This window comes from Ochotona curzoniae, unplaced genomic scaffold (genome assembly GCF_017591425.1).
Source record: "Ochotona curzoniae isolate NIBS_2020 unplaced genomic scaffold, NIBS_Ocur_1.0 scaffold_4701, whole genome shotgun sequence".
Lineage (NCBI taxonomy): Eukaryota > Metazoa > Chordata > Mammalia > Lagomorpha > Ochotonidae > Ochotona > Ochotona curzoniae.
The window spans coordinates 39,813,212-39,883,141 of NW_024467122.1; the positions used below are offsets into that span (position 1 = coordinate 39,813,212).

Sequence of the window (69,930 nt, forward strand, 5' to 3'; positions counted from 1 at the left end):
GTGCTTGCTAGAACACGCAAGAATCTGGACTGGGAATACCTCAAAATTTCTTTGGGGATCTCCCCAGTCGAGATGCCAGACTCAGAGCCCTAACCAAGAAAAGGTAGAACAAGTCAATCAACAACCTCAGCTATTTGTCGGCAGCGAAATACCAGGCAAATGGAGACTCTATGAGGAGCTGTGTCAATCAGTGGATCCTTCAACGACCTCATCATACTTGGAGTGGCGAGACTGGTAGCGATTCATGAATGGTGAACTATCAAAACCACTTGAGCAAGTATCTCAGAGCATGCCCCACATCCGGGACTTGGGGTGAGTGGGAAACTGGGTGGGGCTTCTCCCTCAATGTCACCCTTTACCACAGATACAGGAAGGAAACAATGTGGAAACAATAGTGTTACCCACTTCCCTATAGCACTTGAACCTTTTTACCCCAATTAACTAAGATTGCCAAAATATAATAAAAAAAATATAAATTTTTACCAAAAAAGGAAAAGAAGAGTGGTGGCCTCGTGGCTGAAGTCCTCGCCTTGCACTCTCCAGGATCTCACATGGGCGCCAGTTCTAATCCCAGCAGCCCTGCTTCCCATCTCGTTCCCTGGGAAAGCAGTCGAGGATGACCCAAGGCCTTGGGACCCTGCACCCACATGGGAGACCCGGGAGAAGCTCCTGGCTCCTAGATTTGGATTGGCACAGCTCTGGCTGTTGCAGCCACTTGGGGAGTGAATCAACGGACAGAAGATCTTCCTGTCTCTCCTCCTCTCTGTATATCTAACTTTCCAATTAAAGAAAATGAGATAAATCTTAAAAGAAAAAAAAAAGAGTGGAGGGAAGAACAAAGTGCTTGCTCTCAAGCAGAGGGAAAGACACAGGATAGAGAGGCAGAGAGAGCAAGAAACTCCATCCAATCCAGGAGCGAGGGATAGAAGCAGATAACAGAGGAAGTAAGACCTTCCAAAAGCTCAAATTCCAACTTGGAATCAACTTCCACATCCTCCAAATGGTGAAAGAATCCAATTATCCACCAAGTAAGGAGCTGACAATACTCCAAGACAGAAGGCCCTAACCAGAGAATGCCCAGATACTACCTGATGACATCACAATGCCCACGTAGTGATGTTGCCACTGTTCAGTATGCCTTATCCGTGAAGCCAGACGTGCTGAAGGGCAGAGCCAGCATGAGGAGCAAGCATCCAAGGAGAGGTGAGTGGACAGGTTGCAGGGCTTCTTGCCATGGCTTCCTGCCGAGAGTCTGGGCACTCCTAACCACCATCCCGGAGCGTGCAAGGCAAGGACTTTAGCCACTACACTATTGCGCTGGGTCCGACACACTGCAATTTTTTTTAAAAAAGAGCTATTTTTCTTGAAAGAGAGAGAAAGGGCCCAGCACGGTGGCCTAGCAGATAAAGTCCTTGCCTTGAACGCACAGGGATCCCTTATGGGCACCGGTTATAATCCCAGCAGCTCCACTTCCTATCTAGTTCCCTATCTAGTTCCCTGCTTGTGGTCTGGGATGGCAGTCTAGGACAGCCCAAAGCCTTGGGCACCTGCATGGGAGACCCAGAAAAACTCCTGGCTCCTGGCTTCGGATCAGCATAGCAACAGCCATTACTGTCACGTGGGGAGTGAATCATTGGATGGAAGATCTTCCTCTCTGTCTCTCCTCCTCTCTATATATCTGACTTTGTAATAAAAATAAATAAATCTTAAACAAAAAAAAAGAGAGAGAGATTGATCCTCCATCTGCTGACTTGCTCCCCAAATGGCTGCAAAGACCAGTGCTAGGCAGTCCCAGAGCTGGGAGCCAGGAGTTTCTTCTGAGTCTCCCATCTGGGTGCAGAGACCTAAGGCCTTGGGCCATTGTCTGGTGCATTCTCAGGCTGGAAGAAGTGGAAAAGGCAGAGAATTAGTGTGCTATGCCACTGCAATACTCCCACAAATTGCGGGTTTTTGTAAAAGATGTACTTGTTTTTACTAGATAGGCAGACACACAGAGGAAGAAGAGTCAGGGAGAAAGATTCTCTGTCTGTTGGTTCACTCCCCAAGTGACTGCAATGTCCAGAGCTGAGCTGGTCCAAAGCCAGGAGCCTGGAGCCTCTTCCCAGTCTCCCACGCAGGGGCAGGGTCCCAAGGCCTTGGACCATCCTTTACTGCTTTCCCAGCCCACAAGCAGGGAGCTGGCTGGGAAGTGGGGTTGCCAGGACTTGAACTGGTACCCATATGAGATCCTGGCATGTACAAGCTGAGGACTTTAGCCACTAAGCTACTATGCCAGGCCCCCACAAATTGCAGCTTTTAAAAAGCTGACAACTACCTGCCTGACAAATCTATACATTTTTCTGCTCTTTTTTTTCCCTACTTGCTCTTTGATAATTTTTCATGGGATTATGTTTTCTGTGAGTCTTTTAACAGGATCACTATTTTTGGTTGATAATTTAGGAAAATTCTCTCTCATGCCTGTCATACTCTCATGCTTACCATTTCTTCTTATCAATGTTGATAAAACCACAGCCAAGCTTCTTTCATACATATAGTGTAAAATTTTGGAGCCTTTGAATTTGTAATGATTAATGTCACATAGCATGAACTGATGGTATGAGATGTGGCAGGCAAGGACGTAGCACAATGGTTAAACTGCTGCTAGGAAAACCTACATCGCAGGGAGCAGTGCTCATCTGCTTCTAATCCAGCTTCCTGCTGGTGTACACTCTGGAGAGGAGCAGTGCTGATTCAGAGGCTTAGATCCTTTTAGCTGCCGAAGTGAGCATGATAGCTAAATCACTGACACCTTCATGGGAAACCTGAATTAAGCGCTGGGCTTCTGGCTCAGCTGTAGCTGTTTGAGTATTTGGGAAGTGAATCAGCAGTTGGAAAGTTGGAAGATGTCCACCTTTCAAGTAAAAATAGAAATAAATCAATACGGGCAGGGCCCAGCGTGTTGGCTTAGTGGCTAAATCCTCCCCTTTCATGCACCGGCATCCCATATGGGTGATGGTTTGTACCCCAGCTGCTCTGTTTCCCTTCTTGCTCCCTCTTGTTGCCTGGGAAAGCAGTAGAGGATGGCCCCATAGCTTTGGAACCCCACACCTGGATGGGAGACCAAGAAGCTTCTTGGCTTGCAATTGGCTCAGCTTGGGTCATTGCAGTCACTTGAGAAGTGAACCAGTGGGTGGAAAACCTTTCTCTCTGTATCTCCTTCTCTCTGTGTATCTGCTTTTCCAATTAAAATAACAATAATTAAAAAAACAAATAAAAATCCAAAATCAACTGCATTGTCAAATTTAAAAACAAAAATCAATACAGGTAGGTGTTTGGTTCAGAGGTTAAAATCCCTGCCTGGGCCACTCTCCTGGTAGAGAGCAGTGCCTGCTTTGAGTCCCAGCTCCTCTAGACTTTTTCACTTCAGATCCAGCTTCCTAATAATGTCCACGCTAGGAGAAAGCAGGTGATGATGGCTTAAGTCCTTGAGTTGCCACCAGCCCAGATTGAGTTCTGGGTTCCCAGCTATGGTGTTTAGCTCCCAATCCTGGCTGATGCATGCATTATCAGGAGTGATCCGGTAGCTGGGAGATATGTCTCAGGGCTACACAGACTGGGTCAGTGCTGAATTTGTTTTCTCATTTCTGGAGCCTAGAAATTGAAGGCCACAGCTTTGGCAGAGTTGATGTCATCCTGTCCTTCACTGGCAGACAGCTGTCTTTTCCTGGACTCTTCTTTGCACTGGCACGTCTGTGTCCAGACTGCCTCCAGTAAGGACAGGTCATATTGCCTCATTTTAACTTAATTACCTCTAGGAACAACTTAACATCACATAAAGTTACATTCTGAACTACTGGGGGTTAGAACTTTAACCACAAGTTGTGAGGGACACACAGCTCCATTCATAACACTGTATCCACACGGGGAAAATTCATTCACAGAAATTATCAGGAAACACATAGCATACATACTAATCCCCGTCTACATGTGATGCCTACCCAGCTTCCTTCACCAAACCCCAAATACCCCATGACCTCTCTCCACTGACACCCGAGAAAGGTCAGTTCAGGAAAAAGACACCAATCAATTCCAGTTTTTGCTTTTCTTTTTTCCTCCAAGTTTTATAAAAACCTGTGACCATGCTGGCATGTTGCTGTGGCTCCTCCATGGCAGGAGTCTGGGAAGGAAGAGGGAGCAAGCATGAATGTGCCTTAGGTCAGCCCTGCGGGATGGGAGTCCCACTCAGGCAGTGCAACTTGCCTTCCCAGGCTTCAACATCGCTCTCTGGAAGGGCCAGGAGAGTTGCTGTCCTGCTCGTTGTCAGCCTAGACCTGTCTGTCTTCCTCGCCCAGTCCACTCCATGTTCTAGACCTGGGATTAGGAACGTTTTATGTACCAAAGGCCATTTGCATATTTTTAACATCATTTGTGGGCCATACAAAATGATCAACTTAAGAATTCAATGGATTCATTGAATTTTTGAGTTTTAGGTGCTATTGTCTTGGCAGGGCGCCAGAGCAAACCATGTTGGGCCTTACATGGCCCATGGGCCAGACATTCAGCACTTGTCTAGACCAATATATAATTTATATGGAGGTTTTAGCCTATATGTTTTTTTAAGATTTACTTTTACTTGAAAAGTAGAGTTAACAGAGGACAGAGATCTTCCATCCGCTGGCTCATTCCTCAAATAGCCACAGCTGCTCTGAAGCTAACAGCCAGGGGCTTCTTCTAGGTCTCCCATGTGGGTGCAGGGCCTCCAAAACTTGGGCCATCCAATGCTGTTTTTCCAGGCCACCAGCAGGGAACTGGATCACAAGTGGAGCAGCCACGACAGGAACCTGCACCCATATGCAGTCCCAGCGCCACATGTGTAGGTGTAAACCTTTAAGGCTATTCTTTGGCTCTAAGCAGGGGAGTTTGTTATAGAAGAAATGTGGAGTCCCCCTCCTCCTCAGTTCACTTCTGCTCTCCACTCCTGACTCTTGGGAGTGTCTTTTCAGAGAAGAAAGGTGATGAGTTATCCACCTTTTAGAATTCCAAGCCCAGGCTACTGCACCTGCGACCTGCTGAATTACCAGCTGAGTTCCTGCAGACGAACCTGCCCAGCCTTCCTGCTACACAAGCATGGATTCTTCCCAGTCAATTCTGTCTCTCAGATTATGGGAGCTGCTCATACTTTCCCATCCCTTTCTCCCCTCATCACGTACATACCAGTGCACAGTCAGGGGGTGGAAAAAGTTGGTGTCTACCAACCACCAGCCTGGGGGACTCAACATTTCTTTCTTTCTCTTTTAAAAGATTTGTTTTCATTACAAAGTCAGATATACAGAGAGGAGGAGAGACAGAGAAAATTTTCCTCACTCCCCAAGTGATCGCAGCGGCTGCTGCTGTGCCGATGCGGAGCCAGGAGCCAGGAACTTCCTCCAGGTCTCCCACCTGGGTGCAGGGGGGTCCCAAAGCTTTGGGCCTTCCTTGACTGCTTTCCCAGGCCACAAGCAGGGAGATGGATGGGAAGTGGAGCGGGATTAGAACTGACACTCACAAACGACGGCGCCCATATACGATCCAGCGCGTTCAAGGAGAGGACTTTAGCCATTAGGCCACTGCCCCGGCCCCGGATTCAACATTTCTAATCTGGCAACCCTGAGAGAGGGAGAGCTAGGCCTTGGGGTGGAGCAAGCAAGAAGGGAACAGAGGAGTCGGAGTTAGGTGGGGCTGTGAGGCGCGAAAACAGGAAGGAAAGCCAAGTTGCTAGGACAAATTGTAACAACATAAAGCTGCCAATGAAGTGACGAAGTAGACAAGATTATTTTTAAAAGACCAACATAAGAACACAAGAGTCACTTCAGCAAGTATCGTTTGAAAGTTTTAGAAGATGGCAAATCTCTCCCGCTCGCTCGCTCGCTCGTGTTCTCTCTCTCTCTCTCTCTCTCACACACACACACACACACACACACACATATATCTTGGGCCGGAAACTTCCTGCAGTGTGGGACACTGCATCACTGCCAAGTCCACTTCCCCATCGTCCTCTTTTCCAACAGTGAAAACCATGGGCCCCCAAATCTGAGACGGAGATTTGGGTCCGCTTCACCAGAGGGCAGGCCAGGTGACCGTCCCAGCAGGTCATGTTTGGGGCCACCTCCCTCCTCCTTGTGATTCCAGTTTGGCCCTAAGCTCCTCCGTCTCTCCAGGTGGTCAAACACCTGATCCACCTCACCAGTTCCCGGCGGCTGTGCCAGCTGGGCTGAGGCGGGCGACGCTCTCGGGAAAGGACGCGGAGCGATGCCCCTCTAGGAGCAGACTGGAGCGGAACGCTCAGCAAAGAGCCCAGTCTCTCGGGGGAGGGACACGGTCCGGTGTCCTCGCAAGGTCCGGCGCTGATAGGTCGAGGGCAAAGAGGAGGTACCGTTTGCTGGGACATCTTCCCTGCCCCATACACACCCAATAGCTGACCCCGGCCAAGGATTACGCAGCCTATAGCAGTCTTCAGGCGAGACGAACGCAGCCAATGGCTGGCCCGGCGCATTCCGCAGGTGCCCGCCTTCCTGCGTCCACCATTCACGCCTCGGGCCCCCCAGGCACCGCCCCTCCCGAGCGTCCCGCCTCCAAGTCGCTCCGGCCGAGGTGGGCTGGAGGGGCGTGCTCTCGGGGGACTGGGGGCAGTCCGGGTCCTGGCCCGCCGCGCCGGTGGCCTCGGAGCAGGCCGACCGGGCGAGGTACCCCACTCTCACCTGGAGGCCCCTGCCCTTATTTTCCCCCTTCCCGCCGGCCCATGGTGCGAGGCTGGGAGCCGCCGCCCGGGTCGGACCGCGGTGAGTGATCCCCAGCCCCTAGGCCTTCCCCCCGCTCGCTGCCCCGCTACCTATTTGCTACCTCGGTGCTGGGAGGGCGTGGGGAGAGGGTGGAGGGAGGAGGAGAATTCTTGGGTGGAATCACCCGGTTCGTTCTCCTTTCTCCTCTGGACTTTTCGGTTCCCTGTTATGAGGGAGGGGAGGGTGTAGGGAGGAGAAACCGGGTTGGGACGTCCTTGGGGTGAGGGGAAGTCGCCGACCTCCCGGGGCTCATCGATTGCAGCAACTTTTTGTTCTCTGACCCAGTTTAGAGCCTTCTAGTCTGCCTGTGAAATGGAGGATACAGGATCGTTTCCTTCTCCTCCGCCCCCCCATCCCCATGACTACCTCCTGGCGACCTCGGCACACCCACAGAAACGGCCCGTGGGAAAGGTTGAGGGGGAAAAAAAATCAGGAAACCAAACAGGCGGCTCCCAAACCAAACAGAGGTTCCTGGTGTGACTCGAGCTGAGACCCGCTTGGTGGTAATGTGGGCCCAGTCCCATCAAGAGAGCTTTTGGAGCCTATGGATCTGCTCCCGTTGCGTTGCAAGCCCTTGTACAGTCCCTGATTAGCACATGTAGATAGTAATACTCGAGAAACTCACCCAAAATCAAAGATATTAAAACAAATGATGACTGCGTTGTATTTAAAAAGGACACCTATCAATACTTGGGTGTAGCCTTGAGAACTGTGTGTGACAATTGAGGTTTCCAAGTTATCTTTCTAGTATTGTAACTACACAGGGGTTTCTCAACCCTTCCCTACTCTTCCCTCATCTTGCAAACTTAAAAATGAGGGATGCCCAGGCCCCCAGTCCGGACCAATAATCACATCCACTGTAGGGGAGAGGAGGGCCTGGTTGCTGTTCCCAGGTCATGCCAGTGTGCTGTCTGCTCAAACGCTGTCCTCAGCTCTGGTTTCCAGGTTGGCCTTCCTGAAAGCGAAGTGAGCTCTAAATGCTCACTTTGGAATCAATCCCGCTGAGACTTGGGAAGGGTTCTTTTCCCAGGCCCTTCCTCCTGTCTTGCCCTGTGCTGATCCAACCATTGTGTCAATGTCTTTGTCCCAGTGTCTCTCCAGAGCATCTGACTTTCATGGGAACAGTTTACAGTGCATTAATTTTTCAGAGATTTTTGTCATATCAGATGATATTATGAAGCAGCAAAAACACAGGTGTTAGCAGTTTTGGAAGCACAGAACTGGCCCCAGCACACGGGATGGCTGAATAAAGCAGACAAGGAGGGCTGCCTCCCAGTGTCTAGTACCAGGGCCCTGTGAGTATTGACCAGGTATCCTAGGAGGTCAGGTGTGCCAAACGCCTGGCCCAGGTGAAACCTGTCTCCCCCATTCTCCAAGTACTAACCATGAACACCCCCTAGCCCTTTTAGACTTACTCGAGTTCTTGTAAGTCTCCCATCAACCGTTTTGTTCATTCACACCCAGCTGTTGAAGTGCTTACCCTGCCACTGTTAAATTGGAGGACAGAAGACAGAGTTTCTTCACCCGACTCAGCTGTCAGAACTTTGGGGGTCCATATGTGTTGTCTCATTCTTCACCATCCTAAAATTAAGTTGAAGATCCCTCAAAGTCCTTAAAGCCATGCGCACTGTACCACCCGAACACAGTACTTCATACCTTTATATAAAATGTCTGCTTTATTAGATATGACAGGGTCATATCTAATCTCCCACTTCAGTCACCCTTTCCTTTAACCCTAAACCCACATTGAGGCAGAAAGTTTTAAACTCCTCTTTTTCCTAGGATTTTGGAAACACTGAGACAAATTTTAACACAGCCCATTTTACTGCCCGCTGCCCAAGGGATATAGAATACTCAAGGGGTGGGAGGCTGGGTGGGGCTTCTCCCTTTATCTGCCCCTTACCCCAGATACAGAAAAAAAAGAATGTGGAAACAGTGGTTTTACCTACTTTCCTGTACCCCTTGACCCTTTGTGCCCTGATCAACTATGTAAAGATTATCACAATAAAATAATTTTTAAAAGAATAATAATAATAAAAAAGAATACTCAAAGAGAAAGATGTAGATTCCTACTTGGGGCTGATGTTATGGTGTAGTGGGTTAAGCTATTGCTTACAAGCAACCAACATCTAAGTACCAATTCAGGTCTCAGCTGTTCTACTTCAGATCCAGCTTCTTGCTAATGTGCCTAGGAAAGCAGCTGAGGATGGCCCAAGACCTCGAGCCCTGAGACCCATGTGGCAGTCCCTGAAGAAACTCATGGCTCCAGACTTCAGCCTAGCCCAGACCTGGCTGTTGTGGTCATTTAGGGAGTGAATGAGCAGATAGAAATTGTCTCTGTTCTCCCTTTCACTCTGCTTTTCAAATTAAACAAAATTTAAAGATACAAAGTTATTATTTGAAATATTCATCACTACCAACCCAATATTCATCATTCCGCAGCTTTCCTCCTGAGAGCACACAACACACTGCAGTGTCTTCATTGTCGTTCTAATTACTGCAGGATCTGCCCTACTTAAAATTGTTAAGAGCCACTTCCAGGAACCATGCACTACCCCTCTATCTCAGGAAGCCTGCCATAACTTGGGTTTTATGGAAGAGGAAACTAGATGTAGACAGTATGGCAGATATACTGTTTGCATTGCTGCCCATTATACCCAACAATCAAGTCAATGCTGTGAGAATCTGCAGGCTGTACCACCACATGAATTAAGTAAAATGTTTTCTTGGAGGCTTATTGCTGTGTCAGCCTCCCAGTTCCATTTTTCCTCACATGGGACCACTTTATGGCATACGCTGCGTTTTCTGCAAATTTAGAATGTCACAGTGTTTTTCAGAACAAAGTTAAGCAGATGTCAGATACTGGCATCATGTGCTCCAGCATGGGCTTCATGATAAGCCAGGTAGGCTATGCCTTCTATTTTTTTTCTTTTTGAAGATTTTTTATTTCTTTATTGGAAAGTCAGATATACAGAGAGGAGGAGACATAGAAAGGAAGATCTTCCGTCCGATAATTCACTCCCCAAGTGACCGCAACGGCCGATGCTATGCCGGTCCGGAGCCAGGATCCAGGAACTTCTTCCCGGTCTCCCAAACGGGTGCAGGGTCCCAAGGCTTTGGGCCGTCCTCAACTGCTTTCCCAGACCACAAGCAGGGAGCTGGATGGGAAGCGGAGCTGCCGGGATTAGAACCAGTGCCCATATGGGATCCCGGGTGTTCAAGGCAAGGACTTAAGCCACTAGGCCATGCCGCTGGGCCCTAGACTATGCCTTCTAACTGGTACCTGGCCAGGCACAGTGCTGCCCAAGCCACTATGCCCAGTGTGAGCCTGGCAGGGAAGAGAAAGGTAGCAGGAGCTATCACATTGGCAATTCCCATGACATTCAAAAAGACTCTGCGGATGCAATTCTCCCTGCAACAGTGGTTTCTGCACTTGCATAAAGCAGTACAATCCATTCTAAAATTGTATCCAAGCCCCCAAACTGTATGAAGTATAAAATTCATAAATACTCATGTTTCCTCCAACACTAGGTAGTACTAGCATTCTCCAAACACATTGAACAGTCCTGATCTTAACATTTATTTACTTATTTAAAAAGACTTATTTATTTTTATTTGAAAGGCAGATTTACAGATGTGAGAGAAAAGGTGTTCCATCTGCTGGTTTACTCCCTAAGTTCCCCCAATGGCTAGAACTGAGTTGATTTGAAGCCAGGAGCCTCTTTCAGGTCTCCAACGTGGGTGCAGGATCCCCAGGACTTGGGTCATCCTCCACTACCTTTCCAGACCATAGGAAGGGAGCTGGATGGGAAGTGGAACTGCCAGCACACCAACTGGTGCCTATCATGGGATGCTGGTGCCACAGGGTGGCAGATTAGTGAGTTGTACCATGGCACCAGCCCAAGATTTATTTTTATTGGAAAGGCAGAGTTACAGAGCAAGGAGAGACACAGAGAGAGGTTTTCCACCCTTGGGTTCATTCTCTAAATGGATGCAATAGCTGGAACTGAGCCAATCCAAAGCCAGGAGCTTCCTCTGGCTCCCCCACGGCTTTGGGCCATCCTCCTCTGCTTTCCCAGGCCACAAGCAGGGAGCAGGATAGGAAGTGGAGCAGCCAGAATATGAACAGGGGCCTGTGCAAGATGCTGGTATCACAGCTCAATCATGGTCTCCCATGTGTGCAGCAGGAACCTAATCACTTGAGCTATCACCACTGCCTCCCTAGATCTGCTGGTAGGAGGCTAGAGTCAAGAGCCAGTGCTAGGTCTTGAACCAGGTACTCCCACAAGTGACATGGGGGTTTTAATCACTAAGCTTAACACACACATATTCTAATATATATAAATATATTAATATATATTTAAAATTTTATTTATTTTTATTGGAAAGGCAGATATACAGAGGAGGAGAGACAGAGAGGAAGATCTTCTGTCCGATGATTCACTCCCCAAGTGACCACAACGGTGGGTGCTATGCCGATCCGGAGCCAGGAGCCAGGAACTTCTTCCAAGTCTCCCATGTGGGTACAGGGTCCCAAGACTTTGAGCTGTCCTCAACTGCTTTCCCAGGCCACAAGCAGGGAGCTGGATGGGAAGTGGAGCTGCCAGGATTAGAACCGGTGCCCATATGGGATCCCAGCACATTCAATGTGAGGACCAATGTGAGGACTTTAACCACTAGGCCAGCGTGCCAGGCCCTAAATATATTTTTGAATGTATTTATTTTTGTTGAAAGGTCAGATATACAGAGAGGAGAGACAGAAAGATCTTCCATCTGTTGATTCACTCCTCAAGTGGTCGCAATGGCTGGAGCTGAGCTTATCCAGAGCCAGGAGCTTCTTCCTGGTCTCCCACATGGACACAGGGACTCAAGACTTTGGGCTGTCCTTGACTGCTTTCCCAGGCCACAAGCAGGGAGCTGGTTGGGAAGCAGGCCACTGGGATTAGAACCGGCGGCCATATGGGATCCCAGCGGCACTTGCAAGGCGAGAACTTTAACCACTATGCTATCACACCAAGCCCCAGACTTGATTCTTGTGTGTGTGTGCCAGTACAGGGTCCAACACTATCCATCACCCCATTCAGCTTATGCACATGCTGGTTGTTGCAGTTGCTGGGTCAGTTCTGTTTCCAGCCCTGTCTTCCACATGAACTGGTGGGTGTTGCAGTCCAGCCCAATCCTGCCCACTGCATACTCAGCCCTCATGCAAACTAGTGGGAGCTGCAGCCTAGTCAGGGCAACTCCTCATAACACCCACCAGTCCTGCCCCCTACCCTGGTTCCCATGCTTACCAGTATGTACCACAGACTTGTTCAGTCTGTCCCACATCTCATTTAGCTCTAGTACATGTCATTGGGCATTGAAGCCTAGTGCAACCCAAACTGCCTTATTATCCAGCCCACACACATACTGGCAGGTGCTATTCTCTGTCTAGCCACCCCTGCTCCAATCCTGGTTTTCGTGTTCTCCAGTGGGAGTGGTAACCCAAGAGGGAGGAGTCCACTATTTCCCTCCGAGGCCACTCCCACTCCTGGATTATATACTCTCCAGGTAGTTCTGCAGTTTAACTTGACAGATTTAGCCCTCAGTGCCAGCCTCTGCCACCTGATGATGTGGCAAAGCCCAACCAACCCTCACCCACTCTAAGTTTTTGCTTGCACCAGTCGGAACAGTCAGCCCAATCTGGCCCTTCCCCAATCTAGCTCACATGAGGCCCACAGATGTTGTAGCCCTGCCAGATCTGGTCTGCCCACATCCCAACTCATGCTCTCCAGTGGGAGTGGCAGTCCAGCAGGGGAGCCCTCCACATTCCCCCTACCAGCTTTGTGTCCCTCCCCCCCCTCCGGTTCTCATGTGTGCTGGTTGGTTGCTGCGACCCTGTCTGGCATGGCCCCCTTCACCTTGGCACTTGCCGGTGGGTTTTGTAGCCTGGCCTGGCCCACCCTCAATTACAGCTGATGCTGGTGAGGGTTATAACCTAGCCCAGCCAAGCAGGCATCCAATCCCAGCTGTAATGTGCACTGGTATGTGTTGCAACCATATCTGGCCCTACCTATACTCTGTTCTGGCACTCAGATTCGCCAGCGGGTGATGTGAACTGGTTTAGCCTGGTCTGCCCCAAACCTATGCCAAATGTATGCCAGTGGGTACCTTTCCCTGGCCTGGTCTGGGATGCTCCCTATCATGGTTCTTGCACTATCATGCAGGGACTGTGTCCTGCCAAAGGAGTGCCTAGGCTCCTCCATCAGAACCTCTCCCAGTACCAGATTTCATGCATACTGGTGGGTCCATGGGACAGCCCTACTTAGTCCACTTCCTGTCCTGGCAGTAACAGAAGTCTTTCCTGACCGACCTTCAACCCATTCCAGTTCCTACTGTTGGATGTTTCAGCCCAGCCGAGGCTCATCCAGACCCACACACTGCTTACACATGGCTCAGTAGGGGCAGAGAACTAGCCTAGTCCATCCTACATCTACCGTGGTCCTCCAGAGCACCAGATGGTGCTGGGGTCTAGCCCAGTTAGGTGCATCCAATCCCAGTCTGTCTACACTTGTGCCAAGGGAGACTGCAGCCATGTCCAGACCAGAATACAGCTCCTCGCAACTCCAGTCCCCACACTCACCAATGTGTCTTCTTAGCTCCCCAATTAGGCCTGTTTCCAGCCAGACTGTGTGCATACCAGTGGTTGCTCTGACTCAGGTTGGCATAGCCCCTCACCTGTCTTGGCCTTTGCCGTAGATGCTGTGTCCTAGCATCCCTGGCTCATGCAGACCAGTCAGTGTAACAGCTTAGCTTGGCATGACCTGTGCTCCATTCTGATTTCTGTTCTTCCTTGTGAGTTAACGTTTGCTTAGCCCTGCCAAGTCTACCCCCTTCCAGTAGCAGCCTGGTCCACCCCACATCCTGTTCTAGGATGCACATTCAGGTGCTACTTCCTTGACCGCCCAGACTTTTGTTGATTCCTTTACCTGTAAGTGATGGCAGGTTCCATGGTCACATCTAGCTCAGCCTATCACCACCCCAACTCGCGAGCTAACCAACGGAACTTGTATTTCCACAGGGTTGGGCCCACACTTCCCCAGAGAATCTACCCCCAGATCTGGTTCTCTCGCATGTTGGTTAGTGTTCTAACCCTCCCAAGTGTGACCCATCCCCTGTTCTACCACTCACTCAGGTACCTAGCCCTGCCAGACAGGCCCCCAGCCATAGCTTTCGTGTGCACTGGTGTCTGGCAGTCAGTGATGCTCTATGCTAACAGGCCATCTCAGGATTCCTATGTGGGCTGGTGAATCAGTCTGGCCCAAGTAAAATTTTGTTTTTATTTGAATGGCAGAGAGATCTTCCATCCACTGGTTCATTCCTCATATGCTGGCAATAGCCAGGGGCTGGAGCAGGCTACAGCCAGGAACAAGGTTGCGATTCCTGGAAGATGAAGGGTAACAGGTGAAGGGTCGCTCAAACATACAGAGGAACTCAGGTATAACTAGCAAGAAGATAATCTGAAAATAGCGAGAGCAGGTGTTTCAGAAAAGAAGTGTGGTGAGAGGCTATCCCTATGGTCTCTAAGCCCTGAAAAGGCAGGGCGAGCTACAGCTGGGAGCTTCCTGGAGCTGGTTACAGTTTATAAAAGGACTAGCTGACTGCTTTGGAGGAGAAAGCTGGGCTGCAAAGATAAGAGCAGGAGGCCTTGGCCCTGTGTGGATGGAGGAGGAGGGGGCTCCCTGAGAGAGGCTGAGCTATTGGGAGAGACAAAAGCTGGGGGCAGGGCCTAACCTTTGTTCCTGCTACCTTCTGCACAAGCTTAGCACCAAGGGGAGGGAACCCTGCCTGGGCTAGATCTTTGACTTGTATCATCCTATTGCGAAGCAGAAAGCCCACAAGATATCTGATGTGGGCTTGGGCGTGAAGGACTGTCACTCCTCTCCTCACAACACCCCACCACCAAGAAGAGAAAGTGGAAAAGGGAGTTGAGGGCTGGATAGAATCCAGTGCTGTGCCACCTCCACAGTCATCACTGTTCTCGCCACTTTCAGGAGCCTAAAAGGTTAGTCACAGTTATGCGATGACTGCTTTTGGTTTGGGTGGCTGAATCTTCACTTGATGACTCTTGTATGACAGTTGGGAGAGTTTCCTGAAATGAGTTTGAATTAGAAAGATAAAGGCTCTAGGTGCCAGGATCTGGCCCAGCGGTCAAGGCCTGGCTCAGGACAGCCACAGTTCACATCTGAGAGCCCGAGTTCCAGTCCCAGCTCTACTCCCTGCACCTGGGAGGCAGCAGGTGCTCCAGCACTTGGGATCTTGCTTCCCTCATGGGAGACCTGGATCAAATGTCTGACTCCTGACTTTGACTTAGCACAGCCTTGGCTTTTGAGGAGTAAATCAGCAGAAGGGGCTCTTTCTCCCTCTTTGCCTCTCCAATAGTTAATACAAATCAAACAAACAAGTAAAGGCTCTAAAAGGATGCCTTTTCCTTCTTACCCTCTCAAGACAGATTTTTCAGTGACAATACTAAGCACATGATACGAGGTGGTTTTTTTTTTAAAGATTTATTTATTTATTGCAAAGTCAGATATATACAGAGAGAAGAGACAGAAAGGAAGATCTTCCATCCAATGATTCACTCCCCAAGTGACCACAACAGCCGGAGCCAGGATCCAGGAACTTTTTCCGGGTATCCCACGTGGGTGCAGGGTCCCAAAGCTTTGGGCTGTCCTCAATTGCTTTCCCAGGCCACAAGCAGGCAGCTGGATGGGAAGTGGAGCAACCAGGATTAGAACCGGCAGCCATATGGGATCCCAGCGCGTTCAAGGCAAGGACTTTAGGCGCTAGGCCACTGCGCCGGGCCCCGAGGTGGTTTAATGTCTGAACTTCTCACACAGAAAATGGAGGTTACACAGCATGATGATTTTTTTTTATCAATAGTATAATTTTTTTTTAAGATTTATTTTTATTATTTTTTTATTGGAAAGGCGGATATACAGAGAGGAGAGACAGAGAGGAAGATCTTCCATCCGATGATTCACTCCCCAAGTGACCGCAACAGCCGATGCCATGCTGATCTGAAGCCAGGAGCCTCTTCCGGGTCTCCCACGCGGGTGCAGGGTCCCAAAGCTTTGGGCCGTCCTCGACTGCTTTCCCGGGCCACAGGCAGGGAGCTGGAAGGGAAGCGGGGCTGCCGGGATAGAACCGGCGCCCATATGGATCCCGGGTGTGCAAGGCGAGGACCTTAACCACTGTGCCACCATGCCGGGCCCCTAGCATGATGTTGTTTTTTTTTTTATTGTTATTAACATTGTATTATGTGATACAGTTTTATAGGCACTGGGGATTCCCCCCCCCCCATATCCCTCCCCCCATAGTGGATTCCTCCACCTTGCTGTATGACCACAGTTCAAGTTCAGTTGAGATTCCTTCATTGCAAGCATATACCTAGCATAAAGTCCAGCTAGCATGATGATTTTATGAGGTTGAGAAAACTCAGAGAACTTGTTGAAGCACTTTGAAAGGTAGTTCATGGCACACACAGAAGGCTGTTTGGTGTCCAGGGGTTTGGAAGCTGTGGAGCCCAGGGTGCTAATGAAGGCGCTGCAGTGACTGAGCACTTTGTCTTCCTATTACAGCTTTCCCTGGAGGGCACGCGTCAGAAAGCACCATGCCTCCCAATAAAGAGGCCGGCAGTCTTCACAGCTCCACAGCGGGTCTCATCTGCCTGCCTCCCATCTCTGAGGAGCTGCAGCTTGTGTGGACACAGGCAGCTCAGACCAGTGAGCTGGATAGCAACGAACACCTGCTACAGACCTTCAGCTACTTCCCCTATCCCAGCCTGGCAGACATCGCCCTGCTCTGCCTTCGTTACGGGCTGCAGATGGAGAAGGTCAAGACTTGGTTCATGGCCCAGCGCCTGCGCTGTGGCATCAGCTGGTCATCTGAAGAGATCGAAGAGACTCGGGCCCGAGTGGTCTATCATCGGGACCAACTCCATTTCAAATCCCTTCTCTCTTTTACTCACCACGCAGGGCGGCCCCCAGAGGAGGTTGCTCCTCTTGCAGTGCCACATCCAGAGCAAGCTGGTCTTGGAACAGGTCCTCTGACTCCCAGCGTGCCTACTCAGGTGAAAGGATTAAAAGTGGAGCCAGAGGAGCCCTCTCAGATAACACCATTGCCACGAAGTCACCAGAAAGCCAAGGAGCCCCTGCCAGCACCGGCAAGTGGGGCATTTGCCCATCGGTCAGATGCTTGGCATGAACTTCAAAGCAGTGGCCTGTGTAAGGAGCAGGCAGGTAGGGGGCCTGAGCCATCACACGGTGCAGGGACTGCCTCCTGGAACCACTCCCGGGCTGTCCACCAGCCCCATGCCGGGGATAAGCCTCCACCCATCTCATTACTTGCCAGTAGCTGTAAGGAGGAGTCAGCATCTAGCACGACTCCGCCTCCTCCTCCTACCTCTTCTTCCTCTTACCAAGTCCTGGCTCATGGAGCCACTGCCACCTCTAAACCCCTGCAGCGACAGTCGTTGTCGCCCAGTGAACAGGCACTACCCCCTCATCTGGAGCCAGCCTGGCCCCAAGGGCTAAGGCATCATCACTCAGCGTCAGGTAGGGTCGGTGCCATGGAGTATCTCTCCCCAGATATGCAGCGCCAGCGGAAGCCAAAACGTAAAACCAAAGAGCAGCTGGCAATCCTCAAGTCCTTTTTCTTACAGTGCCAATGGGCACGGCGTGAGGATTACCATAAACTAGAGCAGATGACCGGTTTACCTCGTCCTGAGATCATTCAGTGGTTTGGAGACACACGTTATGCCTTGAAGCATGGGCAACTAAAATGGTTCCGGGACAATGCAGTACCTGGGGCCCCTGCTTTTCAAGACTCAGCCAATCGCACCCCACCCCCATCAACCCGCTCGCTGAGTGAATGGGCAGAGACGCCGCCTCTGCCGGTCCCCCCGCCCCCACCGGATATACGACCCCTGGAGAGATACTGGGCAGCCCACCAGCAGCTGCGAGAGACCGACATCCCTCAACTGAGTCAGGCATCAAGGCTTAGTGCCCAACAGATACGGGACTGGTTTGATTCTCGATTACCTGAGCCAGCTGAGGTGGTAGTTAGTCTAGATGAAGAGGAAGAGGAAGAAGAAGAGGAAGACTTGCCAGAAGATGGTGAGGAAGAAGAGGAGGAGGAAGATGATGATGAGGATGAGGATGATGTGATCATACAGGACTAAGTGGGGGACCAAGGGAGGACTGGTCTGGAGGTTGGAGACAATTTAGCAACTGTTTAAAACAAAAGAAACCAAAATTTTAAAAAAAATTATCTTGTGGCAAAGAACTACAAACCTCCGTGTTCTTCAGGGTGGGTGATGGGGGCTGTGGTGCTCACGGGCCGGGAGGATGGCTGGAGGACACAGAGGACATACAGGCTCAAGCCTCAAGGTGACAAGTACTAAGGATCTGGGCAGATGATGGGCTGGGAACTGGCTCTTCTTTCTCTTGTATCTGCTGGGTTTTTTGTTTGTTTCACCTAAGTACACAGGAGGAGGACTGGAAAGGAGGAGTAGAGAATTCAGATACAGTGGCTTCCAGGGCATCCCGCAGCCCCCTTTCTTTCCCTTAGACATTCAGGCCGCCTTGCACTCCTTTTCTCTGAGTGTAACTCCATGCATCAAACAACTAAGACTCTCAAGATACATGCCACTCTCATCACAAATAATTCCTCGTTGTGTTCCCCACTTGACCTTTATGAGTTTCACCTGCTTCATCAGTGAATCACACAGTAGCAGAATGTTCTCATTTCTGACACTGGGACCACTTGGCCTTATACTTTTGACCTCTTTCCAAAATCACCTCTCCTCTGTCTGTCTCAGGGTAAATCTGCCCACACAGAGTTTGTGATACAGTGTAATAATTGTGTGGAGGATAATTTTGACTGGATATTTATTGAAGGGAGTTATGAGAGATGTCCTTTTAAAATGTAAAATTATAAGGGTTGGGAAGGGACTGTTTCTTCTAGTCAAACGGTGGTAAACATAGGTTCAAGGTTTGGTTTTACAAACCAGGCACTATTTCCTGTCCAGCTCAACTGACACTGGATTTTCCTCTTTCTGCCACTGGGTCAGCTTTTACCCAGAAGAGACTTTTTGTACTCTTTAAAGGAACTTCTGGGAGACAAAGGTACCATTGTTTTCCCATGGAATTGCTGCTCTTTTAGAATGGTTTTCATCAGTTGGATTCATATATAAACAAACAGATATCTAAAAACAAGAGTGCAAAACCCAGATGGCTAGAGTAATAAAAGGCCAAAAAATAAAATTGTTTTTCTCTTCTCCAGTTTGCCACTTCTATGGTTTAGGGATGAATGGGACCAATTTCATTCGTGTTTTTATAAGGTAATTTTAATTTAATAAGGTGAATTTAATAACAACTTTAAAAGGTAGCAGATTAGTGTTTGTCTCTTTGACAGTTTGCTTTTCAGTCACCGACAATGATTGGAATGTCTGAGGCATCACAATGACCGAACAGTCTGGAGGTGACTCCACTTGGCCATTCCACTGTTCAACAGCTTGTAATCACAATAGGGTTGCAGTAGTCAGTAAAAAAACATCTAAAATGGTTCCAGGACAATTTATCTATATATTTCAGTAAGCTGAAAGCATGTCTCCAACTGTTCTTTTAACCAAGGAAAATCAACATATGTCATAGTAAGTAGGCATGGAAGAAAGAGTCTGTAAATAGAAAAAGTATAACCCACAAAGACAAGGGCCAGAAGTGTGGCTTATTACCCTGGCAGTGGGACAATATAAAGCTAACAAATGAAATATGGTTGATGCGTGTACTAACCCCATTCCACTCCACCGCAGCTCCAGCATGATGGCAAGAATAATAACTTTTCCTGCAACTTACAGGAAATGAAGGGAGCTACATGATGTCTTCTGGCAATGATGCAAACATTGTCCTGAAGCCTGAGGCCTTAAAACCTGATCAGTTTCCTGCAAGGTAACACAGGGTGTGCAGGTAGGTCAAGACTGGGAGATTAAGATGGAGTGTAAAACCAGGAAATAAAGCCAGAGTCTGTTGTTTGAGGCCACTTCCCAATGGGTACAGATGCTACAGTCCACCCTTCAGCAGCACTGAGGCCAGACCTGGAAGGTGGTCTACCGGGGAGTGGTCCATGCTTCGTTGCCCCTTGCTACTCCCATCTGCCTCTGTTGGTAGAGTGTCTGCAGCAGAGAACAGGAAAGCAGGTGTGAGTGTCGATGACAACCAAAGCCACAAGTCCCTCTCACATCATATGACGTCATCAAGATGGGAACCACCACTGATGCTTCCCCACAGCTTCCTCTAACACATGACAGTGCCCATTTCCAAACTAAGATTTGCTCTCTCAGGTAACTAAAGCCTTGTTGCAGGTCAAGTGAGACTTAGTTTTTGACACTAAGGTTGAATATTTGAAAAACTGAAGCTGTTTAGCTGCTTTTGGAAGATCTGGAGTGACCACCACACCTGGAGATGATGGTTACCATGGAGATGGAATCCTAATTCCTCAGAGGAGCTGGCACTCCATTTAATAACTACTTGTCATGGAAATTTCAAAGATGTGAACACAGAACTCTAACAACTATCATCTAACTTTAACAAGTAACTTGCAGCTAATCATATAATTTCCCACCTTGAAATACTTCAAGATATGTGTACAAAAGACAAAGGCTATCTTTAGAAGAAAAAATCACTATCATTGCATCTAAAAAACAATATTAGGAATGCTTTAATATCCAATGTTCAATAGCTAGATAACCCAATTTTCCTCAAGTGTCTAAAGGAGGTTTAGCTTTAATTTTGTTTTGTCCTGGTATTGTTACAGCTTGTTGCAGTCAAGACACCACTGGGGGCCATTTATGTGTGGACAATTCCTGGGTGTCTCTGAAGCCTGTGTTTACCTGTAAGTCGATCCCTCCACTTGTGAGAACCTTAGGGAGGGATGTTTTCTCCTTAGTGTTGGTGCTTGAGGTTTTGGATTTTATTTCTTGCTGATGAAAATAAAGGACATTTTGGAATATGGGGCAACAGATTTATCCACTTGAGTATGAAAGAGCTCTTCTTGGGGTCACCAGGAGCCTGGGGCAGAGTAAAGGGCCCACTCATCCTCCAAATTCAAGTCAGATACAGGCGGGGCTGGGCTTCCCACGTGACAGCTCCCAGCCTTGCCTCACTATGTGGTTTTTTTTCTCTTTTTTGCCTGGATCAGAATGATAGTCCCATGAAGCAGCATTCTAGCTATCTCTGGAGAATTCCATATGATTTACCCTAGCTCAAACAAACTCCACTGAAAACATACATTTAGTTGAGATTCTTGGCTGTGGTGCCACTGGCAGAGTCCATAAGTCCACACTTATTTTACACTTATTTTACTTCAAACTCCAGTTAACTAGGAAGATGGCATGATAGGAGAAATGTAATCTTTGAAACTGAGGTCATTCTGGAAAACTGAACACACATGTTCACTAAGTCTGCCACCCGAATCTGAGACCAGAAGGAAATATAGAAGGTGCAGGTTAAACCATGTGAGTGCTTATATTCCAGGCCTCAGCCTTACCTGCAGGGCTGGTAGCTGGAAACCAGGAAGGCTCTCCAGTGTGATTCTGCGCTCTCTGGGACCTGAAAGATGCGATAGAATGGTGAGAGGTCACTTCAACATTTCTCAGCATTTGTACTTATGGGTCAGGTAGTTCTTAAGGGATATTAAGGGAAGACTTTTGGATAATCAATATCAGATGGGTTAAAGCCCATTCTGCTGTTAGTATGGAGTGCTGACAAAGCGCACAGATGCAGAGGCAACAGAAAGAGGAAAATGATGGCTCCTTATCAAGGGCTGCTGGTAGAACCCTCCGAAATGAGCTCAAGGTATGTTCAACACAGTGACTCTCTCTCTCTCTCTCTCTTTTTTTTTTTTTTTTGTAAAAAGCTTAATCCTGTAGGCTAACCTGGCTAAGTAATAGACTTTATTGGGTAACAGGCTATTGACGAAAATCCAGAACTTCCTTTCACTATGAAGGAAACTAGATAACTTTTATTAAGGAACTGAACCAGAGTCAGTGCTTTTTGAGGGGCCAGTCCCAACTTCTTGTCACCTTGAGAATCCTCATTCAAGGGCTGACATTCCTCCTTGGGGAATGTTATTTAACTCACCAGCACTGTTGGGAGTGAGGACTCTGAAGGGACCTGCATCCTCATTTAGGGATGATCTGAAAGGAAAAATCGCCTGTCCAGAAGAGGCAGATGAAGGCCTAAGGAGCAGGAATAAGAGCATCAGTAAAGGAAAAGCTCCAGAGAGAAAAAAAATCCCCTGCTGAGAATCAAATTTAGTAATTCCTATGTTCCTTCAACCCAGTTCTACCTAAGCTGCTCCCTTTTTTCATAGAGCAGATTAGGTACAGACCAGTAAGAAGTGGCCCTAACAGGACAGGGCAAGTGTCAGTGTGAAGGGATCCTAGGATTACTCACCTGTAAGACAGACTGTGGGAGGAAGCCGGTGAAGGGGTCTCTGCAAAGCGTAAAAATGAATTTATGAGTTTCCAGTGTCCTAGGGGCTGGAGTGAAGGACACGGAGCTCATAGACTCTTGGTGCCCGTGCTAGGCTTGGGACTAGCAATAAGTGAAAAGGCTCCTAGATCACGACTTCTAAAGGTACTTTCCCCTCCACCTGCTTAAATTGGTGGGCCAAGACCCACTGCAGCCTTGATGAGTCCAGTGTCCTTGGAACGCCCCCTTCACATAGATCACCAGAAAGGAGCTAAAGATAGTTCACTGCATTGCCTAACCAGGGATACTAGCAAAGATCAAAACAACAACAAAAATGGTGGAACAAAGCCTCCAAAAATTCTCTTTCATTCTCTTTCAGTTTCAGAACTCTGGATATCAGCCTAGGGCTTGTAGCAATGTGGAAATGGTTTTCAAAACAAAAGGCCAAATGATGGTCAAAATAATAATAAATTGCCATTTCCCCTCCAGTTCCATGATAATATTGAAGACTAGTATGCTGCTATAATCATGGCAATCACAAAAATGTGCAGTGTTCACTGGAGTTTTTAAAAGTGTCTGTTGGAGAACTGACATTTGATTTGCAAGGCTGTCATTCATTGATATGACCTGAGATTGAAGCTTACCAAGACTTGGAGCTCGGAGTTCATAAAGTATGGAAAAGCTTTTATTCTTTGGTGAAAATAATTTGAGGCAATTGTTTTGGCTGCTTGAGGAGATAACTATCAAATGGGGCAACAGGCTAGCCAAATCTAGGCTAACCTAAAATGATACAAATATTAATGTAAAAACTGTGGTATGAGATGTCCATGAGGGCTTTAAAAAGTTCTAAGATTTGGGTGGATGTGTGGCACAGCAGGTTAAGCCAGCACTTAGGATGCTCATATCCCATATCAGAGTTCCAGGTCAATCCTGGCTCATCTGTTTCCAATCCTACTTCCTGCTAATGTGCAAAGAAGTGGCAGATAATGGCTTAAGTATTTTACACTCCTGCCACAAATGTAGGAGACCTGAAGGACATTCCCAGCTTCAGTGAGGCCCCAAACAGGCTGTTGTAGGTATTTGGAGAACGAACCAGCAGTTGGAAGATCTCTCTGTATGTCACTCTGCCTTTGAAATAAAATATCTTTAAGATTTTTATTGGAAAGGCAGATTTACAGAGAGAAGGCGATACAGAAGAATCTTCCATCTGGTGGTTCACTCCCCAAATGGGCTAGAGCTGACCTGATCCAAAGCCAGGAGCCAGGAAATTTTTCCAGGTCTCCCATGTGGGTGCAGGGTCATAAGGCATTGAGTTATCTCTGCTACTTTCCCATGCCATAAGCAGGGAGCTGGATAGAAAATGGAGTACTGGAAAATGAACCAGCATTCATGCGGAATCTGATGCTAGGAGGTGGAAGATTTGCCAGTTGAACCAACAAACCAGCCCCAAGCCACTCCATTTGCAATCCAGCTCCATGCTAGTGGCCAATAGTTCAGGGACTGGATCCTGCGCCTGTGTGGGAAACCTGGAAGAAGCTCCTGGCTCCTGATTGGCTCAGCCCTGCCACTGTAGCCATTTGGGGAGTGAACAAGTAGATGGAAGATCTTTATCTCTCCTTTTCTGTAAAATTGGCCTTTCTAATAAAAAGAAATAAAATCTTAGAAAATAAAGTAAAAATTTAAAAAGAAAAAACCTAAGTAGCTGGACCCCCCCATATCCATGTGGGACATTGGGCTGGAGCTCCTGTCTCCTAGCTTTGGCATTGGTATGATTCTACCACAGGCCCCTGTCTTTAGCCTTCTCTTTGTGTAACTGTGACTTTTAAAATAAATAAATAAATAAATAATTTAAAAAATGAATTTCCCATCTGCCTCTTGGGAAAAGGGAGATTCTTCTGATAGGTTCTCTAGAGACTCCCTAATGCCCTTGAAACAGTAACAATCGCAAGGGTTCTAAGGGAGCAAAGACAAACAATGAAGTGGTTAAAAAAGTATCTCTTTACCGGAATATTTTCTTTAATTGTTATTATTATTGGAAAGTCAGAAATACAGAGGAGGAGAGACAGAGAGAAAGATCTTCCCAAGAAGCTGCAATGTCCAGAGCTGAGCCAATCTGAAGCCAGGAGCCAGGAGCTTCTTCCAGGTCTCCCACGCAGGTATAGGGGCCCAGGCTTTGAGCCGTCCTTGACTGCTTTCCCAGGAAATAAGCAGGGAGCTGGATGGAAAATGGGGCTGCTGGGATTAGACCCAGCACCTATTTGGGATTCTGGCGTGTGCAAGGTGAGGACTTTAGCCACTAGACTACTGCGCCAGGCCCTCACCAGAACATTTTTATGTTTAATACACAGCGAAGAAACCAGAAGCCTCAAACTGACAGGATTCTGCCAACCTTTGTTGTAGACCTAACTTTTACTGCCATCTTGTGGCAATTTTAAAAATCAAGTCAACTCTAATTTAAAAATCGGCTTGTATCTCCTGGCCAGTTTTGTTTGTGTTCCCCAACAGTTTCCTAAAGTTCAAATTCGTATTTTTTCCCTTATTTGCTTGAGAACAAAATTCCATTGTGTGGAAACTAGTAGAGGCTGGTGTTTTGGCATGGTAGGTAAAGCAACTGCCTGTCACACTGGCATCCCATATGAGTGCCAATTCAACTCCAGCTGCTTTATTTTTCATTCACTTCTTTGTTAATATGTCTAGAATGGGGCACAGCATGATGGCTCATTGGCTAAATCCTCACTTTGAAAGCTCAGGGATCCCATATGGGCACCAGTTTGTGTCCAAACTGCTTTACTTCCCCGCCAGTTCCCTAATCGTGGCCTGGGAAAGTAATAGAAGATGGCCCAAGCCTTGGGACTCTGCACCCACGTGGGAGACCTGGAAGAAGCTCCTGGCTTCAGATTGGCTCAGCTCTGGTGGTTGTGGCCATCTGGGGAGTGAACCAATGCATAAAAGAGCTTTTTGTCTCACTCTCTCTATATAAATCTGATCTGCCTTTCCAATAAAAATAGATTTAAAGAATATGTCTGGGAAAGCAGCAGAGACTGTTTTAAATGGTTGGGTCTCTATTTCCACTTGGGAGACCAGAGGGAAGCTCCTGGCTCCTGGATTTCAATCTGGCCCAGCCCGGGACATTGCAGCTATTTGGGGAGATAAAAAAAAAATCTCCCTGTGTGTCTCTCCCTCTCTGTGTAATTGCACCTTTAAAAAGAAAGGAAGAGGAAAGAAGGAAAAAAATGATGGAAAGAAGGAAAGAAGGAAAAAGAAAGCAAGCAATAACTTGTAATATGTGTTTGGATACCTGTAATCACTACCTGGGGGGAAAAACATTCAAAAAAGATTACACTGTACACCGAACCAAGCTGCTGGTGCCCCGCACATGGAACACTGACCATGGACATCTCCTTCCCCTCTCACCAGTGTAGGAGTCCCTGGGAGTGCTCCTTCCCTGCAGGCCTCTGCCCTGATGGACAAATAGTAGACATCAGTGAAGACAGCTGGTCCTTGAGCCTCCCTCAGCCCTGCTGCCTGTCTCCACCCACCCACGGAAGCATATGCTCTTCTCCCTGAGTGGGAGAAGGACCCATATTGGACTCGTCCCACCACAGTTAATTCAACCTTTTGTTCCTAGTCCCTCACCTAGAGTCTGTATCAGTATTTTAGTTTAGATTTTCATCACCCCAGAAAAATAGGCTGTGGCATGGCATCAAATCATTTAGGACAAAACCAATAAAAATTTTGGATTTTTTGACTTGGAGTTTGCTTTCATTTAGCACAAAACCCTCACTCTGGATGGAAAAGGTGAGTACTACTTACTTGTCCCGAGCTACCAAAGGCAGCCACTCTGTAAGCAATGGACTCCACGGAGGAAGGTCGACTACACAAGGAGAGACAAAAAACAAACCGCTGTTAGACTCCGAGACGGGCCTGCTTCACTGCTCCATGTTCCTTCACAGTGCAGCCTCTGCCGAGAGTCATCGGTTTTCTCTGTAGGCTGCCTACTCACCTGACCACCTGGCTACTCTGCTGGGAACTGGGCCGAGGAGTAACTGAAAGAGAATGAAGTGTGAATTGCAACTTTGCCACCAGCGGCACACTCTGCCTTGCCTTGCCACTGTCAGGGGTGGTTATCTGGTTGCATATGTTTCCGTGGCAGGTATAACAGTAGAAGAAGGGCTTTATGGTCTCCAAGAAGAGACTATCTTCCATTTGGGAAAAGGACATTTACTCATCTCACACAGTCATTTGGATAAAAAAACGGTTCCCTACCTGACTGTGACGGGGAAGTGATGGCCACTGGACGGGGTGTGCTCAACCTGCAAGAAAAGAGAATGAGACAGGTGTTATAATCTTGCTGAGCAAAAGTAAATTCCCACTTCACATCATTAGTTACAGCAATAAAGGCTTCTCCCCCAAGCACAAATGTTTTCACTCTCTTATATTTCAGGAGTCACTTCAACACATGGAAACAAAGTTGACAAGAGACTTCTTTACTCCCCAACTCCCTAAATGAGGCCTTCTCCATTTCTCTATTATCTATAATAGAAGGTTTTCTTTTTAAAAGATGTACTTGTTCTATTTGAAAGGCACAGTGACAGAGAAACAGGAGCGATTTCATCTGCTGGTTCACTCCCCAACTGCCCACAAACAGCTAGAGCCGGGCAAGGAATCAGGAACTGCATCCAAGTCTCCCAGGTGGAAGAAAGGAACACAGCACTGGAGCAATCATGTTGCCTCTCATGTGCGCTAACAGGAACCTAGATCAAAAGCAGAGTAGCCAGGACTTGAACTGTTACCCTGAGGTGGGCATCCCAAAGTGATAGCTTGGGCCTGGCGTGGTGGCCTAGAGGCTAAAACTCTTTGCCTTGAACGCGCTGAGATCCCATGTGGGTGCTGGTTCTAATCCCGGCTGCTCCACTTCCCATCCAGCTCCCTGCCTGTGGCCTGGGAAAGCAGTTGAGGACGGCCCAAAGGCTTGGGACCCTGCACCCGCATGGGAGACCTGGAGGAGGTTCCTGGCTCCTGGCTTTGGATCGGAGCAGCACCGGCCATTGTGGTCACTTGGGGAGTGACTCATCGGACAATAGATCTTCCTCTCTGTCTCTCCTCCTCTCTGTATATCTGACTTAGCAATAAAAATAAATAAATCTTAAAAAAAAAATAAAGTGATAACTTAACCTGTTGCACTACTATGCCCACCCGCATAACAGAAGTTTTGAAGTATGCTTTTATTCCCTTGGTGCCTCACTAAGTACTCTCAATTTTACATCTGCCCATCCATTCACAAATCCCTCTATCACTCATCTATCTACCTACAAGTGTTTGTTCAGTGTCTATTTGTCCTATATCCTGAGATTACAAATAATAATGTTTACAATAAAAATTAAAATAAAGTTCTTCCCAGGATCAGTGTTGGGGGAGGAAGCATAAGATTAAGCCAACACTTGTGATGCTGGCATCCCATAACAAAACACTAACTCAAGTACTGGCTATTCTGCTAACAATCCAGTTTCCTGTTGATGTGCCTGGGTAAGCAGCAAAAAACATGGCACATGAACTTGGATCCTGGCCACCCATGTGGGGGACCCAGAGGGAGTTCATGGTTCCTCCCTTTGACCCAGACTAACCCCAGCAACTGCAGCCATTTGAGAAGTAAAACAGCAGATAGAAAATCTATTTCTCTTGGTGCTTCTCCCTCTCTCTCTCTGCCACTCTGCCTTTCAAATACACGCTTTCTTAAAGTTCTTCACTTTGAGAGAGACACATGCTAGTGGGGATGCAAAAGCAAGGCCATGTTTAAATCTTGAATGAACCATAAGGACAGAAATATGAAAGAACACTATGCTATAACTTCTGTGAGTGCAGAGACAAGGATTTTTTTTTTAGTCATCTGTTTTTATTTATTTGAAAGGCAGAGTAACAGAGAGAGATATCTTACATCTGCTGGCTAACTCCCCAAATGCCCATAATAGTTAGGGCTGGGCCAGACCAAAGCCAGGAGCCCGGAACTCCATCTGGGCCTCCCAGTTGGTAGCAGGGACCCAAGTGTTTGAGCCATCAGCTGCTGTCTCCCAGGCACATTAACAGAAAGTTGCATCGGAGATGTAAGCAGGACTACAGCCCAGGTATTTAATATGGGATACAGAAATCCCCTACAGTAGCTTAATCCGTCTGTACCATAACAAATGCTATCCCATCTCTTTTTTTTTAAGATTTATTTATTTATTTATTGGAAAGGCAGATAAACAGAGAGGAGGAGAGACAGAAAGGAAGATCTTCAGTCTGATGGTTTACTCCCCAAATGGCGGCAATCGCTGGGACTGAGCCAATCTGAAGCCAGGAGCCTGGAGCTTCGTCCAGGTCTCCCACACGGGGTGCAGGGTCCCAAGGCTTTGGCCCATCCTCGACTGTTTTCCCAGACCACAAGCAAGAAGCTGGGTGGGAAGCAGGGCCGCAGGATTAGAACCAGTGCTCACATAGGATCCCAGTGTGCTCAAGGCGAGGACTTTAACCATTACACTATCGTGCTGGGTGCCATATCTTTTTTTTTTTTTTTTAAATCTGTCAATGCAGGACTGATAATAAAAATTGTTAAGCTGGCAGGTCACAAGTGTTATCGCTGATTAGAAAGGACTGGTGCTGTACACATGCATCTAACACAGTACCTGCTATACAGTAGGCATTTCACATGCTTTCCAGAGGGAATGATGTGAGATGAATTGTGAAGGACAAGTAGGACTTCATAAAATGACTTTTAAGAGTGAGCAGTAAAATCCAGATTTGACTTTGGTACTTTCCGTGAAGAAGTCTTTCTCAGAGAAGTATAAATGCATCAACTGCTGGTCTCCATTTCAAAGCCCCCCAAGGCAGGGTGAGTGGTGTGGTGCAGCAAGTTAAGCTGCCAATTAGGATGCCTACATTATCTATCAGAGTGCCATATTCAAGTCCTGGATACGTGATGCCTCCAATCCAGCTTCCCACTAACACATCTGGAAACACTGGCTGAAGGCCCAAGTCTTCATCCTGATACCCATGCAAGAGACCCAGATGGAGTCCCTGGCTCCTGGCTCTGGATTTCTGTCTAAGCCAGCCCTGGTTGTTGCAGGCTCCTGGGAAGTTCACGGGTTGATCAAAGTGCTCTCTCTTCTCTGTCACACTGATTTTTAAGTAGATAAATACATCTTTAAAAAGAAAAGGAAGAAGGGAGCGAGAACACTGAGGGGTGGACATTTTGCACATTGCTTGAGATCCCACCTGGGATGCCCACACCACACATCCAGTGCTGGCCTAGCTTCTGATTCCAACGACTTGCCAATATGTAACTAAGGAGGCAGTAGGCATCCCTCCCACCCATGTGGAAGACCCAAACAATTCTTGGCTGCAGGCTTTAGCCTGGTCCAGCCCCAGTTGTTGCAGTTATTTGGAGTGTAAACCAGCAGATGGAAGATTTCTCTCTCTGCTTTTCTGTCTCTAACTCTCAATTTCTTTCTGTGTTTCTGCCTTTCTAAGAAAATGAAAATAAATAATAATTTCAGTTGAAAAAGAACAAGGGCTGGCATTGTGGTACATGTGTTAAGCTACCACCTATGATGCTAGTACCCCATACAGGCAGTAATCCCTGGCTGCTCCACTTGTAATCCAGGCTCTTGCTAATACACTTGGGAAAGTAGCAGACGATGCTTGAATTGCTGCACCCACATAGGGAACCCAGATGCAGTTCTAAACTCCTGGCTTTGGCTTGGCTCTGCTCCAATCATTGTGGCCATTGTGAACTACCAGAGGAAAGGCCTTTCTCTCTCTCTAACTCTGCCTTTCAAACAAATAAATAAACGTTTTGTTTCTTCCTTCCTTTCTTTCTTCTTAATTTCAAGGAGTTGAGAAGCTAGCATGGGAGCTGTAAAACTGACCTGTTTCCTTGGTACCGACTTGGAGATTCCTGTAGGTAAAAAAAAAAAAAAAAAAAAAAAAAACAAAAAAACAAAAAAACAATGGGAGTAAAGTAAGCTGTAGCTCAAGGTTCCTAACCGATGGATTGGTCTTACTTGTTAGATTGGTAAGGTGTGACACCCCCTAGCTGTGGTTGCTAAGATTCCCAACAGAAAAAAAAAATTCCTTATGAAATTATTGGCTTTCAGGGAATAAAAATTCAGTTCTTATCCATAAGAATCCAAAAGGAATCTTGTCGAAGACTAACACATGTTTCTGGGGAGAGAAAGAAAAATGACATAATCACAATGTGTGAGAATAGTTCTGGGAGTGGGATCAGTAGGAAAGAAATGACTAGGAAACAGAATGTGAAGGAGAGCAAGTCCTGAGGTGTTTTGGAGTTTTTCTAAAGCAAAATTTTGGATTGCTTCCCTTCAACTCCCCACGGCCTTCTGTAGCCTTGTGCATTCACTACCATGTGGTTGCACAATGTCAGTTTCTCTGTGTGCCATGAAGTGAAAAAGGTCAGGAAACATTATCCTACAGTCAGATCTGCAGGACCTTCAAAAACTCCATAGAAAATGTACATTCTCTTTTAATTTCATTTTTCTGTGAGCTTTTTTTTTTTTTTGTAAATGGGACCAGTAGGAGAGAAAATAAGTTTCATTCACCTTTAGAACTGCTAGGTATTTCTTCAGTTCTTCATTCTCCTTTTTTAACACAGACAGCTCTCTAGGCAAAAGATGTCAACAAGTCAGCTCCAGGAGATCAGGAGACAAAAAAAAAAGTCTGATGATTAATACTATCTACATATAGGTAGTACTTACTGAGGGACACAGCTATGCAAGGTATTTCTAACAAAAATGAGACTGGGGAAGGGAAGGGTTTTGATAGAACAATTGAGTGGACAAAAGAAGCATGAAGTCAAGACTTGGTGTGACTTCAGCAAGACGTTTGCACACGCACCCCTTTCCTTTCCACACACACACCCCTGGTCTGCTAATGCCTAAACATTTCCATCTAGATAGAATCTCATTTTTCAGCTTCAAATTTCCAAAACATCCTCCCAGAGCTAACATTTTAAAATATGTCTTTTATTTTTATCAGTGCAAATCAGTTCTTTCTCATTTCCCTTGAAGCAGCAGCTTTGGGTTCAGAAAAATAAAAGAAGAAAGCTAGAAAGTGAGGAGGGCCTCTTGGGGGTATGGGAGAAAACTACAGTGAAGATAGAGGGAACTGAACATTCTGTGCCTGATTTGCCCAAGACCAACATAAACATACATGGAGAAATTTTCAAACTTTGTAACCACAAGGCAATAAGAACTACAACTTCTTTAAAAGGAAAAAAAAAAAAAAAGGGAAAAACAAGCCACAATCTTCCTGGGGATGTGTTTTGTCACTTACTTTTGCTGATTGGTCATTGTTTGCTGTGCCTCTTGCATGGCTGCTTCCAACTTAGTGAGTCTATGCTTTTGAAAGGCGATGAGGAGATCTGTTTGTTTCTTCTGGAACCTCCATACCTACGAAGGAGAAACGGGCCTTTGATACTGCTGAGAACAAAGGGACATCTGTGGAACACAGCAGGTTGCCTTGAGTTGCTCTGGCTTTGCCAGGGAGCCACTCCCCTCTCAGGCACTCCCACCGTGATGCCATCCACCATGTTGTGATTTATCACTATTCATTTTGCTCTAAATAATGCTCTAAATAATGCCTCCCAGAACTAAAGAGCTCAGCACCAGGAACGTTTTCACCTGCAGGACACTGGCTTTTTAATATCTTATTTGTGAGGCAAATAAAAAGATTTTCCATCTGTCGGTTCATTCTCCAAATGGCCGCATCAGGCAGGACTGGAAAGAAACCCAACCCAGGTCTCCTACATGGTTGGCTAAGACCAGTTTCTTAAGCCTTTAGCAGGAAGTGGGAGTCAGGAGCTCCAGCCAGACTCCACACCTTGGTACTGATATGGAATGCAGGCATCTGAATTGTTAGGCCAAACACCCACCACATGGCTTTCTAGGACACGAACGAGACTATCCTGATACAGTAGAGCAGCCTTTTAAAAATGTCATCTTTCATCCTGAGCAAGAAGAGTGACCCCCAAAACACTACTTTTCAAGCTCAGAATGCATTCCACTTTGTCTACAATTAGTTCGGACTTGGCTTCCACATTCTTAGCTAGTGCAGAACATCGGGTGACCCATTTACTTTCTCTGCGACACCTGGTCATTTGCAGGTAACCTGTGCTGCTACAATAAAGCACAAAGAGTTACAGACAGAAATGACCTTTTCCTGGATTTTACTTCTGGGCATGGACACATAATTTTATCTTTTGCATCACTTTACCAGTTGCTCTACTAATGTGCCTATCATGAAATTGCTGAGTATGATTAAAGTTAATATTTAGAAAGTATTTTAGCTTTGTCAGGCTCTACTTCTGAGTACACAGCACTATTTGTGTCTCATCTGCTCCCTCCCTGCTCATACTGCAAACCTTTTGACTGGGGTCCTTCCCTCAATCTTAGTAGTCTTTTCATAAATTTTTGATTCACATCTAATTTACAAATTACTTTTGCCCTTTATGATTGAACTGTACTTAACAGCATATATATTCTTTAAAAAGCAGTTTATATACTGTTTAGATGCTTTCATTTTTACTTAAAACTGATCCTATATAGACAAAAGTTTCTTGTAGCCTGCTATGCCACCATGCTGATCTCAAAGCTACTATTTTCAATAAAAGTAAAAACATGTCTATTGCAGAAATTTTAAACAATCAAGAAACAGAAGAAAGTCACTCAGAATCCTGAGTGGAAAGCAGAGTTTGGGAACTGCCCTCCACTCAGAGGGCAGATTACAAACAGATTAACAGCCAAAACCCAGTAAGCTGAACATCTATATCTTATCCTTAGGATCAATGTGTTAAGCTATCATCAAGAAAACCCAAATTCTAGGAAGGGCACCAGGTACACAGAGCAAAGTAAGTTGCATGTGGGATGTCCACATTCCATTTGGGGGTACCTGTTTAATTCTTAGCTACTACACTTCAGACCCAGCTCCTTGCTAATGTGCCTGGGAAGCAGTGGACAATAGTTCAAGTATTTCCATCTCTGCTACCCACATGGGAGACCTAGATAGAGTTCCTGGTTTCTGGCTTCAATCTGGCCCAGCTCTGGCTTTTATAGCTATTTAAGGAGTGAACCAGCAGATGGAAGATCTCTTATCTCTATCTCTCTTTCTCTGTTATCCTGCCACTAAAATAAGTCTTAAAAGAAAACCCAGGTTTTCCCCTAGACTTGTCACTCTGAAAGGCCATGTGCACGGGGATCAGAGCCCACTGTGGAGACCAGACTGGCAGCGAAGGGACTTTGCTTATTAGGTCTAAGAAGGCCTGTTTTGCCCACATACCCCGAAACACTGACATCCGAATCTTAGATCTTGACATTCCAAAAAGAATAATCAATCCAGGAAACACCCAACAGCAGGGCACATTAGTGGAGGGCAAGCAGTTTTTGGCTAATGTGAGCTACTAATTTGCTTAACCTATTTCAAATATTTTCATTGAAGATTCTAAAACTTAGTAATGCACCTCAGTACTTGAAAAAAAATAGCTACAAATCATCCAAATCTCTCATCATCAGGAAAAGGTTGGCTTTTTTTTCCCCCAAAGAAAGATAAATTTTGCTCACTTGCATTTTTTAAGAGGGAGTGATTATTTTATTAATACAATAACAGAGCAGATAATAAAAGCTGCTTCTTGATTACACTTAATATTATCTTGATGATAGTCAGTGTTAAATAGTGTGGATTTTACTAAACACCGTATAAAACCACTAGGTCCAATTTCTTTTCCTTTATTCCCAGACTAGTGCCAGGTAAGAGTACTGGGAATCTAAGCCTTGGAGCCCCACTTGCTTTGAAAACATGTGTCAAGAGACAAAATGAAAGTTCTTCATTAGCTTTGAACAGTTCTCTACCACCCACGTTCCACCCCTAAGCATCTTATCCATAGTTTCATTTCTCCAAAAGTTTCAGTTACCATTACTCAAAGCACTATGAAAATATTTTCAGATAGACTCTTACAGTATTATATTGTTGCTTTTTTTTTTTCTTAACTAATTAATTTGTATTTGAAAGGCAGAGAAACAGAGAAAGGAAAGATCACCCCTCTGCTGCCTATAACAACCAGGACTGGACAGGTTGAAGCCAGGCTGCCGGAACTGCATCTGGGTCTCCCACATGAGTAGCAAGAACCCAAGTATTTGGACTGGCACTCATTGCCTTCCCAGGCACGCTATAGGGCAGCTGAATCGGAACATCACTCTCACATAGGAATGCAGGTATTGTGTGTGGCTGCTTAACCTCTTGCACCACAACCCCAAACTCTAGTGCTCTATTTAAGTAATCCTTATTTATTTAATGATGGCCTCAAAGTATTAGTGTAGAGATCCTGGTGATTCAGATATGCCAATGAGAAGCCATTAAGTGCTTCTATTTTTACTTTTTTGTTTTTAGGATTTATTCCTTTTAAAGATTTATTTATTTATTTATTTATTTATTTTTTAAAGATTTATTTTTATTATTTTTTCATTGGAAAGGCGGATATACAGAGAGGAGAGACAGAGAGGAAGATCTTCCGTCCGATGATTCACTCCCCAAGTGAGCGCAACGGGCCGATACTATGCCAATCCGAAGCCAGGAGCCTCTTCGGGTCTCCCACACGGGTGCAGGTTCCCAAAGCTTTGGGCCGTCCTCGACTGCTTTCCCAGGCCACAGGCAGGGAGCTGGAAGGGAAGCGGGGCTGCCGGGATTAGAACCGGCGGCCATATGGGATCCCGGGCGTGCTAGGCGAGGACCTTTAACCACTTGCGCCACCGCGCCGGGCCCTAAAGATTTATTTTTATTGCAAAGTCAGATATACAGAGAGGAGAAACAGAGAGGAAGATCCTCCATCTGCTGATTCACCCCTCCAAATGGGTGCAATGGCTGGAGCTGAGTCAATCTGAAGCCAGGAACTCTTCTGGGTCTCCTACGCGGGTACAGGGTCCCAAGGCTTTGAGCTGTCCTCAATTGCTTTTCCAGACCACAAGCAGGGAGCTAGAAGGAAAGCGGTGCCGCCGGGATTAGAACCGGCACCCATATGGGATCCTGGCATGTGAAAGGCAAGGACTTTAGCTGCTAGGCTACCATGCCAGGCCTAGGATTTATTTTTAATTAATTATTTATTTACTTATTTATTCTTGCCAATGCCAACTATATTTCAAGTCGTCACAGCAGGAAATTGGAAAAAGTTTTCAGTTAGCAATAATTGTGCCTCAGATAAACCTCATTTGCTGTGATACTGCCACTGTGCAAAGCTGATATACTTATAAATTTTTATTTGAAAGGCAGGGTTACATAGAGAAGGAGAAACAGAAAAAGACTGATCTTCCATTTCCTGATTAACTCCCAGCAACAAGCAGAGCTGGACTGATTCAAAGCTGGGAGACAGGGGCCTCTTCCAGGTCTCTTGCATAGTTGCAGGGGCCCATTCTCTGCTGTTTTCCCAGGCCATAAGCAGAGCTGGATGGGAAGTGGAGCAGCTGGGACACAAACCAGTGCCCACATGGGATGCCAGCACTGTGGGAAAAGGCTTACTTAAGTTTACTATATGCCATGATGCTAGCTCCAAAGCACTTCCTTTAAGTGGAAAAAAAAAAAAAATACAAACCCTCATTAAGGAAAGAAAATAAAATGAAATGCTGAGTTTCTAAGATCTATGCAAAAAAAACCCTCATGACATTATGACAAAGTTAAAAAAGAGCTGTGATAGTTTTGCTGCCTTTTTATTGTTATTCTCTGCTCCTAATTTATAAACTTTATCCAAGGCATGCATGCATGTGTAGGAGAAAACAGTATAATGTGTAGGTTTGATGGCAGCCACAGTTTCAGGCAGCCACAGTTTCAGGCAGCCACTGGGGGTCTCCAAAAGCATTCTTTATGGGGTATTGTATTTATGATTCCAGAATCAGACAATATCTCAGTCTAAAAGTCAGAGTGTGTTCTTACGATACGAACTGAAGAGGTCAGTTTTATAGGCAGAAAAAGGCCCAAGAAAGAAGAACGAGAGAACAGAGGAGGATTGGTCATGTCAGTGTTGCTCTTTGTAAAGATGAAAGCAAAGCAGACCTCCTTGTCAGGTCAGCTACAAGTGTCCTATGTAACTTGACTAGTATCTCTTTCTCTTGCCTTCTTGAAACATCAGATGGACAGCTTAGCTTCAGCTTTGTGGCACAGCATTTCAGTATGAAAAACTCCATTTACATTTGCTCAGTTGGGCCCTGGTCTAGGATGTTAGGCCAAATCAATGGGCTTCTATAAAAATTTTTTTTTAAGATTTATTTGTTTTAACTGCAAAGTCAGATATACAGAGAGAAGGAGAGACAGAAAGAAATATCTTTCGTCTGATGATTCACTCCCCAAGTGACTGCAATGGCCAGTGCTATGCTGATCCGAAGCCAGAAGCCCAGATCTTCTTGCATTGGTACAGGGTCCCAAAGCTTTGAGCCGTCCTCATCTGTTTTCCCAGGCTACAAGCAATGAGCTGGATGGGAAGCAGGACCACTGGGATTAGAACCAGCACCCATACGGGATCCCAGCGCATACAAGGTGAGAACTTTAGCCGCTAGGCCACTGTGCTAGGCCCTATAAATTTTATTTAATACACAGAACTTACTGAAGACAGCACTGTAAGATCAGTCCTGATTTAAACCCAGCACAGCAGCTGGAAACAGCAAGGGCGAAATCACTAAAGGATACCAAGAGAAGCAAAATAATGGGAGCACAGAGAGAACTCAGAAAATTATTAGGATAAGCCTTATGTCTCTGTCCATGTTCTGTTGCTAGAACAAAAATATTTGAAGCTGAGGTTTAAAAGAGATTTGGTTAGGGCCCAGCATGATAGCCTAGTGGCTAAATCCTGTACATGGGATCCTGTACCCATGTAGGAGACCTGGAAGAAGCTTCTGGATCCTAGCTCCTGGCTTTGGATCCACTCAGCTCCAGCCATTATGGTCACTTGGGAAGTGAACCAGCAGACAGAGGATCTTTTTCTCTGTCTCTCCTCTCTGTATATCTGCCTTTTCAATAACAAAATAAAACAAAACAAATCTTCAAAAAAAAAAAACGAGGCTTGGATAATTCACAGTTTTGAAGGACGACAGTCCAAAATTAGATAGGGCTGTTGATTAGCCTCCGGTGAAGTTCTCCTTGGCTGAATCACATGGCATCTCCATGAGAGTGCATGTGAGAGGAGAGATCACATCGCAAAAACAACAAGAAGAGTTAGGCTTGCTCTTTTTCTAACAATCCAACCCCAAGGAAATTAACTGAAGACGCATGAGAATTACAATAATCCCTTTTGAGCACAGCACCCCCAATGACTTGCTTATCTAGTATTAAGTCCCATCTCAGGGTTCTGCCATCTCAACCACACCATATATACCTCCCACAAATGCAAATTTTTTTAAGCGAAGGATTTATTTTTTAATTGGAAAGGCTGATTTACAGAGAGGAGAGACAAAGATCTTCCATCTGCTGACTCAGCCACAATAACCAGAGATAAGCCAATCTGAAACTGAAAGCCAAGTGCTTGTTTCAGGTTCCCACATGGGCACAGGGTCCCAAGGCTTTGGGCCGTCCTCGACTGCTTTCCCAGGCCACAAGCAGGGAGCTGGAAGGGAAGTGAAGCAGCGGGGAAATGAACTGGCACCCATACGGGATCCTGGTGCTTAGCAGGTAAGGATTAAGTACTGAGCCATCACACCAGCTCCCCACCAAAAAAAGTGCCTATAAATGTATTGTAATTCAGTATCTCCTGTGACATTCAAACCTATTAATTTGCCTTAACTAGTTTTTGTGAAACTGACTCCTTCATTCCACAGTATCAGTAGATTTTGAACTACAGCTTAGAATATTTATTGGGAAAGAAATGACAATTAGAGTATCAGCATTTTGCAATTTCTAAATGAAATGGCTGATCTCCGCAAAGTTCATTAGTGGCTACCAGCAAACAAAATAAAAAAAAAACAAAAGTTCTCTCTCTTTCTTTCTCTCTCTACACATACACACACACCCCTCTAGATGGAATAAACACTGCTATGAAGTATTTCTGCCTCGCCTTTCCCCGAGTGATCAAATGACAATGAAGAAGCTGAAACCCACCTATCAATGTACAGGAAGTACAGGAGAGGAGCATATTCAGTAAGTCCAAAATGCATACTATGAACACATAAATATAACAAACGGCCATTTTTCCTAAAAATAATGAAAGATAAAAGACAGGAGACATATTTCAACAGAAACGTAAGTGGTAGACATTTGATGCAGTAGACAGATGTAGATGCCCTCATCCCATGTTGCAGTGCCTGGATTCAATTCTGGGCTCTTCCCATCCTATGGCAAGACCCTTCTGAATTTATTCCAGGGTCCCCAGCTGGATTTATTCCAAGCACTTGCCTCTAGGTGACAAAGAATTCAAAGTATGGACATAGTTAAGTGCAAGAATTAGGAGCAGGATTTATTTAATGTGATAAGAGTTCACATTCTAATGTGAATGTGGTCAGCCCTATGAGGAGAAAAATGTGCCCCACCTCAGTTTAGTGGTCCCCTTTATTGGATGGGATAGTGCCCTAACTGAATATACATACAGGGTATATAGTAGGGTGAGGTTAAAGGCACGCGATGCCCGCCTGGGAAAGTACATGTTCATCTCCATGCAGAGCTCTGTACGTGTTCATCCTGGCCCCATCTTCAAGATGTCGGCCCACGTGTATCATAGGAAAGCTGGTGTGCTGAACTGGTTTGAGAGTAGAGATAGGGATGTAAAGCTGCTGCCTGGTGATTACTGGAAACTCTTTAGCTCCTTTGTTCCTTACCGACTCCCTGCCTTGCCCACATCAAGACAACTGGAGAAAGGTAAACAGTGGCTGATTATTTGATCATATTAACAAATTATTATTTCAATAAAAATAAATTTAAAAAATTTAAAGAAATTATTATCTTGGGCCTGGTGCAGTGGCCTACTGCCTAAAGGCCTCACCTTGAACGTGCCAGGATCCCACATGGGCACTGGTTCTAATCCTGGCAGCCCCGCTTCCGATCGAGCTCCCTGCTTGTGGCCTGGGAAAGCAGTCGAGGAAGGCCCAAAGCCTTGGGACCCTGCATTCACATGGGAGACCCGGAAGAAGCTCCAGGCTCCTGACTTCAGATCAGCATAGCACCGACCGTTGTGGTCACTTGGGGAGTGAATCATCGGACAGAAGATCTTCCTCTCTGTTTCTCCTCCTCTCTGTATATCTGACTTTGCAATAAAAAATAAATCTTTAAGAAATTATTATTTTAATATGATGTGGTTATATTCAAGAAAAGAATCACTGTCTTTTTTATTTTTATTTTTCTCTTTCCCTCTGTCTCTGCCATTCCAGGAAATAATTAAATAAATCTTTGGGAGAAAAAGAAAGTTTTTTTGGCAGTTTCTGATCATTGAAACTTGAGACTCCTTAGGATGAGACATTATGGCGGAGTTCCTCCTGACCTCACAAGTCTCCACTACAACTGTTGTCTCATATTTCATGTATTAACATAAGTTCTTAGGTAGGTTATTTATTACCTAGTTCATTAGGCTGATTTAAATCTTTATAGCCCTTTTATAGACCATACAGATTCCTCTTCATTTTTTTTTTTTTAACATTGCTTATATGAATGGCAGATCCACAGAAAGAGAGAGAAAAAGAGAGAGAGCAAGAACCTGCTTCCCTCTGCTGGTTTGTTCCCCAGATGGCTGAAACAACCTGAACTGGTCCAAGACAAAGCTAAGGGGCAGAAAATCCAGCCAGGTCTCCCATGTGGGTGACAGGAGTCCAAGCACTCAAGTAGCCTTCTGCCTTTCCAAGCACATTAGCAGGCAACTCTGAAGCTTAGCCATCACAAGCTGTGGCTTAACTCTCCATGTCACAACACCAGCCACAGATCGCGTAGTGTCATAGCTCTGTGTCAGATTTGCCTGACTTCTATACTCTGCAGACCAAGTGAACAGTAACCATTTGATCATTATTTCTATACTTGATTCAAATCCCTCTTGTTCTGCATATCACAGTATGTCTTATTATTGGTTCACATGTCAGAATGTCTCCCCTACTGCACTGCACTGTGATGAGCTACAAAGGATGGAGCCTTCACTACGGATCTTGGCATTTTTGGTTCTTAAATGAAACGATGGATAGTCTGAACTGTTTATTATGTCCTTTGTTCTTATGTGAGATACTTTCTGTTATCAGCCAGTTCTCTTGACACCAGCTAGGTCTCCAACAATTTGATTCAATTCTGACACTAACCTCACACAACTGTTCCCATTGTGGATGCCATTCTCAAAAAGGGTATCAAGGCAACCCACATTCCAGCCCAGCTGACTACAGATACAGAAGTTCCCATGACCCTGCCTCTCTCCACCCCCTCCCCAGCCTTGGTAATTTGCTAGAATGACTCACAGAACTCAGAAAAGCATTTGAGTTACAATGCTTGTTTATTATAAAGCACACAACCCAAGCACTGCTGAATGGAGAAGGTGCACAGGGCAGGGTTTAAGGGAGGAGTAAACACCATCCATTCCCATTCCAGGTCAGCCACCCTCCTAGTCCCTGATGGGTAAATCACACAAACCCTGTTGTTTGGGGGAAATGATAAATCACTGGCAGTTGGTGACTGAGTCTCTGGCCCTTCTTCCACCCCTGGATTTGGAGGAGAAAGAGAAATCAGAACTGAAAGTTCCAGTCCTCTACTCAGCATTTCCTGGCTGGCTCCCTCCCTGCAACCATCTAGGAGCCCACCAAAAACACAAACTCAGGAGTGGTCAAGGGGACTTGGATTTAATACTAAAAGATGCTCCTGCCACCTTGGACATTCCAAGCATTTTAGGAACTCTATACTAAGATTCAGGGATAGGGCCTGATGTGATGGCTCAATGGCTAAATCCTTACCTTGCAAGCATCTGGATTCCATATAGCTACCGGTTTGTGTTGCAGCTGCTCTGCTTCCTATACAGCTAATATATGCTACAACACAGGTAAGGTTGAAAACACAATTCTGTTGATTTATTAAACAGATTTATTTATTTTTATTGGAAAGGTAGATTTCCAGCGATGAGAGATAAAAAGATCTTGCATCTGCTGCTTCACTCCCAATTGGCCGCAGCAGTCCAAAGCCAGGAGCTTCTTTTGGGTCTCCCACGTGGGTGCAGGTTCCCATACTTTGGGCCATCCTCTACTGCCTGGCCACGAACCATGGCCCATATGAGATCCCGGCACTTGCAAGGTAAGGATTTAGTTAGTCACTGAGCCATTGTGCCAGGCCCTCTGTTAACATATTTTTTTAAATTACTGAATTGTATACTTATTTACTTATTTAAGAAGGTAAGTTTTACAGTATGTAAAGTATAGTTCAAGGAACAAGCAATGTGGCACAGTGAGCTAAGATGCTTCAGATACCCACATACCTTGGAGTGCCTGGGATTGAACTCCAACTCAGCTCCTGGTCCAGCTTCCTGCTAATGTGCACAGCAGAAGATAGCAGACTCGTACCTGAGTCCCTGTAATCCATGTGAAAGAAAACCTGATGTTCTTTGTTCCTGGCTTCAACTTAGTCCATCCCTGGCTATTTCAAGCATATGGGGAGTGACCTAGCAAATGGAAGATGGGCATCTTTTTTTCTGTCATTTTGCCTTTCAAATAAGAAATAAGTCAATTTAAAAAAGATTTATTTACTCATTTGAAAGAGTTACAGAGAAAGACTCCTTGATCCATTGGTTCACTCCTCAAATGGCTGCAACAGCTAGGAGTGGGTCAGGCCAAAGCCAGGAGCCAGGGACTTTTTCTAGTTATTTTTCTAGTAATTTTTAGTTATATCATGGATGGCAAGGGCTTGAACACGTAGGCAACCTTTTTCTGTTTTTTCTACGTCATCAACAAGGGGCTAGATCAGAGCAGAAGAGCCAGGAAACACAACAGTACCCATATGGGATGGCAACATTGCAGGCAGAGGCTCTACCTATTATACCACATTACTGATACCGTACCATAAGTTAACCTTAAAAATTAAATATATTTTAACAAAACTGTGGTTTTTTAAAGATGATTTTATATTTCCTTCCAAAAATAATTGAAAAACTAGAATCTTATGTTTACTTGTATGATCTTTAAGGATTTTCAGGTGGGCCCAGTGCGATAGTATAAAGGTTAAAGTCCTTGTCTTGAACACTCCAGGATCCCATATGGGCGTCAGTTTTAATCCTGGCAGCACTTGCTTCCCATCCAGCTCCCTGGTGTGGCCTGGGAAAGCACTTGAGGATGGCCCAAAGCTATGAACCCTGCACCTGCGTTGGAGACCCAGAAGAATTTCTGGCTCCTGGCCTCGGATTGACTCAGCTCCAGCTGTTGCGGATGCTTGGGGAGTGAACCTCTCTGTCTCCCCTCCTCTCTGTATATCTCCCTCTCCAATAAAAATAAATAAATCTTAAAAAAAAAAAAAAAAGGATTTTCAGGGGGGTTTGTGATCTTTCATAACCTTTGAGCTTTCCACATTATTCTTTAATAAAACACGGCTTTCAGGGCCTGGCATGATGGCTCAATGGCTAAATCCTCACCTTGCAAGAGCCAGGATTCTATGTGGGTATGGGTTTGTATCTGGAATTATGGCCTGAGAAAGCAGCAGAGAATGCCTAAAGCTTTTGGACCCTGCAATCTTATGGGAGACCTGGAAAAAGCTTTGGATCAGCTCAGCTCCAGCCACTGTGGCCTCTTGGGGAGTAAACCAATGGATAGAAGATTTTTCTCCTTGTCTCTCCTTCTCTACAAATCTGATCTGCCTTTCCAATAACAATAAATCTTAAAATTAAAAAATCTTTCAGGGCTTGGTGTGGTAGACTAGAGGTTAAGTCCTCGCCTTGCCTGTGCCTGGCATCCCATATGGGCACCGGTTCGTGTCCTGACTGCTCTACTTCCTATCCAGCTCCCAGCTAATGCCCTGAAAAAGTAGTAGAGGATGGCCCAAAGACTTGGGGCCCTGCACCTGTATGAGAGACCCAGATTCTTCTGGCTCCTGGCTCCTGGCTTTGCATTGGCTCAGCTCTGGCTACTGCAGTCTCCTGGGAGGGAACTAACCAATGGGAAATCTTTCTGTCTCTCTTTCACTCTGCAAATCTAACTTTCCAATATAAATAAATAAATATTTTTAAAAAATAGTTTTCAGGGCCCAGCGACATGGCCTAGCGCCTAAAGGTCTCACCTTGAACGCGCCCCAGGATCCCATATGGGTGCCGGTTCCAATCCCGGCAGCTCCACTTCCCATCCAGCTCCCTGCTTGTGGTCTGGGAAAGCAGTCGAGGACAACCCAAAGCCTTGGGACCCTGCACCCACGTGGGAGACCCGGAAGAAGTTCCTGGATCCTGGCTTCGGATCAGCGCAGCACCGGCCGTTGCAGCTCACTTGGGGAGTGAATCATCGGACGGAAGATCTTCCTCTCTGTCTCTCCTCCTCTCTGTATATCTGACTTTGTAGTAAAAATAAATAAATCTTTAAAAAAAATCGTTTTCAGAATTATTTTATGAACAACAAAAATCATTTTCAGAATTATTTTATGAACAACATCTCAGTGGATCTTTTTTTTTTTAAAAAAAGATTTATTTTTATTATTTTTTAATTGGAATTCACTCCCCAAGTGAGCGCAACGGGCCGATACTATGCCGATCCGAAGCCAGGAGCCTCTTCCAGGTCTCCCACGCGGGTGCAGGGTCCCAAAGCTTTGGGCCGTCCTCGACTGCTTTCCCAGGCCACAGGCAGGGAGCTGGAAGGGAAGCGGGGCTGCCGGGATTAGAACCGGCGCCCATATGGGATCCTGGGCTTTCAAGGCGAGGACCTTTAACCACTTGCGCCACTGCTCCGGGCCCATCTCAGTGGATCTTTACAAGAAGTAGGATAAGTATTACTACTTCATCTTACATATGACTTAGTACAAAGAAGTGAAGTTAAAAACTGGCAGACAATTTTGGTCTGGAGATTTCTGGAGAGGGTCACTTAATAAAATTTCTTACATGTTGAAGGAAAGCTTCAGTAGGGAAGATTATTCATTCTTTCAGAAAGTATTTGTTGGAGCCTGTATTTGGCCCAGTGGCTTAGATGTTCTGTGGGCCACCTGCCTCTCACGTCAGAGTGTCCCCAGTCAGCTCCCAACTCTATTTATGATCCCAGCCTTCTGCCAATGTGCATCCTGGGGGGAGCTCAAGTAATTGGATTTATGCATCCACACAGGCTACGTGGCTTGTGTTCCAAGCTCCTGGGTCTGGCTTGTCAGCCCCAGCCCTGCCCCAGCTATTGTAGGCATCTGGGTAGTGAATTAGCAGATGGGGCAGTTCTCTCCCTCTCTCCCATGACAGAGAATAAAGGGGGCATTTAGCTGAGATATGGTAGTCATGGAAGGCTCCTCTGATATCACGTGGAAATATCAGAGTTGGAAGTCATTCATATCAACAATATCTGAAACCATAGTAGTAGATGAGATTACCCACTAAGGCATAAAAAAAACCAAAAAAAATCCAGGATAGAGTTCTGAGAAACATAACTGCTTAAGAAATGGACAGACGGGCCCGGTGCAGTGGCGCAAGTGGTTAAAGGTCCTCGCCTTGAAAGCCCGGGATCCCATATGGGCACCGGTTCTAATCCCGGCAGCCCCGCTTCCCTTCCAGCTCCCTGCCTGTGGCCCGGGAAAGCAGTCGAGGACGGCCCAAAGCTTTGGGACCCTGCACCCGCGTGGCAGACCCAGAAGAGGCTCCTGGCTTCGGGTCGGCATAGTATCGGCCCGTTGCGCTCACTTGGGGAGTGAATCATCGGACGGAAGATCTTCCTCTCTGTCTCTCCTCTCTGTATATCTGCCTTTCCAATAAAAAAAATTTTTTTTAATTAAAAAATAAATAAATAAAAAGAAATGGACAGAGGAAGTGGAGCCCAAGAAAGAAACAGAAGTTGGCTGTGGTAACCAAAAGACAGAAGGTTCCAAGGAAGAGAGAGTGGGACAATCCTGAGAAACCAGATATGTTAAGAACAACAAAGTTATCCACTGGATTTGATAACAAGAATGGTGCTGATGTCCTTCGCAGGAGCAGTTTTAGCTAGGCAGGCCGAAGCCAGACTGCAGAGGGTTACAGAAAAGCTTGGGAGGGAAGACGGAGACTAAGGGTACACAGATACCCATCAATGCACTCCAGTGTAAGTTTCTTTCTCAAGACTGCTCACTGTGCTCTTCTAAGGGTCAAGAGCAATGCTCACATTGCCAAGGCCAGGTCCCCAACAATGTTCACATTGCCAAATCCAACGACTCCAGCTTTGTCTTCAGTTTGCTTCACTCTCAATAGGATTTGACCTTGCTGATTACTGTTTCTTTCTCGAAACATTGTTCTGTCTAGGTTGCTTTCTTTCTCACTCTCCCCCTCTCTGTTTTTTCTCTCCCCGATTGCTTGCTGTTCTTTGCCAATTTCTCTTCCTCCTTCTAACTGCTAGATACTATCATTTACCTTGATAAATTTCACACTTCAAATCGTGTCCTATGCCCTGGGCTCCGAAATGTAAATCTAGCTGCCTTCCTTACTTCTCCATCTGGATCTTTAACCATGATCTAAAACCCACTGTACCCAAAATTATATTTTCCCTCAAAACAATCTTCTCATTCTTGCTTAGTGTAGGACACAATCATCCCACTCAGCCGTTCAAGAAAAAAAAGCCCAGCCTCTTCCTTGACTTCTCTCCTTTTCTCATCTCCTAATCCAAAAGCAAGTTCTACTAGTTCTTCCTAAAAATGTATCTCTCAGATTTAATTGCCCCTCTCCATTTCTACCACCACCACTGTAGCCCAAGCTATCCTGCTTATATTTTTCCCATGGCCCTCAAACTATGCTCTCTACACCTACATTTTTTTTTAAGATTTTTTTTAAAGATTTATTTTATTTTTATTGGAAATTCAGATTTACAGAGAGGAGGAGAGTCAGAGAGGAAGATCTTTCGTCCGATGATTCACTCCCCAAGTGACCACAATAGCCAGTTCTGTGCTGATCCGAAAGCCGGGAACCAGGAACCTCCTCCAGGTCTCCCACACGGGTGCAGGGTCCCAAAGCTTTCGGCCATCCTCGACTGCTTTCCCAGGCCACAAGCAGGGATCTGGATGGGAAGTGGAGCTGCTGGGATTAGAACCGGCGCCCATATGGGATCCCGGGGCGCATTCAAGGTGAGGTCTTTAGGCACTAGGTCACACCGCCAGGCCCAAGATTTATTTATTTTTATTATAAAGTCAGATATGTAGAGAGGAAGAGAGACAGAAAGAGAGATCTTCCGTCCAATGATTCATTCCCCAAGTGACTGCAACGGCCAGTGCTGTGCAAATCCAAAACCAGGATCCAGGAACTTTCTCCAGGTCTCCCATGCACGTGCAGGGTCCCAAGGCCTTGGGCTGTGCTTGACTGATTTCCCAGGCCACAAGCAGGGAGCTGGATGGGAAGCGGGGCTGCTGGGGTTAGAACCGATGTGGCATGGCAGTGAAGGAGCTACTTTGAATACCTTCATCCCAAATAAGAGTGTTTGCTGTTGTTGTTGAATTTACTTATTTATTTGAAAGACTACTGACAGAGAGTGGGGGAATCAGTAAGAGAGCTGAGGAAGAATAAAGAGATATCTTGTATCCACTGGTTCATTTTCCAAACAGTCACAAAAGCCAGTTTGCATCAGGCCAAAACCAGGAGGCAGAAACACCACACTGATCCCCCATGTGAGTAGCAGAAGTTCAAGCACTCAGGCCACCAACTGCTGCCCTCAAGCAACAATAGCAGCAAGTTGAAACAGAGAGGCAGGACTCATACTGGCATTCTGATTCAGGATGCTGACATCTCAAGCAGTGGTTTAACCTGCAGCACCACAATACCAGGCTCCTCAGAGTACCTGGTTTGAATCCCCAGCTCCTCCACTTCCCACCCAGTTTTCTACCCATGTGCATTCTGGGAGGCAACATACAATGGTTCAACTAGTTGGGTCCTGCAACCCATGTAGAAGACCCAGATGGAGTTTCACTTCTTAGCTTCAGCCTGACACTAGGCTTGATAGTGTGGGCATTTGAGGAGTGAACCAGTGGATAGAAGATCTCTTTGTCTCTCTGCCTTTCAAATAAGGTGAAAATAAACAACAACAAAAAAATTCTTAATAGCTAGTCAAAGAGAACAACACTCAAAGTCATCCAAACTTCTGTCTTAGTGGAGTTTATATGCCAATGGGAGAGTCAGAGAGCACATACACAAATGCTACAGACAGGCACTATGAAAAACAAAGCAGGCCAAGGACTAAACAATGATTGGGTCACTGAGACCTGAGGCTCAGTAAGAGTTTGAGAAAGTTGCCAGCAGAAGCCGGAATGAAGCAATCGAGATATTATTTGGATCAGTTATTCAACTTCACAGATTGGGAAAACACATTTTCAGGCTTTGCTGACTTCACCAAACTGGTCCTTTACTAAAGTGATGATTAACTGACCCTTTCCATTTATTTTATCTTGATTATTTGACCATGTGTAATTGGTCCCATGATTAGGCAGGTTAGGATTCAGACTACATATAATTTCTCCAGTGATCATTAACCCTGGGTTTAGGTATTAACCAAAGGTCTGATCTTTCTCTTGTTCATGTGACGTTGTTTAGATTTCTCCATGTGTCCCAGCTAGATTTTATCTCCTCATGATATTAAACATAGTATATCAAATATGATGATTTGCTCAGGCAGTTAAAGACAGGATGCAACCAAAACTTTAATTCCCCTTGATTTATCTCCAGAGTTGAGACGAAGGGGTTAAGACACTGGAAAGAATATAAGTAAAATTGGCTTTATCTAGGCAGAAAATGACTAGATGCCATCTGCACATTTAGTTCTTGCAAGAATGAGAGGTAAGTGTACTGGAGCAGGCTCTGTGATGAGCGGGTTGAGCTATTGATTAGGACACCTGGGCTTGAATCCTGGCTCCACTTCTGATCCAGCTTTCTACTAAGGAACACCCTGGGAAGCAGCAGATGATGTCTCAAGTGCTTGGATCCCTGCATCCCACATGGGAGACATGACAAAGTTCCTGGCTCCTGGCTTCAGCCTGGTCCAGTCCTGGCTGCTGCAAGCAATTAGGGAGTGAACCCATGGATCAGCCCCTCTGCCTGTTCCTCTGCTTTCCAAAAAATATAATACACTTTATGAAAAAAGAAGAGGACATAAAGAAAAGTGATAAAGTCTCAAGCAACATGTCAAGATAAAAGCCCCATTAGATGATAAAATAACATCAGTAGAGAAGTACAGAGTGAAAAGAAAAACAAACAAATAAATAAACAAACAAAAAAAAAAAAACAACGAAGTGTCTATAACTTGGGAAATCAATTAGTTATCCATCCCTCTTTCTCCCTTCTATATTCCTGCTGTTCCTGACCAAATCAATCTTAATCCAACACATGATGCACCAGGAAAAGACAAGTATTTTCTATAATTTAAGCACCCAGTTGTACTCTCTAAATGAAGTCTTAAATACTACTACAAAGGTTACTGATAAATAATAATGAGAAACAAGAAAAACCTTAATGAATTCAGGTCCACATGGAATAGGCTGTGAGTTAAACCGCCAAATCCCCTTTTTTTTTTTTTGAGGGGGGAGGCAAGTCTACATATTCCACGAACTGTTTAAAGATTTGTTTTGTTTTTATTTGGAAAGTTGAGTTATATAGAGAGAAGGATAGAGAAATCTTGTATCCACAGGTTCACTGCCCAGCCATACCAGCCAGAGCCAAGCCATTCTAAAACCAGGAACCAGAAGCCTCCTCCAGGTCTCCCATGTGGGTACAGGGCCCCAAGGATTTGAGCCATTCTCACTGCTTTCTCAGGCCATATACAGAGAACTGGATAGGAAGTGAGGCAATAAGCCAAAATTCAAACCAGTACCCGTATGGAATGCTAGTGCCACAGGTAGAGAATTAGCCTGCTACATCACTGCGTTGGCACCTAAGAAATTTTTAAAAGCTGTAACCTCCATAAAGAGAAAGTTGATAGACTGTCATAGAATATCCTTTAGTGTCAGAAACTACTACTGGGGTTAGCACCATATGTTAAGCCTCTGCTCACGGTGCCAGCATCCCAAATGCACGCCAGTTGGAGTCCTGGTTGCTCTGCTTCAAATCCAGCCTCTACTAATGTGGCTGGAAAAGTAGTAGAAGGCAGCCAGGTCCTTGGGCCTCTGCATCCCTGTGGGAGACCTGGAGGAAGCTTCAGGTTTCTGGCTTTTGAATGACCCAGTTCAGACCGTTTTGACCATTTGGGGAGTGAACCAACAGATGGAACAACTCTCTTTGTCTTTCTATCCTCTCTCTGTAAACCTGTCTTTCCAATAAAAATTTACAAATAAATTATGTACCACCATTACAGGGCAGCCTGCAGTGCTGACATCTTATATAAGTACCCATTTGAGTTCTGGCTGCTCCACTTTCAAATCAGCTCCCTGTTAATGCACCTGGGAAAGAAGCAGAAAATGGCCCAAGTCCTTGTGTCCCTGTTACCCATGTGGGAGACCTCAATGGAGTCCCAGGCTTAGAGTTTTACTCTGGCCCAGCTCCAGCCATTGGGGCCATTTGAAGAGTGGACTAGCAGATGGAATATCTTTCTCTCTGTCTCTCCCTCCCTCTCTAGGCTCTCTTTCAAATAGATAATTTAAAAAAAAAGATTAGTTACTAAAACTGGGAATTACAAGGCAAAATATTAGCTACACAGTCATGTCTACAGTGTTATCAAACATTCTGAGTCGGTGAAAATTAACAGGACAATATGTGTATCATCAAGGAAGAAAGCAAAAAGAGCAGTTTGATTTCTTTGTGTACAAATGCAGTCTAAAGAAAGCTTAGTCCAAAGGAATAAGATTTAATTGGAATAAACCTGGAAAGCCATGTTTTCTTCATTTTTTCTTCTCATACCTGAGAGATATGATTAAAATACTGCAAAGCTGTCTCTACAGGGCTCCGGAAGAACATTTTCTCCTGAGGTTTTAGCTAAGGAAAATAAGACAGACAGTGAGCAAATCCATAATGGAATGAAATTAATCCCTGACTGTAGAAGGAAATAAAATGATGACACTATCTTTTCACAACTTCTATCTGCATTTTTTTTTTTAGAAATTAATAATTTGAGGCAGTACTATGGCTCAACTGGCTAATCCTCTACCTGCAATCACCCACATCTCATTTGGGTGCTAGCTCATGTCCTGAGCTCCACTTCCCTTCCAGCTCCCTGCTTGTGGCCTAGGAAAGCAATTGAGGATGGTCCAAAGCATTGGGACCCTGCACCCATGTGGGACACCCAGAAGAGGCTCCTGGCTTCAGACTGGCTCAACTCTGGCCATTGAGGCCATTTGGGGTGTAAATCAGTGCATGGAAAATCTTTCTGTCTCTCCCTCTCTCTGTAAATGTGTCTTTCCAATAAAAATAAGTAGTTAAAAAAATCTGTACCTCATATGTACTTTTTTCTTTTTTTTTTAAAGATTTTTTTTTAAGATTTATTTTTATTATTATTTTTTTTTTATTGGAAAGGCAGATATACAGAGAGGGGAGACAGAGAGGAAGATCTTCCATCCGATGACTCAAGTCCGAAGCCAGGAGACTCTTCCGGGTCTGCCACACGGGTGCAGGGTCCCAAAGCCTTGGGCCGTCCTCTGCTGCTTTCTCGGGCCACAGGCAGGGAGCTGGAAGGGAAGTGGGCTGCCGGGATAGAACCAGTGCCCATATGGGATCCCGGGCGTGCAAGGCGAGGACCTTAACCACTGCGCCACCACGCCGGGCCCTGTACTTTCTTTTTTAAGATTTATTTATTTTTATTGGAAAGTCAGATACACAGAGAGGAAGATCTCCAAAGTGGGACTGCAGGGATTTGAACCAGTATCCATATGGGATCCAGGCATGTGCTAGGCAAGGACTTTAGCCACTAGGCTACCATGCCGGGCCGTCATATGTACTATCTACTGGTCACAAATAGGACGTGATGAATTATGTCAGGAAGAGAAAAACTTACATTATCCGACAGAGCCAGATGTTTGCAGGCAGTTCCACAAACAGCGCACTTTTCTAGGAGGAAAAGGGAAAAAAACGTTTGGTTCTCTCACAGGCATGACATTATATTTTCCTGTAGTTCATGATAACAACGAAGTAGACTATCAAGGGAAGAGGCAAAGGGCTCTCACTGAGTTTAGATTGTCTTTATGCTATAAAGGAACTTTAGCACTGTCCTCTACAATAGTATTTCCACACCAGGATGGGAAAGCAAGGGTAAGGCTTTCACACTGTACTCATCGCCTTCTCTATTAAATTCTCAATTTGCTTCTGTGGGACCGAAGGGACTATAACCCCCTGCAGGAGAACTGAAGTGCATTCCCAAGAGTGTCAACGATCTTAAATTTAAGTTAAAACTCTTTTTTATCTTGTCTCCCTGACAACAGGCCCAAGCTTGGGACCATAAGCAACTTCCAGCCTTTTCTGGCATGTTCTCATAGGTAATAGTCCTGGAGCTAGTTTCAAAGCTCTCCTATTCCCATTCTCCAATTAATTCAAATTGAAAGAAGCCAAGCACTGAAGTTCCTCATTTTCCTTGCAAAATGAAATTTTAGTGCTGGTGCTGGTTACTGACTAAGATAAATGCCATGTCAGGAGAAAACATCAAATGGCATATGCTTGATAGACACAAACCACTCCAACAGGAACTGCTGTCACCATAGTAAATGGCTTTGTCACATTAACAACGTAAAATGGTCATGAGACCCATACAAAAGAAAGAGCTGCTCCAGAAACTATCTAACCTGAGGGTTCCTTCCTTGGAGACTAAAGATTTTGCTCACTCTGCCTTTCATATTATTCCCAAAAGACTGAGCAAATACAGATCATTCCTTTATTTAAGGAGAACAAAACAAAGATACTACCATATAAAATTCAGGTTCAGGTTCACTAGCCTGGCACATAGAGACTTGTAACATCTAGCACTACCTGCCTCTCCAGCCTCAATTCTAACCATTTCTTATCTTATTATTCACAACGATTCCCATTATGTATAGCTTGAAAAACAACCCTGCACTGTGGTTTTGATGATGTAACATATATTTTGGTACACACTGTTCTCTTCAGCTGACACAATCTCACCTGCTCATCCCCTTAATAATCTTCACCTGATTATTTAAAACTCTTTTTAAACAACACTTCTTCCCTGAAGTCTTTCCTGATTAATGCAATCTATGTTCCTCTTCTGGATATTTACACATCTATTAAATATATTTACATAAGAAGAAAAATAATCAAACTTGAACTAAAAATTTATTAGTTGTAAAAAGCTGGTCAAATCCAGAATGGCATCCACCAGCATGTACATGGGCTGAGTAGTGGGCCCAGTTGGGTTGAACTAGGCTTCAACGCCCATTGACATGTAGAAGAGCTGAATGGGATGTGGGACAGACTGAACAAGTCTACGGTGCATACTGGCAAGCACGGGAACTAGGGTAGGGGGCAGGCCTGGGGGGTTATTGTGGGTCGCTCCAACTAGGCTGTAGCTCCCACTGGTTTATGTGAGGGCCGAGTGTGTGCTGGGCAGAATCAGGCTGGACCGCAACCACCATTGGTTCCAGTGGAAGCAAGGGCTAGAAATAGAACCAACCCAGCAATTGCAACCACCAGCTGATTGGGGGCGATGGACTGTGCTGGACACACTGGAATCTGGTTTGGAATCACCTCAGACAAAGTTTCTTTGGGGATCTCCCCAGTCGAACTACCGGACGCAGGACCCCAACCATGAAGTGAAGTGCAGGTTCCATGGTTTGGCATGGAGTGCAAGTGTCAAAGCTGAGCCGCCTCAGAGACTCAGCCGGGACAGTGAACAGCAAATCCAGGTATGCATGGAGAATATGGCAGTCCATCAGAACCTGCAGAGGACATCTGATACCACAACAGAGGACGAAGGACAGAACAAATTAATGACCCCAACCATATGTTGGCAGGGAAACTCTGGGCAAATGGAAACTCTAAGGTGGACTATGTCAACCAGTGGATTCTGCAGCAAATTCCTCGTGCTTGGAATGGTGAGATAGGCAGCAATTAATAACTGCTCAGAACCCTCAGAACATGCCCCACATCAGGGACTCGGAATGGGTGGGAGGCTGGATGGGGCTTCTCCTTCTATCTCCCCTTTGACACCAGATACAGAAAAAAAGCAATAATATAGAAACAATGGTCTTACCCACCTTCCTGTAGTCCTTAACCCTATGTGCCCTAAAAAACTACATAGAGATTGTCAAAAATAAAGAAAAAAAAAGAATTTTCATTGAAAAAAAAAAGTTGGTCAAATCCAATCTCTTCATTCAAAAAAAAAAAAAGTATTTATTTTTTACTGCAAAGTCAGATATACAGAGAGGAGGAGAGACAGAGAGGAAAATCTTCTGTCCGATGATTCACTCCCCAAGTGACCACAATAGCCAGTTCTGTGCTGATCCGAAGCCAGGAACCAGGAACTTCCTCCAGGTCTCACACGGGTGCAGGGACCCAAGACCTTGGGCCATCCTCGACTGCTTTCCCAGGCCACAAGCAGGGAGCTGGATGGAAAATGGAGCTGCCGGGATTAGAACTGGCGCTCATATGGGATCCCAGCATGTTCAAGGCGAGGACATAAGCCGCTAGGCCACAGTGCTGGGTCCGGTATTATCATCTCTAATCAAACTGACTTTAGACGTTATATCACTTAAGAAATGGCTCTTGATATTTTATTGGAAAGCCAGATTATATCTACAGAGAAGAAAGATCTATCTGCTAGTTCACTCCACAAGCAGCCACAATTGCCATAACTGAGCTGACCGAAAGCCAGGAGCCAAGAGCTACTTCCTGGTCTCCCATGTGGGTGCAGAGTCCCAAGGCTTTGAGCCGTCCTCGACTGCTTTCCCAGGCCACAGGCAGGTTGCCGGATGGAAAGCCAATCAGCTGAGACACAAACTGGCATGCATATGAGATTCCCAGAGCTTGCAAGCTGAGGATTTAGCCATTGAGCATCAAACCAGGCCCTCCCTGATCAGTCTTCATTCCTCGTGCTTTTCCTAGCTACAGACTTCAAAACTGACAAATATCTTTTGGTATTCAAGTAATAGTTTTGTTCAATATTTGCTAAATAATTTCACACCATTGTTTAATAATGGACTCCTCCAATTTCCAAATCAAGTTCCCAAAGCATACCAACCAGCACTGGCCTATCAGGTTATTTTTATCCTAAGTCATACAGAGGAGTGCATAATCATTATATCTAAGCTCAAAACATTTTTGCATGAATTTTAAAACAGTTAAGCCACTCACCCAGAGTCATACACTTTTTACAGAAAATATGGCCACAGCTGGTGACAAAGAAATGTGCCCCATCTTTCCGGAAACACTGGTTGCAATGAAACCAATCCATTCTAGAGCAGAGAAAAAGAAAGAGTAAGAATAACCTGGGGCATGATTGAAGCATGGCTGTTCCTAAATTTACTCAACAATGCTTGCCTGATAATGTATTAGGATGTATCATTTTAAGAAGATCTGTATACCTATAGTTACAAAAGAAAAAAAACCTATAGACTATGTTAAGACATTTGATATAAAACATACAAATATTTGGGCCCAGTACAAAGGTTCAATTGGCGAATCCTGCACCTCCAAGCAAGAGGATCCTATATGGTGCTGGTTCGTGTCCTGGTTGCTCCACGACCAGGGAACATCCAGCTCCCTGCTTGTGGCCTGGGCAAGCAGTCAAGGACCGCCTAAGACCTTGGGACCCTGCACCCACATGAGAGACCTGGAAGAGGCTCTGGGCTCCTGGTTTCAGATTGGCTTAGCTGTGGCCGTTGCGGCCACTTGAGGAGTAAACCATGGGATGGAAGATCTTCCTCTCTGTTTCTCCTCCTCTCTGTATATCTAACCTTGCAATAAGAATAAATATATCTTTAAAAATAAGTGAATAGTAAACAATAAAAGTAGAGTAGCTGGGACTTGAGCAGGTGCCCATGTATGCCAGCATTGCAAGTGACAGCTTAACTTGCTATGTATGCCACATCGTCAACCCACTTCTTTCTCTTAATGATTTATTTTTATTGGAAAGGCAGATATACAGAGAGAAAGAGGTACAGAGAGAAAGATCTTCCATCTGCTGGTTTATTGCCTAAGTGAGAGCAACAGCTGCACCTATGCAGGTTCAGGGTCCCAGGGCTTTGAGCCATCCTCTACTGCCTTCCCAGGCCACAAGCAGAGAGTTGGAAGAGAAATGGAGCAGCCAGGATACAAACCAACACCCAAATGAGATCCCTGCGCATGTAAGGCAAGGTTTTAGCCATTAGGCTACCGCATTGGACCCAACCCTTTCTTTCCAAAATTTCCTGTAAGATGACAAGAGCAGAGCCTAAAGGAGGCAGTGGACCAGACATAGAAAAACCATTTATTGGGCCCGGCGCTGTGGCCTAGTGGCTCAAGTCCTCACCTTGAACACGCTGGGATCCCATGTGGGCGCCGGTTCTAATCCTGGCAGCCCTGCTTCCCATCCAGCTCCCTGCTTGTGGCCTGGGAAAGAAGTCAAGGACAGCCCAATGCTTTGGGACCCTGCACTTGCGTGGGAGACTTGGAAGAGGTTCCTGGCTCCTGGCTTCGGATAGGCGCAGCACTGGCCATTGTGCTCACTTGGGGAGTGAATCATCGGACAATAGATCTTCCTCTGTCTCTCTTCCACTCTGTACATCTGACTTTCCAACAAAAATAAAATAAATATTTTTTTTAAATTTAAAAATAATAATTTTTTTAAAGATTTATTTTCAGGGCCTGGCACAGTAGCCTAGTGTGTCTCTTCTCCTGTCTGTATAACCGCCTTTCCAATGAAAATAAATTTTTAAAATATATAAATATATAATATTCATTTCTTTGGTTCCTTTAAAATTAAATTGGAATAATAAAACAGACGGGCCTTTTTTCTTCCTCCAAAGTCTTTACCCTTAAAAAAATTTTTAAGTGGTTAATGAAGAGATTTGGTAAATAAAACAGGGACTAATTTACACTACACTCCAAACAGTGGCCTAAGTTAAGCAAGATCTACGATGAAAACTTACTACACAAATTCCAACACAAAGGCACGCCAGCGCCCTGAGCTCCAGCTTTCGGCTTGTTCCTTAAAAGGCCACTGAGACGCTGGCCCTAAGTCTTGATTTGCTGAGAGCAGCATTGATAATTTAATCCAATGATGGACAGGTGAATTCCATGTAAGAAAACCATTTAGATAGTAAGCTGAGCCCCCGCCCCACCACCCCAGGGTAAAACGTCCTTGGTTTTTGGGGGTGGTGAGAGAACAGCTGTGTCTAATTCGCAGAGATTCTGATTCTAGCTACTTCTCCCACCCGCTTGGTCGCGGAGATCTGAGAACGCCTCAGATCTTATGGAAATCACTCACCTTCACTCACGAACACCTGGAAATGGCGGGAAACTAAAGGAACCTAGAACCAGGAAGAGACGAGACTGGGTGTGGCCAGCGGCGACGTGCGTGGGCGGGGCCTAGATGTGCGCGTGCGCACGCACGTGTGGGCCTGGTTCACCTACGCGTGTTGGGCCCGGGAAGAACCAGGAATGCTATTCCAGGCCTTGGGGAAATTAACACTATTTAGAGTTGGTGACAGCTCACTGAACCTGAAGGTAACTTTGGAGAATGATGTTTTCATTGCCTGCACACAAAAACCATGTCAGAGAGATCCGAGGTTGTCACTGAGCTTCACACCACCTACTCTTGCCTTCCTTCGCAGAGAAGTGAAGACCTTGAGGGGTAATTCAGGAAACTGAACCACTCCAGTTTATGTTGCCTTTACTGACACCTAGCAACTGATTGTTGATGCTCTAAAGAATCAATGAATCCCACCAATACAATTTCTTCATTAAGAAAAAACAAACTCATCATTTGAAAAAAATTAAAGAAAAAGAGAGATCTTCCATAAAACAAAACGAAACAGAACAAAAGTAACTTCCATCTACTGGTTCAGTATCAGATGGGCACAACAGAACCCAGCATGATAGCATAGCCGCTAAAGTCGTCGCCTTGAACGCTCCGGGATCCCATATAGGCACGGGTTCTAATCCCGGCAGCCCCACTTCCCATCCAGCTCCCTGCTTGTGGCCCGGGAACGCAGTCAGGACAGCCCAAAGCCTTGGGACCCAGCTCCAGCCGTTGTGGTCACTTAGGGAGTGAATCATCAGATGGAAGATCTTTCTTTCTGTCTCTCCTCCTCTCTGTGTATCTGACTTTCCAATAAAAATAAATAAATATTAAAAAAAAAAAAAAAGATTGCCACAATAACCGGAGCTGGTCAGGTTAAAGCCAGTTGGCAGCACAGCTTCATCCACGTCTCCCATTACTAAAGAGCTGGATTGGAAGTGGAGCAGCAGGGGCACCAATCAGCAAGTGGCAAACAATGGCTTAACCCACTATGCTGGCTGACTCCCAAACACGGTCTCTAGTAACAGATGACTAGATGTGAATTTGGTGATGCTGTTGTCTGTTCTGTTATGAAACATTGGTCCTTCTTGGTGGTGAATGAAGCAGGCAGACTGGTAGGCCCATGATCCAATGTTCATGCAGAGAAAAGTGTTCTCGCTGGAACTGACAACGATGAAGAAAATCATGCAAGCACACTCTGCAAAGACTGTTACCTTGTGGTCAGAGGGTCAGCTTCCCCTAATGACTCTTAGCAACAGACAGCTAAGAATGCTGGGCTAGAATTATCAATGAGCCAAACTTTGCTGGTATTATCACTTTTGGCTTAGACAAAATGGTAAGAACTGGGGCTGGCATGATGCTCAATTTGTTCCTCCCCATTCAAGCGCTGGCATCCTTCATGAGTGTGGTTTATGTCCTGGCTGCTCCACTTCCCTTCCAGCTCCCTGCTTATGGCCTGCAAAAGCCGTGGAAGACGGTTCAAGTCTTTGGACCTCTGCCCTCACAAGGGAGACCTAGAAGCAGCTTCTGGCTTCGAATTGGATCAGCTCCAGCAGTTGCACCATTTGGGAAGTGTACCAGTGGATGGAAGATCTTTGTCTCTCCTTCTTTCTATAAATCTCCTTTTCCAATAAAAATAAATGCATCTGAAAAAGAAAATATCAGATCTGAAAAAATTTGGCTCAGTTACTACTTAGGAAGGTGCACTTTTGATGTGTCTGTCACTTCAGAGATGAAATCTTTGAGGTCAAATTCACTGTTGCTGGAGACACACAGAGGCCTTGACAACCAACTGATCAACTATTTTATTGCTGAGGCCAAGGACAAGCATGAGACTAGAGAGCTGCTGGAGGTCTCTGAACAGTTTGTGAACCAGCAAAGTGTACTCTTTCTTCATCCCTCAGGCCAATGTTGAGATCTGATCTCTTTATAAGGAATTAACTTCAAAACCTACATGAGCAGTGTTCACTTTAAAGAACTGTCTGAGGCACCATGGGTCTAGCAGCAAAAGCCCTTCAATTGGCTAATTCTCCCCTTGTGAGTGCTGGAATCCCATATCGGTGCCAGTTCATGTCCCAGCTGCCCCACTTCCCATCCAGCTCCCTGCTTGTGGCCTGGAAAGGCAGTCAAGGACGGCCCAAAGCCTTGCGACCCTGCACCCACACGAGAGACCTGGAAGAGGTTCCAGGCTGCTGGCTTCCTATAGGCACAACACCAGCTGTTGCAACCACTTGGGGAGTTGATCAGCAGACAGACCATCTTCCTCTCTGTTTCTCCTCCTCTCTGTATATCTGACTTTCCAATAAAAATAAAATGAACAAATAAAAGAATAAATTCTGTGAAGTCAGTTAAAATTTAGAATCCAGTTATATCAAATTATGGTTTTGCCATTGTGTGTCCCTGGCACATCATGGAACCTTTCCAGATGCCATTTATTCGTTTGTAAAAGGGGACCAATGAGTGCTTAGAAGGGTGATTTAGGAGGTTAAATGAAATTAAAAACCCTAAGTGTGAGATTAAGACTAGTGTCTTGCTCCCCTAAGTGTCTGGCACATGATGGTTGTTATGTAAACAGTAGAGTCTCCCACCAGGAGCTCCTCTGCTGTAGAGAGCAGAGAAGGCTGTGGTGCTGCCAGGGAGGGGTCCAGACTGCAAGGCACAGGCATCCAGGCAAGGCTGGAATGAAGCACCCAATGCATGAGCCTCTTGTGTAGGATAATTAGTAGTGAATTGGATGGCTGACTGGAAATGAAATTGCAGCGCAAGAAGACAGGCAAAAGACAATGGGCTCTCAAGTGATAGGACTAAAGGAGATTGGAGGCTTAGGGTGGATTAAGGTGACTTGGTGAAGATGTGTTCAAAGCAAAGCCTTTTTTTAAAATTTTATTTATTTATTTTTTTAAAATAATGATTACATGCTTGGGAAGGATCAAGGCTCTGGGAAAATTGGGTGAATTTATTGCTTCCAAATTAAGCGAGGCACTGGTAATTCCAGTTTCTCTGATGGTCTACTGCACTCATTTAAAATCTTTCATGCTTCCTAAATGAATGCAGCCATGAGCTCATTGCTACCTCAAAAGAACTGCTATGGCTGCACCTCACCGAATTTTATGTGCAATATTTCATGGTCAATTTTTAACTTCAAGTCATTTTGTAATTTCCGTAGCTGTTATTATTTTCCAATTGCAAATATTCTCTTTTCCAATGTATGTTTTTATTGGACCTTTAACCACTTGTGCCACCGCGCCGGGCCCTGTATGTTTTTATTGGAAAGGCAGAGTGATAAGAGAAAGGGGGAGAGACAGAGAGAGCCTCCACCTGTTGGCTCACTCCTCAAACGCTGGCAGCAGCTGGGTTTAGGTCAAGTCGGAGCCAAGATCCAGAACCGCATCCAGATCCTCCATGTGGGCACCAGGAACCCAAGTACTTGGGCCTGCTGCTTCCCAAGATGTATTAGCAGGAATGCTGGGTAGGATGCAGAGACAATGAGAAGCAGAGAAGCTGGGACTTGAACTCTCCAATATGGGATGCTGCTACACCAAATGGCAGCTTAAGCCACTGTGCTACAATATCAACATAATTACTATTATTTAACCAAGTTATTTAGTTTATTTGAAAGTCTTTCCAAATGTGTTTTTGAAATATTTTCTTACTCTTTAGCTTTGCTTTAAAGCAGAGTTAGAGAGATTCCAGCTGCTGTTTCACTCCTACACTGCTTGTCTACAACAACCAGGACTGGATAAGGCGGAAACCAGAAGCCCAAAACTCCACTAGGGTCTCCCATGTGAATGACAGGAACCCAAACTATTCAAGTAACCACCTGCGCCTTTCAGGCACATTAGTAGAAAGCTGGATGAAAAAGAGAAGAAGGACTGGATTCCAGGCATTCTGCTGGAGGACGGGAGTAACCCAAGCGACAGTTTAACACACTGTATCAAAAAACCTGCTTCCCTCTTTAAAGCTTTTAAAAGCAAAATACCAGAGCTGGGGCCTGGCATCATGGTGTAGTAGGTTAAGCAACTGCCTGTGGTGCTAGCATTCCATAATGGGGCTGGTTTGTAGCCCCAGCTGTTCTACTTCTGATGCAGCTTCCTACTTAGGCCCTAGGAAAGCAACGGAGGATGACCCAAAGCCTTGGGACCCTGCAACCCTGTGAGAGACCCAGAAGAATCTCTTGGCTCCTGACTTCAGATCAGCTTAGCTTTAGCCATTGCAGCCATTTGAGGAATGAACGAGCGGATGGAAGATATTTTTCTCTTTTTGTCTTTACCACACTCTGTTGCTACACCTTGTATTTATTTGAAAAGCAGAGTTGCAGATAGAGAAGGATTGGAGAGAGATCCACCATCCACTGGTTTACTTCTCAAATGGCAGCAACAATAGGGGCTGGGGCAGGAGCCAGGAGCTTCATCAAGGTCTCCTATATGGGGGTCAGGGATCCAAGCATTTGGGCCATACCTTCCCACGCACATTAACAGGAAAGTGAGTCAGAAGGGAAGCAGCCAGAACTCCAACTGGCACCTCTATGGGATGCCAGCCTTGAGTAGAGAACATAACTGATTATACCACCATGTCGGCCCCTAAATCAAACGTTTTTTCAAAAGGAAAAAAAAAAAACATGCCTTTCCTTTCTACCTGATTCAATATGTTAATAAGTGTTGAATAAATAAGCATTCCTGGGGCACCTTCTATATGCCACACACTCTTCTAGACATTATGGAGACAATGGCGAAAAAATGCACATTTTTGTTACTAGACTACTGGGTGAGAGGGCGTCATCTTCCCTTAAGAAAAGAATTTCAGAAGTGAGACAGAGATGGACAGTAAGCATGACATTGATGTCTAATGAAGAGAGTATACCAGCTGGCGAGGGCAGGGTGGTGGGGGTGGGGCTTGTAGGGCCCAGCCTGCACCAAGACTGGAATTTTATGGCTTCTCCCTCCTCAACCTCCCTCTTTTGGGCTATGGCAGGAATGAGGGTTCCCCAGGCGAGGAATTTGTAGAATGCCTCCTGGGGCTTTATCAGCAAAGTATTCCTGGACCTCATATCCCCCTTGGGCAGAGCTGGGAAGATTCTTGTGAGGTGTCCCCCAGGAAGCACAGAGACCCACTCCCAAGGTTATCAAATTCAGGCAGGACTATTGATCCTCAGTACTGAATGACTCCAAGGTAAGCTGCCTATCTTGCTTTATTCAATGGCAGGGATCCCTCCCTCCCAACACCTTTTTTTTTTCAGGTCCCTCTCACACATCTATAGGCTAATGCCTTTCTTTGTAGATGTAATTTTCCTTATTATTATGTAATAATTTGAACAAATGCAAAAATATAGTATTCTACTACTACCAATCATCCAACTTGAACAATGAAAAAGACATTAGGGGCTGGCACAATACCCCAATAGGCTAATCCTCTGCTTTCAAATGCTGGGATCCCACATGGATGCCAATTTGTGTCCTGGATACTCCACTTTCTACTGATGATCATGGAAATCAGTGGAGGATTGTCCAAAGCCTTGGGGCCCTGAACTTGTGTGGAAGACTCAGAGGAGGTTCCTGCCTTCTGATTGGCTCAGATCCGGCCATTGCAGCCACTTGGGGAGTGAATCAGTGGATGAAAGATCCTTCTCTCTGCCCCTGCTTCTCTCTATAAATCTGCCTTTCTGATTAAAATAAATAAATCTTAAACACACACACCATCTTCTCCCAATGGTAACCTATCCCTCCTGCCTGTCTTCTTTTGTATTACTTTGAAGCAAACTCAAGCTGCCAGATTATTTCATTGGCAAACATTAACCTATGTCTTTAAAAGATATTCTTTGGCTATGGTGTCGTTACCCCAGCTTAGCAGCAAGCAAACAACCCCTGCAATCTGGGGTTTATATTTGGTTGAATACAATGACAGAAAGTCATTGTTGTGGCCCAAAATCTTACATGACATCCCAGCAGGCTTGACTAAAACTTAAAATAGAGTCAGTCATGCTGACATTTCAACCTGAAACCTGTTTATCTGTCTGACCCTCTTAGAAATCAGGATTAGAGAGATAACAACTGAATTCCTCAAACAGACCAGCTTCTTCGGTATAATGAAACACCTGCTTTAATCCTTATACAAAGAAGTCATCTGAAATCACCTGATGTTAACTAATCAGTTCTTTTCCTTTCATCTGTCACCCTGTTCCCATCTCACAAGACAAGTAACTTTAAAATGACTGGTTTGTTTTAAAATGTGTATGGGGACTAGTGTGATGGCATAGTGAACTAGTGGCCTTCAGTGCCAGCACCCCATAGTAAGCTGACTCAAGTCCTGGCTGCTCCACTTTCTGAGCCAGCTCCCTGCTGATAACCTGGGAAAGAAGTGGAAAATGGCTCAACTCTTTAAACCCCTGCACCCATGTGGGAAACTCAGATACCCAGCAGAAGCTACTAGCTTTGATTAGCTTAAAAGAGGATATTATGTACATAAAATTACATAAAAGTTAGTATGCTTGTTTTAAGCGGTAGGAGGAGGCCATCACAATAGCCTAATGGCTAAATCTTTGCTTGCATGCACCAGGATCCCATATGGGTGCCGGTTCATTTCCTGGATGCTCCACTTCCCACCCAGCTCCCTGATGTGGCCTGGGAAAGCAGTAGAGGACAATCACCCAAAGCCTTGGGACCCTGAACCCACATGGGAAACCCGGGAGAGGCTCTGGGCTCTTGGCTTCAGATCAGCTTGGCTCTGGCCATTGCGGTATTGGTGAGTGAACCAGTGGACGGAAGATCTTTCTTTCTATCTTTCTTTCTCTCTATAAATCTGACTTTCCAAGAAAAAAAATTTTAATTTTAAGAATTAAAATTTTAAGAAAATCATTTAGATCATTTAAGTAAACTGCTGACATTTTACTATGTAAAATTTCTTTCTTTTTTTTTTTTTAGATTTATTTATTTCCATTACAAAGTCAAATATACAGAGAGGAGGATAGACAGAAAGGAAGATCTTCCGTCCGATGATTCACTCCCCAAGAGACCACAAACGCCAGTGTTGAGCCGATCCAAAACCAGGAGCCAGAAACTTCCTCCAGGTCTCCCACGTGGGTGCAGGGTCCCAAGGCTTTGGGCCGTCCTCAACCACTTTCCTAGGCTACAAGCAGGGAGCTGGATGGGAAGCAGGGCTGCCAGGATTAGAACCAGCACCCATATGGGATCCTGGCATGTTTAAGATAAGGAATTCAGCTGCCAGGCCACTGTGCCAGGTCCTACTATGTGAAATTACAAGAAACTATTCTATCAGAGACAAACAAGGAACAAGAAAGCAAATTTAAAAAAATAATAATAATGCTTGTGATGACAGGCTGATATTGTTTAAGAAATGAGGCCCAAATGACAGCGTAAAAATGAGCTATCTCTTGGACAGTCAGAGGAGTCCTCTGTGAGGATGGATGCGTGTGTCACAGCCCCTGTGACTGCCTGAGGGAGCCGTGGTCCTGACTGAGGCGTCAGTCAGTGCTAAGCCTCAAGGCAGAGCTCACTATCCAAGCAACAATCAGAAAGCTTTGGTGACTGCAGAAGAAGATGAATTTAAAGGGGTCACGAAGAGGCTATGACAAGAAAGACTTCAGATTTAATTCTAGTTTGGTGTGATAGACAGCCCTTAAAGGGTTTTGAGTCAGGGAGAAACATGATCTGGTTTTCTGATTTATGATTATGAAAGACCATTCTGTAAGCTGTGCAGAGAAGAGACTGCAGAAAAGAATTTGGAGGAGAAAAGTGTGGAAACTAACAGAAACACCAATTAGACAATCAGGTGACCGCAGACCGTGAGATGGTGATGAGCCAGGTGGGGATGGTTTCTAGATTCCATTTAAAGCTACAGCTAGGGCCCAGTGCCGTGGCCTAGTGGCTAAAGTCTGCGCCTTGAATGTGCCAGGATCCCATATGGGAGCCAGTTCTAATCCCAGCAGCTCCACTTCCCATCCAGCTCCCTGCTAGTGGCCTGGACAAGCAGTTGAGGATGGCCCAGAGCTTTGGGACCCTGCACCCACGTAGGAGACCCAGAAGAGGCTCCAGTTTCCTGGCTTCGGATAGGCACAGCACCGGCCGTTGTGGTCACTTGGGGAGTGAATCATTGGATGGAAGATCTTCCTCTCTGTCTTTCCTCTCTGTATATCTGAGTTTGTAATAAAAAATAATTAAATAAATCTTAAAAAAAATAATAAAGCTACAGCTAACAGCGTGGACTGATAAAGCTGATTTGGGCATGTGAAATAAAGGTAAGTCAAGGTTGATTCCAAGACATTTGAATTCACCAACTAGTATCGTTTCTGGAGTAAGGAATACTGGGAGAAGATTAAGTCTGGAGGAAGCAGCACGTATTCTCTTTTGAACACATTTGGAAGTGCCTGTCAAACATCCAGAAAAAGCAACTACCTCTAGAGCTTTCTGGAGAGATGAGGATTGGGTTCACACATTTGTATCAGTATTGAGATGCTACTGAGAGCTACAGGACTAGATGAGATCACCCTGGTAGCGGAGGAGGATGAAAAAAGAAGCTGGGAAAAGAATCCAAAATCAAGCTAGGAACCTGAAACGGCACCAGAGAAACCAAGGAAGGCCAGTTAAGAACAGGGAAATGATCGCTAGATTGGACCTGTGGTGACCCTGACAAGAATGGCTTCTGTTGAGTGATGCAAACAAGCACTTTCATGCAGTAGATTCAAACACACGCAGAAGTGACAGAGTGGAGACAAGGGAGCAGAGAGATTCGGTTGTGGCTGGAATAGAGCATGGAGTCAAGGGAAGTTTTGATTGCTTCATTTTTTTAAAGATTTATTTATTTTTTATTGAAAGGCAGATATACAGAGAGGAGAAGAGAGAGAGAGGAAGATCTTCCGTCCGATGGTTCACTCCCCAAGCAGCCGCAATGGCTGGAGCCAATCTGAAGCCAGGAGCCAGGAACTCTTCCAGGTCTCTCACATGGCTGCAGGGTCTCAAGGCTTTGGGCCGTCCTTGACTGCTTTCCCAGGCCACAAGCAGGGAGCTGGATGGGAAGCAGGGCTGCCAGGACTAGAACCAGTGACCACATGGGATCCCGGGCATGCAAGGTGAGGACCTTAACCACTACGCTATCGCGCCAGGCCCGATTGCTTCATTTTTAATGGGTGCTGTGACAGCACATTTCTAAGGCTGATAGCAGTCGAAAAACTGATGTTACACAGGAGGCAGGGATAATCCAGGAGCAAAGTCCCTGAGCAGGGAGATAGAACAGCAAAGCCAGTGCACAGTGGGGAACATAGACTGGAGCAACAGGCAGATTCAGCCACTTCAGCAGGAAGGAAGGTGGAATGTGTCCGTAAAACTCCAGGCTTCATGGGCGTGGCAAGTGGAACTTGTCAGGTTTGTAGTAGGATTGTTTGGGCAGAACTGAGGGTCTCTGAGATCTGAGCGCTACATGAATTGATCTTCAAAGTCAAAACCTTGATTGTAGAGCAGACATTGAGGTGCAGATTAAGCTGCTGCTTGGGAGCAGGTGCCAACTCTGGTCCTGATCCACTTTCCTGCTAATGCACACACTGGGAGGCAACAGCTGATGATTCAGGTGGTTAGGTCCTTGTCACACATGGGGAGACTCCAGTGCCATGCCAGGCTCTTGGCATCGGCTTGAGACAGTTCTGGCTGTTGTAGACTTTGGGGGAATGATGGAGTAAATAGAAGATCTCTGTTTTATCTCTCTGCTTTTTAAATTAAAACAAAAAACTTGAGCAAACATGGTGCCTCAACTGGCTAATATGGGCACTGGTTTGTGTCCCAGCTGCTCCACTTCCCTTTCAACTCCCTGTTGGTGGTCTGGGAAAGCAGTACAAGATGGCCCAAAGTCTTGAAACCTTGTAGCTGCACTGGAGGACCAGAAGAGGCTCCCGGCTCCTGGTTGGCTCAGCTCTGGCTGTTGCAGCCATTTGGAGAGTGAAGCAGCAGATGGAAGGTCTTTCTGTGTCTCCTTTCTGGAAATCTTTCTTTCAAATAAAAATAGTAAATAAATATTTTTTAAAAAACTTGATGCTTTGTTTTTTACACAATCCAGCCTCCATCCACATTGATTATTTTATCTCTTTCTCATGCCTAAGTGTCTATTACCGCATGTTCACTGGTTCATTCAATCACATTTCTTTACAATCAGGCACCAATTTTTGAATTAAAGTTACAGCAGTAAACGGACAAGACTTCGCACTCAAGGAACTTACTTCCAGATCTTATAAGATACAAGTGCTCTTCTTAGGTAAACATAATGAAAAAATTACAACATTGAGCTAAGCTAAGCTCAGCTCCCCCGCATCAGAATCACCTATGTCCTAAGCTAGAAGAATGGTAAGGCCCTAGAACAGACAGGGCTTGGCAGGGAAGTCCAAGGGGCACAGCTGCTACAGGGAGTGAACCTCTCTTTCCCACTGGTGCTGGCCTGGCTCCATGGAACCCAGCCAAGTGCAGCAGACAGAGGAGAAATCTGTAGGAATTTTTGTCTCTGGTGTCAGAATAAGGCTACATCATCATCTCCAAAAAAGCATGAATTAATTAACTGCCATAACAAAGCAAGCTCCGTGCTATCCAAATTCTTACCCCCACATAAACCCTAGAAGACACAACTTCCTTTGAACTTCCAACCACGTCCAAATGGCCAGCAGAGCATACACTAACAAGGGCTGATTGACTAAGGCTCCTTGTCTCAGCTTCCTTTTTTTTTTTCTGACCTATTTTGACCTTTCCTTTTTTATTTCCTTTCTCTTTGCTCACTCACTTTCATCTGCTTTTCATTTTTCAATGAAATAAAAGATCCTTACAATCACCGGCTTAGGAAGCCACCAGCTAATGGACCTCAGGTACTGGGACTGTGCAAAGAAAGTTGACTTCAGCTTGTGTTTCCTTCTGACTTCCGGCATGTATCTAGCAGAAGGCCAGGGTGAAAGCATGTGCGATGGTGAACTGCCTGCAGGAAGAGATGGGAGGCCCTTGTCAGTGAGCTTGGATTTCACAGATCTGCCACAAACAGCAAGAATAACGTGGTGTTCATTGGATCCAGAAAAATTTAAAAATCACGATAGCTCATCAGGGGAAGAATTGTGTTGTATTCCTTCATGTTAAAACAGGCATGTCTAATTTTCATTTTATATGGAAGACAGAGACAGAGAGACCTCCCATCTGTTGGGTTCACTCTCCAAACGCCTGCAGTAGGCAGAACTGGAGCAGGTTGAAGGAGAGAAACAGGGAACTCAATCCAGATTTCATCCTAGCAGCATCATGTGCATTAGCAGGAAGCTGGAATCAGAAACAGAGCTAAGACTTGAAGTCAGGCATTCTGATGTAGCAAATAAGTGTCCCAAGCAGTAGATTAACCGCTGTATTAAACTCCCATACCTAAACGGCCTTTTCAACCTGCTGTTCTAAAAGAGAATCCTGGAACCTGAGGGCAGCTTTATGTTGCATGCCATATCCATTTTTGTGCAGTAGGTGTCAGCCATGCACAGCCTTTTGAAATCCAACAACAAATGTTTTAAGTATATGATCCTCTCATCCACCCTTTCCCTGGGTAAAGAGCTCAGTTGCTTCCCATGTGCAGCATGTAAAGCTACAGAAGCTCACTCAGATATTGATCACAGAGTTGACTAAGTACTTGGAATTTGGACCAGATGAGGACTGTGTGAAGAGGTGACAAATGTTGGTGGGGTCTAGATTAAATACTGTGGTTCTCATCTGTTCACTGTCCTGCAGCGATGAACTTGGTGCATGGAACCTCTAATAACATACGTGGACTACCGTGTTGGTGAGATAGCCAAAGTTTATGGTGGCATCAGGCTTTTATAGACTGAGGCTCACAGAGAATAAGCGAGGAGGTATTGAGGACCTTACATAGTTTCCATAAACTTTTCTATGGAACCCATCAATTGCTTCCAAACCCAAGTCTGAAACTATCTCTTTTTTTTTTAAAAAAAGATTTATTTATTTTTATTGGAAAGGCGGATATACAGAGAGGAGTAGAAACAGAGAGGAAGATCTTTCATCCAGTGGCTCACTCCCCAAGCAGCTACAATGGCTGGAGCTGGGCCAATCTGAAGCCAGGAGCTTCTTCCCGGTCTCTGATGCGGGTTCAGGGTCCCAAAGCATTGGGCCATCCTTGGCTACATTCCCAGGCCACAGGAAGGGAGCTGGATGAGAAGTGGGGCTGCCTGGATTAGAATTGGCCCCATATGGATCCTGGTGCATTCAAAGAGAGGATTTTAACCACTATGCTATCACACCGGGCCTGAAACTATTTTTTTGTTTTGTATATCAAATCAAGTGTCCTCATAAAATGATATCCAATCAGTTCTCATGCAAATATATCCAATCAGTTGTTCTCATACAAACGACATCCTATCAATTGTCATCCTATGTTCGCCGTCCTTGTACAAATCACAATGTCCTTCTACACTCATCCAGAGTTACGATCTGGTCTCAAGGTAGATTTCTAAAAAGCACATTTTGACACCAACTCTGGATCACATAGCCATGGCCCTGACCAAACTTTGAGGTGTGGATGAGCTACTGAAGCTTCTTGGAGAAAGTATCCAGTGTAAACCACTGGTATCCAACTTACCCATGAATAGTTAAGTGCCTGATCTTTGACCTCAGCTAAGACACTTCTGGGATTCTCAGCTTCTCAATTCTTTAAATCTTTAAAAATAATAACCTTAATTAATTAATTAGGAGAGGGAAATTGAGCTATATTGTCTACCAGTTTGTAAACTGTAAGGCAGTATTTAGTAGAGAAGGTAAAACAAAACATAAAGGCAAAAGTAGAGTAAAGAATAAAAAGGTATTCCATGGTCAAAATTGAATAAGCCTCAAGTGATCATTTTGGACAGATTCTTTCAAAAGATCACCTCAAGATTTGTCTTTTTCTCCAGTGTTTACTTGGTGTGTAGAACTTTGACCCACTGAGGATTTATGCCACAATCAGTTCCCAGCCAAAAGAGGCCCTCCATATGAATGGTTCCTTGAACGGGGAGATTCCTTCCTCACTGTTACATTGCATCACCAACACTGCTATACCAGTTGTAAATTCCAAGTGCTAGAAAAAATATTAATCTATAAC

The 69,930-nt window shown here is 45.4% G+C and overlaps 2 protein-coding genes and 1 non-coding gene across 3 annotated transcripts; 1 reads left to right on the top strand and 2 right to left on the bottom strand.

Annotated features, from left to right (window-relative positions):
- Window positions 1-6,643: 6,643 nt before the first annotated feature.
- Window positions 6,644-19,115, top strand: HOMEZ (homeobox and leucine zipper encoding). The gene is made up of 2 exons (XM_040969493.1): window positions 6,644-6,797; window positions 16,418-19,115. The coding sequence occupies exons 1-2, from the start codon at window positions 6,758-6,760 to the stop codon at window positions 18,016-18,018; spliced, it is 1,641 nt and encodes a 546-aa protein (XP_040825427.1). The 5' UTR covers window positions 6,644-6,757; the 3' UTR covers window positions 18,019-19,115.
- A 799-nt stretch (window positions 19,116-19,914) lies between these two features.
- RNF212B (ring finger protein 212B) lies at window positions 19,915-54,780 on the bottom strand. The gene is made up of 14 exons (XM_040969494.1): window positions 54,681-54,780; window positions 51,376-51,428; window positions 50,286-50,360; window positions 31,637-31,752; window positions 30,904-30,964; window positions 30,214-30,242; window positions 26,576-26,622; window positions 26,313-26,355; window positions 26,123-26,183; window positions 25,724-25,769; window positions 22,292-22,331; window positions 21,977-22,074; window positions 21,384-21,445; window positions 19,915-20,010 (listed from the first exon to the last, which is right to left on the bottom strand). The coding sequence occupies exons 1-14, from the start codon at window positions 54,778-54,780 to the stop codon at window positions 19,945-19,947; spliced, it is 897 nt and encodes a 298-aa protein (XP_040825428.1). The 3' UTR covers window positions 19,915-19,944.
- LOC121149511 lies at window positions 35,448-35,588 on the bottom strand. The gene has a single exon (XR_005882673.1). It is a non-coding gene; the product is annotated as a U4 spliceosomal RNA (small nuclear RNA).
- Window positions 54,781-69,930: the final 15,150 nt, after the last annotated feature.

Bases quoted from the DNA above. Each gene is read 5' to 3' on its own strand.
- HOMEZ (XM_040969493.1), top strand. From the start codon at position 6,758: ATGGTGCGAGGCTGGGAGCCGCCGCCCGGGTCGGACCGCG. The intron at 6,798-16,417 runs GTGAGTGATCCC...TTCCTATTACAG, and splicing joins GCCGCCCGGGTCGGACCGCG to CTTTCCCTGGAGGGCACGCG.
- RNF212B (XM_040969494.1), bottom strand. From the start codon at position 54,780: ATGGATTGGTTTCATTGCAACCAGTGTTTCCGGAAAGATGGGGCACAT. The intron at 30,965-31,636 runs GTAAGTGACAAA...TCTTTTGCCTAG, and splicing joins ACAATGACCAATCAGCAAAA to AGAGCTGTCTGTGTTAAAAA. The intron at 26,356-26,575 runs GTAGGGAACCGT...ATTCTCTTTCAG, and splicing joins CACTTCCCCGTCACAGTCAG to TTACTCCTCGGCCCAGTTCC.